Here is a 60,948-nt window from a genome sequence, read left to right as displayed (position 1 = left end):
GTGGATGAGCCTAATGTTGTTGCTGTTTAATTACTCAGTCATGTCTGACTCTTTGTGACCCCGTGGACTGTAGCCTGCCAGGCTCCTCTGTCCATGGGATTTTCCAGGCAAAAATACTGAAGTGCATTGCCATTTCCTTCTCCAGGGGATCTTCCCGACCCAGGGATTGAACCCGGGCCTCCCGCACTGGCAAGCTGATTCTTTATCACTGCACCAATTACAACCAAAATAGAGCTCATTTCTAAACGGTCTAATGTTGAAAGATATTTTGTTTTTAAATAACTCAGCTTTAAATTTTATTACTTTGTAAAATATTTTTTTTCTGTTCCTTTCCTGACAATCTTTTAGTTCTTAACTTCATTTAGTGAAGATTCTATGTCTCTTTGTATTCAATGCTCTAATAATCAATAACTATTTTTTCTTTTAGAAAAATTCTGAAGCTCACTGAACATATAACTGACAGAGATGCTCCTCTGGGCAATTTGGATAAATTAAAAACCCACTGTACTCTGGCAAATTAAAATATTTTATATGTTGATAGTATTTTAATAAATATTGATTAAATATGTCGTGTGTGTGTGTGTATATGTGTGTGTGTATCCATACAACATCTTTTCTTGGCTCAGACCTTTACAAGAATTGTGAGAAGCAACCTTATGTGGCAGCCTGGATGGGAAGGGAGTTTGAAGGAGAATGGATAGTCTATGTTTGGCTGGGTCCTTTTGCTCTCCACCTGAAACTATCACTACATTATTAATCTGCTATATTCTAATACAAAGTAAAAAGTTTAAAAGTTAAAAAAAATTGCCAGAAGCAGTAAAATGGATGAGATTTGGCCTTCAGCCTCTTATTCACCCAAGGAGGGTGTGAAGTGGCACAAACTGGGTGGCTGTGGGAAAGAAATAACACACACTTGGATAACCTACACATTGGAGAATTGAATATTGACAAATGTGGATACTGGAAGAAAAACGCTCAAGTGTTCACCACTTATTAGAGACTCAAGCATGACCCTGCGAACTTGATTTTCATTTTAAAGCTGGGGGCATTGCCGTGAGATGGGTCGGGCGGGCTTCTTCTGGGCTGTTGTGACCTGCACGCGTCTGCCTTTCAGACCGCTGCGCTGGAGGAGAGCATGGCTTTGAACCACACGGCCCCGCCCCCGGACGAGCGCCGGCCGCCTTACCTTCGCGATGGGGATCCCTTTGCTTCCAAGCTTTCCTGGGAAGCGGATTTAGTGGCTGGCTTTTACTTAACAATCATTGGTAAGTTTCCTTGTTTTCTTTCTCCGTGCAAAGGCTGCATCTAGAAAATTCACAGGCTGCTATGTTGACTTTGCACAAAGATGCAAACACTTAAGTGAATATTTTGTGATGAAGAGTGGGAGGAAGCAGGAAAAACGGGTGGCATCCAGCCATATTTATATGTTTCATAGAAATGACTCCATTATCTTCTTATTAGGGATAAATAGTCCCTCGATAATCCAAGAAGCTTTACAGCAAAATACTTTGAGACTATTTCATTTTGATTGCTTTGGTAGTAGGTTTGTCTACCAAATAATAAAATTAATGATAAGGAGATCTTATTTAAAATAGAGTGCTTTTACTTTTTGAAAAGTGTTCTTGATATGATGATAAGAGTATAGGCTCAAAATGGACCTTAGAATGCATCTAGTTTAGCCTCTGTTTTTTGCAATGGAGGGAACTCTGTCCCCATGCTACCGTCAGGAGGATCACACTGAGTTTGCTTCACCTAAAGTCAAGTCTGGCCATGATAGCAGCACCAAGTGATTTTGGTGAGAGTTGAAAAAATGTCTGAATAATAAGTGGAAGTCAGTCCAGGGTCTAAAGTCTGTGTGCCTGACTCACAACGTGGTGCGTCTTCTTACTGGCTTTGGCATCCAGTGTGGTGGCCGCGAGTGGCTCCTCAGTACTTCTGACTTCTCCAAATTGAGATGTGTGTAGTGTAAATAGAAATCAGATACTGAAAACACAGGACCAGAAAAAATAATATAAAATAGCTCATTAATAATTTTAAACAATTGGCTACAGGTGGTGCTAGTGGTAAAGAACCTGCCTTTCAGTGTAGGAGACCAAGAGACGCCGGTTCGATCCCTGGTTTGGGAAGATCCCCTGGAGGAGGGCATGGCAATCCACCCCAGGATTTTTGCCTGGAAAATCCCATCGACAGAGGAGCCTGGCAGGTCACAATCTGTAGGGTCGTACAGAGTTGAGCACAACTGAAGCGACTTAGCATAGCACACACAGCTAACCCATTAGGTTAAATAAATATATTTTCAAAATAAATATAATATTTTTATTTTGCTCGATATGACTACCAGAAAAAAATTAAATATGTATGTGACTCATATTTCTGGTTTCCATTATATTTCTATTGGACAGCACCAGCCTAGGTAATTTGATTTAACCATGATATTTTTCTTACATTTAAAATCATTGTTTTAAATTTGAGTAACCAGCGTGCAGGTGGGTTACATCTTTAGGTATGTCTGCCTTTACTCTTTTCACATGTTGGGTCAAGCTTTCTCGATTTCTTTCTTTCTCTCCTTCTCCCTTCTTTCCTCCCATCTCTCTCTCTCATCTACTTATTACTGGCTAAGACTTTCATTTAACCTCCTGAAATTAGCCAAACTCATTAGAAAAGTCTGGAGACCCCTCTATGGTCAGTGCTTGAGGAAAAGGAATGAATGAAATTGAATTAGAAATTCTACTGCAAAGGGTTTTCCTGAGTCCTTGGTTTTGTTATTAGTTATTTTTATACTGACTTAAATTCTGTTTCTTATAAATGGACCTCCACATCCTTTCAAATACAACTGTATGGGCAAAGTGCCCATTCTTTGCCACTGTTTATGTTGCTGGAAACACAGCTGTGAATGTAATGGGCAAACTGCTCTGCCCACGCAGAGACTATCTGATAGTAAAATCCGCATTGCATTTTTATTAAACGTAAGTACCTTCAGTGATCAGAAAAGACAGAAAAATAGACACCTTATAAATAGAATTTGTCTCAACCAGTTGTGAGGAATAAATTACAAAGTAGCACCTGTAACCTGACAGATTTCTCCAGATGACACAAAACAGAGAGGATGATTAGGGGCCTGAAGGAAAATCTACTGTGATATTCAAGTGGGAGTGCTGAGGAGGTGCCAGGAAAAGAGGTCCCCAAAGAATCCGGGAACATAGGTAGCCTCAGATGACTCAGGGAGTCGAAGGTGGGACCAAACGTATGTTCCCAGGTCTCTGTTCAGGGCGCAGCCAGATTCAGCTGGAGGGAAGGGGAGGCTGGACTCATCCTTGACCCAGTGTTGGGCTTGGTTCTGTGCCTGATTCCCCCACTTCTAGGACAGGTGTAAGGATGTGCCTGGATTCTTTTAAGGAACCAGTGGAGTGACATTCTTGTGAAATACTAGAAGTCTTAAGGAAAACGAAAAAATAATGTGAGTTTGGAATAGAGGAGAAATAAACAAGAGACCCACTTCCATCCTCTGCTCTTTTCCTAGAAACAGTTCAAGGGTCTACATACAAGATCTAACATTTTTGTATTCATAGAAAGCGTCAGGATTGCCATCATCAGAAAAGTCCCCCTTGCTTTAGCTTTTATGTTCTTCATCTTCTTCTCCTTTAACTCTCATTAAAAATAAGCTTGTGTTCTGTTAATATTCCCCTATTAATATCTTATATGTAGCTTGTAGAGAGTTGACTATTTTTTGATAAGCTTTGGGCACTGGGTGAAGCCTTATGAATCAGTAGTAAAAATAATTTAAGAAAGGAAAAGTAAGAAATTCAGTATTCTCAAAAGAGAAGAAAAAGACAAAGGATGTTTAAATGATCTTTGTGTATCAAATGCGTATGCATAGTTACTGCTTTTAATCTTTTTGGATATGAAGTAGAAGCCACGTGTTTATAATTTTTCCAGCCATGTTGTCACTTTTTAATTTCCCAGTGTGCCTTGCTAGCTGGTTCCCTTTAATGAGACCTGGGTTTCATTTCAGTTGGTTTGCTCTGAAATCTCCACAGTCTCTTCTATTTTTTGCCTCTTCTGTCTTAAGAAAGCTAAAGAGGTTGTAATGGCCCACAAGGCCGCTCTGACGCCTGGAATTCACAATTTCCTAAGAGCACAATGCAGTTAGTGCCTGCTGTTTTCATACCATCAGCTGAAACACCCAGCTGTGAAACACACGGCTGCCCCTCAAATGAATTGTGGTGGAGAAGTAGAAGTTAAGATAGAAAAATCTGGGTTTCTCCTGTTAATACTCTCCTTATTCCTTACTACTAAAGGCAGCTGTACCAGATTCTCATTTATACACAGCTATGAAGCAAGAATTCCTGAAGAAATCTACTCTACATGTTAAGCTATGGAAGTAGGTGTATTCTTTTCTTCACTAAAGTCAGTAGGGATTGGGTCTTTTTGGATTTAAACTGGGTTTGCAAGAGCTTTTGAACAGTTATCATTGTAATGCCAAAGCTGATCAGTCATTAATAAAAGGATATTAAAAAGTGGGAACACATGGATACCATTGTTGGTAGGTTGGTGGGTTGACGGCCACCTTCTCTCCCTTTGGTGGGAGGGGGAGAGCCCATGTTACCAATCGTCACCCACTTCCCCTCCATGCCTAGTCCAGTAGCAGCGGCAGACACCCAACGTCCATGTCCGCAGGATGCAGAAAGCCCTGGCTATGTCTCCAGGAGATGAACCCTGTCCTTGCAGGGGGCCATGCCAACCTAATCTGGCCTCTGCCACTCCTGAATGCCAGTTCCCCCTCAGGAGTCCACAAGGAGAGTGAAAGCACCTCAGCTTGTTTGGGTCACTTCGTCTTCAGAATTTACTGATAGCCAAGGGGTTCACCCTTCTCATCAGAGGGAAGGAGTTTTTTTCTATAAAGCCAGTACTCTAAAGATGGCTAAGGAGATGCTCCATCCTAGTGGCTAGTACAAGTACTGACCATGGGGATTCCCTCACCCTCCTGAGCTTCACTGGGAAATCAGTGGTTCCTTTTTCTGGGTAAGTGCAGTTTAATAACCCCTGACTCCTATCCTTTTTGGAGGCAACCCATCCCTTGCCTGTCACTTACACCTCATGCTTTTTATTTCATCTTCTTAACTTAGATTTTTATTTAGAGTCCTCTCACTACCCTCTTAAATCAATGGTGTCCGTTTTTGAAATTGAGAAGTGTTTCATATCCGAGGGAGCTCTAAATCCTAGTCTTAATGATGGAAATTTCTATTTTTCCTTGTAGGGATTCTGTCCACGTTTGGAAATGGGTATGTCCTTTATATGTCTTCTAGACGAAAAAAGAAGCTGAGACCTGCGGAAATCATGACTGTCAATTTAGCAGTCTGTGATCTGGGGATCTCAGGTAACACTGCCATGCCGTTTCTTCCTTGAGGGTTTCAGTGCCCAGTTATAAAGTCCTCACTGGCTCACAGACCACCCTACCCTCAGCTTCTTTTACTTCTCTTTGCACAAGTCATCTTTGCAGAATCTGTGGTGAGTCAGCAGAGTGGTGTCTGGCCATAGAGGTTGACCATTTAGGGTGTATCGAGTCTTTTCAGTGTGCCAGGCATGTTCCATGCTGAGGGTACAATTTGAAATGATACATGATGCTTCAGATACCTCATATGGTACGAGGCTAAATGATTCCAAAAACACACTTACAGACAGGCTGTAGATCACTATTTTGAGCTCTGTCACACCCCTCCCGCTCTTATGGAAATCTGTTAAGCATCAAGGGAGTAAGGTCTCAGGCTAAAAGATGAGTCTGAGAGGTGAGTCTAGGTCTAGGAAGGTGGGAGGGCTGCCCTCGTAATGACATACTTAAGTGTGGCGTAGGGACTGAGCGTAAGAATAGGAAACTTTTAGTTCAATAGCACTTGAATTTGGCTGCACAAAAATATCACCTGGGGAACTTAAAACAAGAATGACAACTTATGGCTGAATTTCATACCCAGAAATTTTGATTTAATTGCTTGAGAATGTTACTCTGACATTGGGTTATTTAGGATTAGAAAATTAAAGCTTCCAGGCAAATTTGTGGTGCAGCCAAAATTTTGAACCCCTGGTTTATTTCTTGCGTTTTTGGCCTCTCTGATTACCCAGCAAGGAGGAACTGGAAGACAATTTGTCTTTAACTGTAATTCATTTTTACAAATACGAATGATTTGGGGGTAAGTCACCTCCTTTTGGGTTCATCTATGCAATCCCAGTGTTGCCTCAGTTCAGTTCAGTTCAGTCGCTCAGTCGTGTCCAACTCTTTGTGACCCCATGAATTGCAGCAGGCCAGGCCTCCCAGTCCATCACCAACTCCCGGAGTTCACTCAGACTCACGTCCATTGAGTCCGTGATGCCATCCAGCCATCTCATCCTCTGTTGTCCCCTTCTCCTCCTGCCCCCAATCCCTCCCAGCATCAGAGTCTTTTCCAATGAGTCAACTCTTCGCATGAGGTGGCCAAAATACTGGAGCTTCAGCTTTAGCATCATTCCTTCCAAAGAAATCCCAGGGTTGATCTTCTTCAGAATGGACAGGTTGGATCTCCGTGCAGTCCAAGGGACTCTCAAGAGTCTTCTCCAACACCACAGTTCAAAAGCATCAGTTCTTCAGCGCTCAGCCTTCTTCACAGTCCAACTCTCACATCCATACATGACCACTGGAAAAACCATAGCCTTGACTAGATGGGCCTGAGTCGGCAAAGTAATGTCTCTGTTTTTGAATATACTATCTAGGTTGGTCATAACTTTTCTTCCAAGGAGTAAGCATCTTTTAATCTCATGGCTGCAGTCACCATCTGCAGTGATTTTGGAGCCCCCCAAAATAAAGTCTGACACTGTTTCCACGGTTTCCCCATCTATTTCCCATGAAGTGATAGGACCGAATGCCATGATCTTTGTTTTCTGAATGTTGAGCTTTCAGCCAACTTTTTCACTCTCCTCTTTCACTTTCATCAAGAGGCTTTTTAGTTCCTCTTCACTTTCTGCCATAAGGGTGGTGTCATCTGCATATCTGAGGTTATTGATATTTCTCCCAGCAATCTCGATTCCAGCTTGTGTTTCTTCCAGTCCAGTGTTTCTCATGATGTACTCTGCATGTAAGTTAAATAAGCAGGGTGACAACATACAACCTTGATGTACTCCTTTTCCTATTTGGAACCAGTCTGTTGTTCCATGTCCAGTTCTAACTGTTGCTTCCTGACCTGCATACAGATTTCTGAAGAGGCAGGTCAGGTGGTCTGGTATTCCCATCTCTTTCAGAGTTTCCCACAGTTTATTGTGATCCACACAGTCAAAGGCTTTGGCATAGTCAATAAAGCAGAAATAGATGTTTTTCTGGAACTCTCTTGCTTTTTCCATGATCCAGTGGATGTTGGCAATTTTATCTCTGGTTTCTTTGCCTTTTCTAAAATCAGCTTGAACATCAGGGAGTTCAAGGACACATACTGCTGAAGCCTGGCTTGGAGAATTTTGAGCATTACTTTACTAGCATGTGAGATGAGTGCAATTGTGTGGCAGTTTGAGCATTCTTTGGCATTGCCTTTCTTTGGAATTGGAATGAAAACTGACCTTTTCCAGTCCTGTGGCCACTGCTGAGTTTTCCAGATTTGCTGGCATACTGAGTGCAGCACTTTCACAGCATCATCTTTCAGGATTTGAAATAGCTCAACTGGAATTCCATCACCTCTACTAGCTTTGTTCGTAGTGATGCTTTCTAAGGCCCACTTGACTTCACATTCCAAGATGTCTGGCTCTATATTAGTGATCACATCATCATGATTTTCTGGGTCATGAAGATCTTTTTTGTACAGTTCTTCTCTGTATTCTTGCCAGCAGTGTTGCCTAGATACACACAAATATGTCTTTGGATCCCTATTTTCTGCTACGTAGCATGTGGTTTTAAGTTACTAGAATTGGGGAAATTGAGTTTGAACTGGAGAATCCCAGGGACGGGGGAGCCTGGTGGGCTGACGTCTATGGGGTTGCACAGAGTCGGACACGACTGAAGCGACTTAGCAGCAGCAGCAGCAGCAGCACACATCAACTCGTCTTTCCACCAGAAATATTTTAGCAGTTTCCCATCTAAGCATCCTTTAAAAATTTCCTGGTATTTGTTTCTCTCTTTGTAAGTAGATTTTTGTGCTACTGCCAATCTCTAAAAACATGGCTCAGTGGTAAGTGCTGATCCACTGAGTCAATATTTATCACCCAGCAGTGGATGTGCTGCCTTCTTACTGAGTCTGGATGATCTTGGTTATTTGGGAAGACTTTTCTCAGCATGGACAGGCTGAAATATCGTCAGTTCTTTGGGAAATACACATGCATACTAAGAGGAGCATGACAGACCCGGCCCCTTTCTGTGAAAAGTTAAGATGCGCCTGGGGGTGATTTGCGAGGCTGCAAAATGAGTGCCATTTTCCATTTGGACACACGATGGCGGTGTCGCAACATGAATAATCACGCTCCCGCTCAGCTCACCATGCTGCCCCCTAGTGATGCTTGAGTGAAACCGGCCAGTTCAGCCACATCCTTCACTTGTAGCGGACAGACGCTTACAGTTGAATTGGGCTAGTCTGGGGCTTCCCGGGTAGTTCAGTGGGTAAAGATTCTGCCTGAAATGCAGGAGATGCAGGTTCAGTCTTGGGTAGGGAAGATCCCCTGGAGAAGGGCATGGAAACCCACTCCAGTACTTTTTCCTGGAGAATCCCATGGACAGAGGAAGCTGGCTGGCAACGGTCCAAAGAGTCCCAAAGAATTAGACATGACTGAAGCGGCTGAGCGCACCCAGCACGCATAATTGGCCGGGTCCATTGAAAATGCTTTCAACTGCGCAGGTCTGCTCTAGGATTGTATAAACCACCTGCTCTGCATATCTCTTAGAGTAATTCACCAGGAAGCATTTTCTTACATGGGTTAGTTTTCTCTGATCAACTCAGACCATTTTTTCCAACCTCTGGATCTCTCTCTCTCTCTTTTTTAATTTAATTAATTAGTTAATTTAATTTAATTAATTCATTTTTGGCTGTGCTGGGTCTTCATTGCTGTGTGAGCTTTCTCTAGTTGCAGTGAGCAGGAGCTACTCTCCAGTTGTGGGGCACGGGCTTCTCATTGCAGTGGTTTTTCTTGTTGCAGAGCACGGCCTCAAGAGCAGAGGCTCAGGAGTTGCAACACAGTCGTTGGTCTGAGGCACAGGGAATCTTCCTGGATCAGGGACTGAACCTCTGCCTCCTTCATCAGCAGGCAGATTCTTTACCACTGAGCCACCAGGGAAACCCTGGATATCTCTCAATACATTTTTTTCCTTCCAATAAGTCTTAAAAATGTTTATTTTTAAAAAATGTTTATGTATTTTTAATTTTTTCCTTGCTTCAATATGTTCATTATAAAGCACCTTGAGAAACACATCCTAGAGACCAGATTTGTTTCATCTACACAACTAATACTTGTTGTTTAATTATCAATGGCTCTCAATCATGAATATGTATCACAATCACCTGGGGAGATAAAAAAATATACTGTAATGGCTTAGCTTTCTCGAGATAAATTAAATCAGATTATTTGGGAGGTGGAACTCTGAACATTGATATTTAAAATTAAGCAAAGCAAAGCAAAACAAAACAAAAATATCCTCCAGTGATTTTAATGTGCAGCTGGGGTTGGGGAGAAACATTTCCAAAATATTCATCAAATCCCTTTGGCGTGGACTTCCTTGGTGATCCAGTGGTTGAAAATATGCCTGCTTACACTGGGGACATGGGTTCGTTCCCTGGTCTGGGAAGATTCTACATGCCTCGGGGCAACTAAGCCCATGCGCAGCAACTCCTGAGCCCCTGAGCTCTAGAGCCGCCATGGCAATGAGCAGCCTGAGCACCGCAATTAGAGAGTAGCCCCCACACTCTGCAACTAGAAAAAGCCCACACACAGAAACAAGGACCCAGTGCAGCCAGAAACAAACACACACACACACAAATAAATAAAATGTAAAACAGTGCTTTGACATCCCAAAGGTTCTAGATGACATCCCAGAGGTTTGTTAAAGGCTCCACTCTAGACAGAAGCCTAACATATCTGTTTTGCTGACGGATCCCAGACACAACAGACATTACTGTACTCCATCAAGTCACTGTCAATTGCCTATTTTGGCTGCCTTTAGCACCACCCATGGCGACCCACTCCAGTACTCTTGCCTGGAAAATCCCACGGGTGGAGGAGCCTGGTAGGCTGCAGTCCATGGGGTAGCTAAGAGTCGGACACGACTGAGCGACTTCACTTTCATGCATTGGAGAAGGACATGGCAACCCACTCCAGCATTCTTGCCTGGAGAATCCCAGGGATGGGGGAGCCTGGTGGGCTGCCGTCTCTAGGGTCGCACAGAGTCGGACACGACTGAAGGGACTTAGCAGCAGCAGCAGTAGCAGCAGCAGCAGCAGCAGCAGCAGCAGCAGCAGCAGCAGCACCGCCCAGCAGACCCTTAGCTCAAACTCTGAGTTTGCTGTTGGCCCTGCCTAGAATGTTTTCCCTCTAAACGTTTGCTCGAGTTCTGGGCCACTGATTTAGCATCCACCTACACCTCACATTCACAGAGAGGTCTTCCCTGATCTGATTGAAAACAGCAGATTGTGTCTCTCTCCTTCCTCTGTTTCATTTTTCTTCCCACCACTCAGCATGAGCCAGCATTCCATCATATCATATCTTGCAAATTATTGTTTGGTCTCCTCTGTTAAAAATGAATCTGTTAATCTTGATCTCCACATTGTCCTCTAGCACCATGTACATAATGAGCATTAAATAATTATTTGTTGAACAAAACAAGAACTCTTTTACATTGGGTTTCCCTACTGACAATGGAGTGTAGACCCAACAGGATTAGAAAGCTCTGAGATGAAGCTGCTCAGTCTAGTTAGTTGCAGTATGGCACCGGCTGTGTAGACAGCTAGAGGTGATGTGTGTCTAGCTTATAAAAGCACCCGACAAAGATGAGTTACTTGATTGAACTAACAGTGTACCAAGGGAGGGTACTCCTGGGAAGGGTGGAAGGGGCCAGCATTTGCAGGCTGTGAATGTCAGTTACTTGGGTTTTCTAATGCATGAAGTTTGGGGAACCCTCTTTTGATAGGTGGATCAGATACAGGTGTTGGAAAGCTTCCTCAGCCGTTCTCTTTAAGGAGGGGGGAGATTGAATATATATTGGATAAGGAGGGTGCAGGGTGTCAAATAAAATAGAAGACTACTTTCTAGAAAGTAACAAACAAAACAAGCTGATGAAGGCTAAAGGGATAAATAGTTTAAATCCTAGAGATCTGGGTCTGGTTGTAAACAAATTGGACCTAATGTTTCCCAAAACAGCTCCCTCTTGTCTGCTTAGGATAAGACTCCACAGCGAGTTGGATGGGCGGGGTAGAGTTTAACCGGAGGGAACGTCCCTTGACAAGTCACTTGGCGCTCTAGTTGTAGGCAAACCGTTCACCATCATCTCTTGCTTCTGTCACCGCTGGGTGTTCGGCTGGATTGGCTGCCGCTGGTATGGATGGGCTGGATTTTTCTTTGGCTGTGGAAGTCTTATCACTATGACTGCTGTCAGCCTGGACCGATACCTGAAAATCTGCTATTTATCATATGGTAAGTAGGAAGGTTTCTGTTCCCTGAGAGTCGAATCTAGGTGGATTGTCAGAGCGGTACATGTTTTACCCAGAGATAATAAACAAAGATTATGAATACACTCAGAGACTAGGAGTATTTCTACTCATAGCCTATCTTGTTCTAACTTACGCTTAAAGACTCGAACCTGTGTCCATGTAGGTTTCTTTCAATGCTATTTTTTATAGGAATGTCTGGTGTTTCGCTACGATGCTTTTATGAGAGTATCATCTTTGTATAAAGTGTGTAAGCTTTTACTGTGTTATGCCATGTAAGCAAAATAAATAAAATGCACTGAAAGGATATTGGGTCCAAGATGTTTTAGCTGTTTCCCTGAGTAGTAAGTATAATTATATGGAAAGATTTTTCTGATTCTCCTTTAGCACTCAGGCTCCCCGTGGCTGCAGAGATGAGGAATTCTCCTCCAGGTTAGAGAACCAAGCCTGCAGGAAAGGACACACATACGAAATACCAGCCAACATTCTTTTTGTGGTCTTGGTATGTAGAAAGAGCAGTGGGTAAGAGAATCGGTTAGGGGTGAGCCAGCCATAAACACCCTTTTCAGAGTCTAGTGATCAGATTTTAATGATAAGACCATTCTACATGGGAAAAATAAATTTTTAATACTTTGGCTTCTTGGGCTTCTGGAAAAATTGTTGAACCCGAAAGAGACACATTTGGCCCTTTAAATTTAATATTGAGAACTAGGTGCAACCAGAGAATGATACTGGTTCACGCTACACTGCTTTGTTCATCAGTCTCAATCAGCTTGGTGATTGTCACCATGGAGACAGAACATGGCCTGGAGCCCAAAATGGAAAAGATCAAGTTGATGTGACACTCTCAATGGGGTAGAATTTTTCTTTCTCTTTTAAAAGTTTACAAGCCTAAATTAAAAACAAAATATACAGGAGGTTGGGATGGGGGATAGGGGCATGGTCCAATGTGTGCACCATCCAGCGCTCTTCTTTAAGAAAAATTTCACATCGCTTTTTAGAATCTGCAGCAGAAATAACTTGAATCAAAAATTCCAATAAAATACAAAAAATACAATTATGCCTATTCTGGATGATATCAGAGTCAATTTTTTTCTAAAAACTTATTTTTGATCATGTCAAGTAAATTTTAAATATACCTATAGATTTTACAGATGAAGAAGCAAAAAGTTTAATTTCCTGAAGATATTTGAGGACTACTAAACCTCAATGTCTCTGCTTTTTCAATATTTTCTTGACTTCAGGCTTCGGGTCCAATATAGAGATAATGTTGCTCACCCCCCAGAATCACTGCAGGGCACAACTCCCGTGGGAACTGTATATGCTTTCCAGCTTCTTCTAAGATTGATTCTCGATAGTCTGGTTTCATCATTTGATTTGTTGCACAATTAAACCCTCCACACGGTATCTTGGAATGTTGGAATTAGAAAGTCGCTTGGGGCCATGTAGACCTTTCCCCCATGCAATGGGATAAAGTGTTTTAAGGCATCCCTGACAGACAGCCACCTGGCCTCTTCTTGAGTAATTCCAGTGACCAGTGACGGGGAGCTTACTACTGCACAAGGCAGCCCATTCTCTGATTGGTCTGCTCTGGTTGTTACAATGTTATTCCTTATATTGAGACAAAACTGCTTCCCAGTAACCTCCACCCATTGGTCCTAGTTCTGACTGCTGGAGCATCACAGAACCAATCTACTAATCTACTCCCTCCTGTACTTGACAGCCTTTCACCATAACCGAATGTAAGTATAAAACACCTCACCAAGCAACCCTCACCGTAAACGCTTCTACATATGCTTATGCACGTTCCTGTAAAATTATATAATTATCCGTGCCAATGTTTTCTGCGTTATAATGGATAACCAAGAGCTGACAGATAGCGTGGCTACCTGATTGTTACTCCTATCTGGTGGGTCCATGAGATTTGCATTTTATGATGATGTCTATTTGAAAAAAAAAAAAATAGAGACGAAGGAAACCATCTGTTACGTTTCTTGTTAGTGCCAAATGAAACAAACACAGGAGTGAATATTCATGTCAACGTAGTCCTTCATAGTTTGCAAAGGAGACCTGGCATGGTGCATTTCACCCTCCTCGAAATCTGTAAGCAGTAGATTTTTATTTCCTCCATTTTACTGCTAAGAACACTGACGTACGTGAAGCGGGTCAAATACTAGAAATGAGAAGGATTAGGCCCTTCTGATTTTCTCAGACCTCACGTGACGCTAAGCAGAGTCTGTGCTGAAGAAATCATTTGGCTTTTATTAAATATGATTCGATATTTCTTCTCTGCTACCAAAACCCAAGGCAGGTAGGAGCCACCTCTATGGCTCTTTGGGTTCCAGGCAATAAATGGGGTGGAGGTAACTTCCTGTAGAGGCTGAAGCCCTAGAGCAGGCTGACCTGTCTTTGGTGGTGGTATTGAACTTTGTAAAATGATCACTAGTGCGTTACAGCTTTCCTTAACTGACTGCGCTGTTTCTGCCTCTTGGAATGATCTTTTGGCTAATGGAAACCAGTGCTGAAACACGGAGTTTTTTTTTTTGTTTTTCTTTGTTTTTCTGAAAATATTTTCACAGAATTACTTTTGCAGAACATGGTATGTTCTACCTAGGTTCCCCACTTCTCCACCTTTGGCTGTGAGTGTGACTGTTGTGTTAATAACACTGGAAGAGTGAAAATCTGCTCTCACCCAACCCTTATGACATTACCCCACTCGGTCATGACCCTGGCATCCACCCCCACTCCTCGAGTTCTTAGGTGAGAGGCACACAAGCTTTTTGGAAGAAGGATATTTTAAAGACACAAGCAGTGTCTTCTCATTTCTCCCCCAAAGGACTCTACCTTTGATGAACCCTTAACACAGGCTTTTTGGGGCTCCATTTGTATATTCTGCCAGTTAGCCTCTTTTCCTGGATAAGAGCTCCAAGGTCATTCCGGATATTTTCCCAAGATCTTCCACCGTCTTCAGCATCCTCTCATCTTTTTACCGCCACCTCTCCCCAGCTTTTGTCACGTCCCCCTCCCAAGGCTCCCAGACGCCTAGAGAAAACCTTCCTTGTGAAATCGCTTCCTGTTTTATTCTCTTGGAAAAAGAGCCCAAGCTCTGGAGCTCTCCTTCCCTCCACCCAACTCTCCCTCCGGCTTTGGTTACTGACCACGTCTCCCAGAATCCAATGGATCAACTCTTTGGATGTGGAATTTGACCTGTCGAGGGGAGGTGTCTGGGTGGAGGGCAGATTACATCCTGATAATGCTCTTCTTCCACCTCCAGGGATTTGGCTGAAAAGAAAGCACGCTTACATCTGCCTGGCGGTCATCTGGGCCTATGCTGCCTTCTGGACCACCATGCCCTTGGTAGGTCTGGGGGACTACGCACCTGAGCCCTTCGGAACTTCCTGCACCCTGGACTGGTGGCTGGCCCAGGCCTCAGTAGGGGGCCAGATTTTCATCCTGAACATCCTCTTCTTCTGCCTCTTGCTCCCAACGGCTGTGATCGTGTTCTCCTATGTGAAGATCATTGCCAAGGTTAAGTCCTCGTCCAAAGAAGTAGCTCATTTTGACAGTCGGATCCATAGCAGCCATGTGCTGGAAGTGAAATTGACCAAGGTAACTGCAGTCATATTTATAGACATGTTCTGTGATCAATTAAAACTTCACAGGGTGAAGAAGCTAGCGAATGTTAAGACTGGGAGAACTTCAAATGCCCTCTGTTTATGTCCTTCTGAACTTGGTTTTTATTTATTTAAACCTTTGTAGTATCCCTTGTGTCTCTATCAGTCTCATTTACACACACTTTTAATATCTACCAAATTTATACAATGGATCTCCTGGGGGCTTATTTCCTCTATTGAATAGGATATTATTGATTTTTAAACATTATTTCACCAATAAGAATAATAACTTTTATGAATCATAAAATGCCTCGGTATTTAATGTTTCGTATGGACTTTGTTCTGGAGGAGGGCATGGCAACCCACTCCAGTATTCTTGCCTGGAGAATCCCATCAACAGAGGAGCCTGGTGGTCTATAGTCCACAGGGTCACAAAGAGTCGGACACGACCGAAGTGACTGAGCAGGCACGCACACATGGACTTTGATGGGCATGATTATGGACATTCCTTATTTATACAGTAAGAGCTTACTGTGTCTGCTTCCCTATGGGTTCTTCACACAAGAGGCGTTTCTGCAGCATTGAGTCCCTTGGCAAATGCTAGCCTCAGAGTTGGCAGTCCTTCAAATATGAGTGTTAGTTGCTCAGTCGTGTCCAACTCTTTGCAACACCATGGATGTAGCCTGCGAGGCTCCTCTGTCCATGGAATTTCCCAGGCAAGGATGGGTAGCCATTCCCTTCTCCAGAGGGTCTTCCCCACCCAGAGATCTAACCCAGGTCTCCTGCATTGCAGGTAGATTCTTTACTACCTGAGCCATCAGATATTGTGGTGCTCTGTAAAAGAGCAGATGATCTGAAAACAGACAAGGGTTTGGATTTTTTGCAAGGCTTGTGACCCAGAGGTAGATACTTTGGATCTTGTGTAACAGGAATAGTAACGTCTGTCTCTCTGGGCTGTGGTGGGAATTCAATGAAATAAGCCTATTATCCTGTCATCTGGTGCGTAGATGATGGTAAAGAAACCATCGGTTTGTCGGTTTAGTCGCTAAGTTGTGTCCGACTCTTTTGTGATCTCATGGACTGTAGCCTGCCAGCTTCTTCTGTCCATGGGATTTTGCAGGCAAGAATACTGGAGTGGGTTGCCATGTCCTTCTCCAGGGGATCTTCCCGACCCAGGAACTGAATCCTTGTATCCCGCATTTCCCGCACTGGCAGACACTTTGAGCCACCAGGGGAGACCAAAGAAACTGTAGCTCCTCTTTTCTTTCCTGACCTGCAGGAATTCAAGTAAAGCCTAATGCAAGTGGTTTGTACACTTTCATCACATCTCATCTTTACATTGAAAAATATTTTTCAGCAATCTCAATATAAATGCCATGTTGCACCAAGTTGTTTTTTTTCTGTTTCTTTTCTTTTTTGAATTCTTTCATTGAAGGATAATTGCTTTACAGAATTTTGTTGTTTTCTGTCAAACCTCAACATGAATCAGCTATAGGTATACATACATCCCCTCCCTTTTGAACCTCCCTCCCATCTCCCTCCCCAACCCACCCCTCTAGGTTGATACAGAGACCCTTTTTGAGTTTCCTGAGCCATACAGCAAATTCCCGTTGGCTATCTATTTGACATATGATAATGTAAGTTTCCGTGTTACTCTTTCCATACATCTCACTCTCTCCTCGCCTCTCCCTATGTCCATAAGTCTGTTCTCTATGTCTGTTTCTCCATTGCTGCCCTGTAAATAAATTCCTCAGTACCATTCTTCTAGATATATGCATTAGAGTATGATATTTATCTTTCTCTTTCTGACTCACTTCACTCTGTATAGTAGGTTCTGGGTTCATTCACCTCATCAAAACTGACTCAAATGCGTGCTTTTTTATGGCCGAGTAATATTCCATTGTGTATATGTATCACAGCTTCTTTACCCACTCATCTGTTGAGGGACATCAAGGTTGCTTCCATGTTCTAGCTATTGTAAATAGTAGTGCAGTGCACTTTGGGATGCATGTGTCTTTTTCAGTTTTGGTTTCCTCAGGGTTTAGGCCTAGGCATGGGATTGCTGGGTCATATGGTGGTTTTATGCCTAGTTTTTTAAGGAATCTCCATACCGTCTTCCATAGTGGCTGTATCAATTTACATTTCCACCAACAGTGCAAGAGCGTTTCCTTTTCTCCACACCCTCTCCAGCATTTATTGTTTGTAGACCTTTTGATGATGGCCATTCTGAGTGGTGTGAGGTGATATCTCATGTAGTTTTGATTTGCATTTCTCTAATAATGAGCGGTGTTGAGCATCTTTTCATGCGTTTGTTAGCCATCTGTAGGTTTTCTTTGGAGAAATGTCTGTTTAGGTCTTTTTCCCACTTTTTGATTGGGTTGTTTGTTTTTCTAGTACTGAGTTGTACGAAAGTGAAAAGAAAGTGAAGTCACTCAGTTGTGTCTGACTCTTTGAGACCCCATGGACTGTGTAGCCCACTGGGCTCCTCCATCCATGGAATTTTCCAGGCAAGAGTACTGGAGTGGGGTGCCATTGCCTTCTCCAGGGGATCTTTCTGATGCAGGGGTTGAACCCAAGTCTCCTGCATTGCAGGCAGATGCTTTACTGTCTGAGCCACCAGGGGCTTGTATGAGCTGCTTGTATATTTTGGAAATTAATCCATTGTCAGTTGTTTCATTTGCTACTATTTTCTCCCATTCTGAGCGTTGTCTTTTCACCAAGCGGTGTTTTTAATATTGGTACACTCTAGTTTCTATCTTATATTTGAAAGGTAAAAGTTGATGTAAGGACTTCCCTATGGGTTCAGTTGTTAAGACTTCAAAGGTTCAAGTATGGGGAGTGTGGGTTCAATCACTGGTTGGGGAACTAAGATCCCACATTCTTCATGATGGGGTCAAAAAACCAAAAAACAAAATACATGGAAGTTCTAATCCTCTGGTATCCCAATCCATCATGTTGATTGATAACCATCTTCAAGTTTCCTTGCAACCTACCCTGGAGACTGCTGGCCTCAGGACCCAGGAGTAACACAGTTCCCTCCAGATCACAAGTAGCTTCCTACTAAGGCAAAACTTTTGTCCAAGTAATAGTTTTCGTCCCCCATTTCAGAGTTCTTAATGTGCAAGGACCTATTTGTTGCACAGTGTGAGCTAGAGCTTTTTCTTTTTTCTTTTGGCCTTATTATGTGGCTTGTGGGATCTCAGTTCCCCAACCAGGGATTGAACCTGGGCCAGGACAATGACAGGGTCAAGTCTTAAGCACTGGACCACCAGCGAATTCTCATGAGCTAGAGATTCTTGATGGTTCCAATTGATCTCTACTCCCTGAACTCCACATTTGAGTAGGAGGCAGTCTGAAAGAAGTTTTCATCATTCTAAATCTATACTGATAACCTTAAAATAGAGCCAAAAGTAACCTAAAAATAGATGCTGGACAAAAATGCAGCATCAGGAATCATGACCTACTTCTAGCTTATAATCAGGTGTTAAGTAAGAAAAATATTTCCATAAATGCAGGATTGTGAATTAAGCTCCTCATTTCCCATTCTTCCTTTAGCTCTTGTCTGTGATGAAAAAAAAAAATTAATGCCAATAAATTAATCTGAGTTAAATGTGGATTTCACTTCCTCCAAATATTACTTGGTACCAAGTATTGTTCTAGGAGGGCTTCCCAGGTGGCGTGAGTAGTAGTAGTAAAGAACCTGCCTGCCAATGCAGGAGACATAAGAGACACAGGTTTGATCCCTGGGTTGGGAAGATCCCCTGAAGGAGGGCATGGCAACCCACTCCAGTATTCTTGCCTGGAGAAGCCCATGGACAGAGGAGCCTGGCAGGCTACAGTCCATAGGGTTGCAAAGCATCGGACATGACTGAAGCGACTTAGCACGCATACATTGTTCTAGAAACTGGGTGAATACAAAAGAGATAACGTGTTTGTTTTCAACAGTTCGTGGAGGTATGCCCAGGGAACAAGATGATGTCTGTCACACGGGTGTCTGATCTCAGTTAGCCTTGCAGCCCTGTATGTCATGAAGGCGTGACGTGAAGCTACTGAGATGTCATACGGTGTCCTCTCCTCCTTCCATCCCTCAGGGTTACTGGCTTTGAGACGTTTGGCTGCTCTTGAGCAGTGAGTCTAGATCCACCTACCCATGAGGTCCTTCTCCTGTTTCTCTGAGTCTGTTACTCATCAGCCTCTCTCTCGTTAGTTGAATTCCTCGGCTCAACCTACTAATGGCCAGTTTTTACCAACATTCTAGAAATTGGTTCTTTGTGTACTCTTGAGGGTAGGCAGCTCATTAGAATTTCTGAAGCTCATTATGCATATACATGCAAGCACAGTGGTGTACAGTTTAATACATTTTTTTGGTATTTATTTTTATATAATTTAAAAAAATTTATATTGGGGTATAGTTGATTAACAATGTTGTTAGTTTCAGGTGTACAGCAAAATGATTCAGTTATACATATATATGTATCTATTTTTTTCAATTTTTTTTCCTATTTAGGTTATTACAGACTTTTGAGCAGAGTCCCCTGTTTTATACAGTAGGTCCTTGTTGGTTATCTGTTTTAAATATAGTGGTATGCATATGTCAATCCCAAACTTGACATATTGTTATCATTCTCCTTAACCTGCGCTAAGTAAACCAAACAGTCAGGCTCACCGAGACCAGATTAACCAAAGTGATGCTAAATGAAAACTGTAGGCATGTATGTGTATGATTTTATTTTATATGTAGTTTCTAACATGTATTCTAAATGATACTATATTATATATGATGTCTATATTAGATATTGGGCTTCCGTGGTGGCTCAGATGGTAAAGAATCTGCCTGCAATGTGGGAGACCTGGGTTTAATCCCTGGATCAAGAAGATCCCCTGGAGAAGGGGATAGCAACCCACTCCTCCAGTATTCTTTCCTAGAGAATTCCATGGACAGAGGAGCTTGGCAGGCTACAGTCCATGGGGTTGCAAAGAGTCGGACACGACTGACATTTAACACATGTAATATTATGTATTACATCTATAGTTCATTTGTGTATATATAAAGTCTGTATCAATATAATCTAAAAATACATCTCTAATTATTCTCATTTGTGCAAAAAATTTGTCACAGTTCAACCCATATTGAAAAATAAACACATCTTTCTACTGTGGCACCTTCTTTACTAAATTTAAGCTGTTTTAAAATACTATTTAATTTTTATCCTTTTTTTTCTTTTGTACTGAGTAAAAATAAGTAGAAAACCCTTCACTGGACCTTTTCATAATTTTAGAAACCTTGTCCTCATTCAACTACCTCTTGGGATCAGGAGTTTGCTTGTTCACTTGGCGCTTTCTGATCTCCAGAATGGCTTGGTCTAAAAGCTTATTACTTAAAGGCCACTTCACTGCATTATGGGATCAAAATCATTCATTTTTGATGTCCTCTAATTATTTCTAGGTGGGTAATTATCTAGGCCTACATTTTGCCAGTCTGACCTCATCAGCTTAAATATGGATGTTCTAGCTATAAACCTTTCTCCACATTATAATTTCCTTCTGATTAATTAAAAAACGGTTTTGCCAGACTTTTAAAGCAGGGTGAAATTTCACAGATTACCAAAATTGCAGAGGTGTGCAAAATAAAAAACAAAGAAATCAACAAAACCAAACAAAACACCTCTTTTATTCTTATGACACAATACAACCTCATTTTTATGCCTGCATTTGACCTTGTAAAACAAATCAACATTACAGCATCAGGATAAATTCAGTTGAATCAGGTTTTCCGCCTCTTCCTAGACTCTATGTAAGTTCCAGAGAGGTCTCTGTAACTCTGTGGGACCCGTGGGTGGGGCTCTTGGTTTGGTTGTTGTCAGTTTATTGACCCTCCTTCTGGCCTCAGGCATCCATTGTCATAGGTCACTTTGCATCCTATCTCTTTCAACTGTTAAGGGCTCTTTGGGCGCATTAGAAATTTGAGCTACTTCCCCATCCTTCCATGGCAACCCACTAGGTGGATTTGGGGAGCTTGGCTGGCACCCTAGGAAGTGAGGCACAGAGCTTTCTGCTCTTGCAAATGTATTGAGAGTCTATTGCTCCTCCCTGTGCTTAGTTCAGTGAAGTATTTTCAGGACAGCTTCTCAAGGTAAGTTACTAGCTCCTCTAAGGTTCTCCCTTGCTAAGAGCTACAGGCCCTTGACTCGCTGTGGGCTTGGAAAACTGGCTCCTAAATCCATGTACATCCCTTTGACATGTCCACACAGTAAGTACACTTAATGCCTCTAGTTTTACACGTCTCTGATTGTAAATACTCACAGTCATTTTTGTCATACTCAAAACCCTTTTCTCTCAACTGTTTCCTCTCTTGTAAGTTTCAAATTTCTATTTTGAAATTCAGAAGCTGAGAAATGAATGTTTTACTTCTTTGGGCATTTCTGCTTGTAAAACCCTTTGTGCTGTTGTAGTGAACACTTTCGCTGCTGCTTTAACAAAGGGGATGGTAGGGTAACAGGAAGGAAATAAAAGAAGCTTTGATGAATATTTCTGTATATTACTATGTTGTGTATATTTGTACCTCATATTTATTCACTTGACACACACCTGAGGGCTTTCCCGGTGGCTCACTGGTAAAGATTCCTCCTGCCAATGCAGCAGATGTGGGTTCAATCCCTGGGTTGGGAAGATCCTCTGGAGGACGTAATGGCAACCACTTCAGTATTCTTGCCTGGAAAATCCCATGGACAGAGGAGCCTGGCAGGCTACAGTCCATAGGGTCACAACGAGTTGGACACAGTTAAGTGCCTGAACATGTACACAATATGCATAGATTATCCACAATATCCCAGGCCTATAGTTAATATCTAGATCCTGTGGACACCTGGGTGTCTCTTAATGTCTCTTTCTAGCAGGAAACCTTTCTGATCCCTCCTGGCTTGTTGAAGTCCCTCTGCTGTGGGCCATCAGAGCACTTGGCCTATCCACTTTGGTTTTGTCTTGGTGACTCTCTGTGGCCTGTGGAACTTTCCCTGCCATGGACTGAACCCATGGCCCCTGCACTGGTTGCTTAGTCTTAACCTCGGGACCATGAGGGAAGTCGCACGTTCACTTTTTTGAATGACACAGCCTTGTGGCTCTTTTTCACGAGACAGTAGCTGGATGACGGCAAGTGCTGTTTGCTCTAGTTCTCCAGTGCCTGGCATCCGTGAGATGCTCAATCAGGATTGGTGGGATGACCAATAATTGAATACACTGTGTTAACATAATTACCTTGATCAATGCTAACCGTTCTCTTCACCCCTGGCTTGAGGGCGTCTGTCCCTTGTATACCCAAGGAGGTATTTTGTTTTGCTTTGTTTTTTTCACATTGACTGTGAAGCCTTTTTAAGATAACTTTGTTTTTATTTGGCTGTGCCAGGTGGCACAGGGGAGCTCAGTTCCCTGACCAAGGATCGAACCCATGCCCCCTGCACTGTGAGCAAGGAGTCTTAACCACTGGACCACTTCAGAAGTCCCTGAAGTCTTTCTAAAACTAAAAAAACCTCTGCTTCCTTCAAAAGACTCTTCTTCAGCATTGCTCATTATTATTGAGGGTTCAGAGTCAGAGGACCCGCACGTGGACTCTGAGAGCAGTTGGTGGGAAAGCTGAATTGTATTTCTTTTTTAAACTAATTAATGAATTCCTTTTTTCTGGTTCTTCTTATTTGTTCTTAGCTTAAATGTTTTTTCCCATAGAAGCAGTCTCTGAATTGAATTCAAATCCTCCTATATAAATGTTTCATTGTTGCTTTTACATTTTCCTATTAGAATTTGCCACAATTTAAAATTAATTTGCAATTGCATACCTATTTTGTGACTGTTTAGTCAGTGTCTGTCTTTGCTACTAGTCAGTAAGGCCCATGGGGCTAACAACCATGTCTTTTGGTTCATTTTGTGTCCCCAGGACTTAATACCATGCCTCAAGAGAGTGAATGGATGTGTGGACATGGTTGGGAGAGGAATGAGGGTGAACTGGGAGACTGGGATTGACATGTGTACACTCTCATGTGTAAAACAGACAGCTCTTGGGCGCCTACTATGGAGAACAGGGAGCTCAGCTCAGTGCTGGGCAAGTGGGCGATGCTGCCCATGAAGCCCAGCTGGGGACCTTGGTGCCACCCTCAGGTCCCCTGTGTGTACCCCCTGCCACTGTGCCGTGGCCTCCCAAATGAGGCAGGCTCCTGGCCCCAGATGTCAGAGTGGCAGCTGTGTGCAGCTTGAACCCTGAGAGCGGTATCAGTAACTAGCTGCGCAGTATCAGTGACCAGATCAGGGCTGGGTCAGATGCCATTGTCCGGGTAAACAGAATTCCTGCTGGGACCGCTGTGTTTGGTGGCCCCATGTGTGGATCGGTTGGGGTGGAGGGGCCGGGCGGGGTGTTGCAAGATAGCTTCTGGGTGTGTGATTCTGGGGCTGGGGTGAGGGGACCCAGAGAATGATGTTTGTAGAGACAGGAAGGCAGATGGGTGATGGGGGCCCAGTGGAGGCTGGAGCCCGGAGCTTCTGCTCTGTGGAATTCCAGGCTGTCCTCAGGCCTCCCAGACCTGCCCAGGGAGCTGTTTCCTCCTAGTAGATCTGCGCTCCTTTGTCCCTGAAATCCCACCAGGTTCTAGGAGGCATCTCTTGGGGGACTCTGTTAAGTGACAGCCAAGAAAGACAAAAAGCATTGCTATGGAAATGGCTAGCGTGGTTGGGTGGTTCAAAAGTCTGCGGAAATAGCTTTCGTTACTAATATCTCTGGGCCTTTGGACTGTGCATGCGTTGCCCTCTGAATAGCCGTAACCCCACCTCGGAGGCCTCGGTTCATCTGGAGTGAATAGTGAGGTCTCCCCTGTTTGGTTGAACTTGGTATTTAGAAATCTGTATGTTCTGTTCTGTAAGCCAGCCACTGCCTCGGCAGGGAATATTGTGTTCAGTTTTAGACTCAGAGCCCCAAACACAGATGCGCAGAGTGACATGACCTAATTTACATCCGCTGCTTCTGGTCACAGCTTTTGCTTGTTCATGGAGTAGTGGTATTTCAAGATTTGAGAAAACTGCAATTGGGAAGTGAAGACTCCTCCTCTTTCTCTACTTTTTTTTCAAAAACTATGAATTAATATTTTCTAGTTGGATCGCGACCAGGGCTAACAGATGTATCGGGGCTCTCAGAAAAAAAAAAAATTTTTATCAGTGTATGAAGGTGGGCCTGAGACAGTTGGCCTTTGTCATCATTCTGCTGATGAAATAGAAGGAAAGAGGAAACTCAAACTAGACGTGTTTGGAATGGTCAAATTACTTAATTTCTTAAAGGTGATGTGAAAGCGAAATATTACTACCCCGCTTTTGTATAGATGAGGGAATAGAGTGCCAAGGAAGGTAGGTCACCATTGTCCAGCTCCCTCTGTGCCATCTCTCAATGGCAGGCTGCCCACATGTGGAGGACTGTAGTCTCACAACTGGCACTTATCACTGCAATGCTATCTTTTAATATCATTTTCCCCTCTGGTTGGGAACAAATCCATATACTTGCTGGCTAGACCCCAAAGAGGAAAACCAGATCTGATCCCGCCTGTGCTCCTGCTAGCTGTAGGCTTTCTGTTGGCAGGTGGCACCCCCTCCCTGCCCTGTCTTTCAATGCACAGATGTGGTGATTTCTCTTCCTGGGACCTGATCTCATCCCAGCTACTGAAATTTCTTTGTTATCGGTAGTCTATCTGGTTCTGGAGTGTGATTCAGCCTCGTTCTTGGTGGGGAATTTATCCCATCTCTTTGGCCCTGACTCAGGGCCTTCACTTTCATGTCAAGTCATCTCCTCATCTCTTTTGTTATCCAAGGTAGCACGCAGCTTCAAGTGTTGGCTGAAGGCTTATTTATATCTGGGCAAAGGAGGAAGGAACTGAGGTGGCAGGGCTTGTGAGTCAGGGATTCCCTCACAGTGCTCAGTGGAGATGAATGGGGATTGGAATCCAAACCCCTGAGCACTTCCATGTCAGAGTGTGTGTGTGTGTGTGTGTGTGTGTGTGTGTGCATGTGTGTGTGTTTGTGCTCAGTCACTCAGTCGTGTCTGACTCTTTGCAACCCCGTGCACTGTATCCCTCCTCTATCCATGGAATTTTCCAGGCAAAAATACTGGAGTGGGTTGCCATTTCCTCCTCTAGGGGATCTTCCCGGCCCAGGGCTTGAACCTGAGTCTCCTGTGTCCCCCGCATTGGCAGGCAGATTCTTTACCCCTGCACCACTTGGGAAGCCCACCTCCATGTCAGACTTTCCCACTATTCCACGCTGCCTCCGCACACCAACAAGACAGAGGACTTTCCTTCTTGGAAAACTCTGCTGTAACGTCTCAGATCAGAGGTAGAGGCTTATAAAGCCTTTCCATCTCTATTCTATTCTTGCTTTAATTGGTTAATTCACTGAAATTGATCCATGGTGGGCAGTTTTGCTTGTGTGACACTTAATACCAGCTTGAACCATAGCTGTAACATACCGGTATTTCTTGGTCTTCTGCAGCAAGATATATTTAAAATCAACTGGGTTGCAGATGTGTGATTCTTTTGTAGAAGCTAAACACATATTCTGTGAATTTCCTCCCACAAAAATGGTCTAATTTAAGAATTTGAAGTTTTGCTCCTCTCTCAGTGAACCAAAAGACAGTGATAAAAATGAAGCAATTAAAAAATAAACAACTTAGAAGAGACTGATGGTGCAGGTGCCTGTATTAGAACTGGTTTACAGATACTTAGGAGAGAAGTTTTGGAAAATAGAAATGAAGACACATTTAGAAATGTGGAAAGTAAAGAACAGACTGGTGGGAAGACTAAATGTGTCCCAAGTTAAGTAGAAAGTTTTGGGGAGGGACTCTCCTGGCAGTCCAGTGGTTAAGACTTCGCCTTTCAGTTCATGGGGTGCGAGTTTGATCCCTGTTTTGGGAGCTCAGATCCCACATGCCACACAGTCAGAAAGCCAAAACCTTGAACAGAAGCAATATTGTAACAAATTCAACAAAGACAAAACAATTTCTGGGAAAACTGTCACAGTGAAAGTTTTGCAAATTTTTGTAGTCTCTCCTAAAGTAACTTTCATATTTAATATTTCAATGTTTAACATTTTGTGGAGTATATTTTGACATGAGAAGGTTATAGAAAATGATTGTGCCTCGTGTTAACTGCATTTTCACTTCAAAAACATAAGTAACAGTATGCAGTACTTTGAGATCTAAGTTTTTTCCCCTCTTTCTACTTTAAAACTTGATTTCTAGTCATTCAGTTTAAAGTATTTAGCTTTATTCAAGTCTCAGAAAAACCACATGGGTTCATTTGCTATGTATTTAAAAGGTTTGGTATATTTTAATTCTCTTCTCTCCTTTTAAAAAGGATAACAAAATGCAAATGTCTTAAGTCTTTACTGTTCCCCATTGCACACGCCCATAAAAAAGGAAATATGTAAAATGTAGAAAATATTATGGACTAAGAGCTAGTCTATTTTTTGTCAATGACTTTGGCAGCAACACAGAAAACAGCTTTTGAGATACTGTGAAACCATCTTATGACTCACCAAAGGAAAAAGGATGGAGCTATGTTAAGTTTCCAGACATCTGCGAAAGCAAGCTTTATTTATATTGTTATTGTTTATTTGGGGATTTAGGAGGAAAAAAAAAAAAGACCCTCACTGTGAGCTTTGAGGCATCCAGTCCATTTACAAAAAAAGTCACAGACCAAACCAAATACCATTTCTCCTGGGTTAGCTTCTGCAGAAGGGTGGGAAAGCAAGCAAGCTGGAGAGTTGCACGTGTGCTTTAGGTCTTGATAACTGCTGAGCACAGGTGAGAATTTTGGTCCAGGACCCTAACTCGGGGGTTCAGGATGTCCACGAGGTCTGGTCTCATTTGATTCATCTGCTTGGGATTTCGATTGTCACAGCAAAATGGATATTGCTGAGGTTTTTCTCTGCTGCTGTGAATATTTAGAGATGAGCCTGAACTTTTTGGGTAGAACTTTAGAACCTGAGACTTTCTGGTGGATTTCTTATGCTTCCTCCTTGAGACTCCTGACAAATATGGGGCTCCCAGGGCAAGCGCATCCTACTGACAGGCTGTTCCACAGGTCAAGAAGACAGAGGGGTACAGACCATTTCTTGCATACAATAGCTCAGCTCTGCAAAAGCATACTGCACACAGATGACTTTGTTATAAGGAAAACTTTTCCAGTTGAATTTCAAAAACAAAAAAACATGCACAAATATTGCCGCTTTAACTATTATTAAGAAAACACTTGGTATCTCATTCCTCATCCTTGATCCTCCACACCAGCTTGTTGTGACTTTATTGATGGGAACTGTTATTTTACTTCTTTTAAAAAATATTTATTTGTTTAATTGCATCAGGTCCCCATTGTGGCTTGCAGTCTCTTCGTTCGTGGGCATAGGCGTCTCTAGTTGTGGGGGAGGGGCTTAGCTGCCCTGTGGCATGTGGGATCTTAGTTCCCTCATGAGGGATTGAACCCACATCCCCTGCATTGGAAGGCAGATTCTTAACCACTGGACCACCAGGGAAGTCCCTATTTTACTTCTTAAATGAGGGCATGGGGCCTGAAAGAGGAAGTGGTACCTGACCTCAAATAGTTCCATCCTCTCATCCTCCCAGGGCTGTAGGGAAGTCAAAGATAAAAGGAAATCTGACTTTTCCTAAAACTGCCTTATGAAATCCCAAGGTGGCTCTGATTATGCTGTTAATAGTGACAAGTCCAACCTTGTTCCTACGACTATAGCCAGGAGCCCGCAGTCCATTGGTTAGACCGGGCTCATGTAATTCCTATGACACTAACTCCACAAAGGACTATACAAGGCAGAAGGGATATTGGCAGGGCTAACCAAAGGTGCAAGGGAAACAGGAAAATAAATACAAATGAACAACACCAGATCTTCATCACACAGAGGGCATGTTTGAGTATATTTCATTATTCATTTTACAGAAAGAATAGTCTAGTAGATAACAGTGTAAGGAAGCTTTGAAGTTAGGTCACCTCTCAACTCGGGCCTGAAATAGCTCCAGATTAAAATAAAACCCAAGGCTTGGACTTCCTTTTCAAGTCTAAAGAACTCTCATGAAGATCCCTCTTGTTTCTTGTTTAGATTACGGCCTTAACAAACCTGCTCAGAATGGAAATTCTAGGCGAGGAGGGATGCATCTGCTTTGTTCATTATCCTCAACACAAACATGCAGGAGATGCTCCGTCATGCTTGTCGGCTGAATGCATAAACAATGACCTTTCTGCTTCCTGTGTTTTCCAGCCGCATTTTCTTTTACGGGTTAATCTTCCTAAACACGCCTCTCATATGTCTCCTGCCCAAAATCCTACTAGTGCTTTCAGGCACATGGAATTCAGTGCAAGCTCAGCAGTAGGTTTTACAGACCCTTGAGAGCATGGATGTTATCTTTCTTTCCAGTCTCATCTCCCTTTGTTGTTTGCTCATACACCAAAGCGAAGCTCACTAGGTCCTGTACAAACCTCACACATAGCTGTCTTTGCCTTTGCTTGTTCTGGTCTCATGTTCCTTTGTTTCCACTTGCCAATGTGTAGGTTGAATTCCACCTTCCTCCTGCGATTGTTTCTTACTTTTCTCCATAGCATATAACTTTGTCCTCCTCCAAGCTGGCACTTAAACCATATTCAGCTTTGTTGAGCCCTTGTTTGTGTTTTAGAGAAGGGGTCCTCAACTTCCGGGATCGAACATCGGATGATCTGAGATGGTGCTGTTGTAATAGTAATAGAAATAAAGTGCACAATGAATGTAAGTGTGCTCGAATCGTCCCGAGACTATCCCCCGCCCCGGTCCGTGGAAAGATCGTCTTCCGTGAAACCGGTCCCTGGTGCCAAAAAGGCTGGGGACTGCTGTAGAGGGGTGGAGCCAAGGCGGGAAAGCCTGCTGGTGTCCCCACAGCACCCACACAGTATCTCACACAAAATACTTGCTAAAGAAGATTTGTTGGATTCAAGTGGGATAACTACAGGGTCAGACTACTGCAGGGTCAGACTACATTCTTAAAGAGACTGAATTGGAGGTAGTGAGGACCTAGTCAGGTGGGTTAAACCTCATCTCTAGCTATTCTTTGATCTAAAAGTTAAGAGGTTCCTAAAGGTAAATATAATTTGGTGAAAGAGAAAAGTACTTTCTGGGAAAGTCTCACTTCATAAAAAGTCACTTTGGTTTGAATTCACTGACTCTCTTTTCCTCTGTAGCGAGTTCTACTACCCGAGCCTCAGACTTGAGAAAAACTTGAGCCGAAGGAAATGACATTTCATAGAAATCTCTGAAGAAGATTCCTATTAGACTTTCAAACAAAGGCAGAGTTTCTAAGTTTCCTGAGGCAAATGTGGGTGATTTAAAATTTCATCAAGGTGAACATAGTCTTCATCTAGTTTTCAAGTGAACGTGGGTTGAGAAGTCTAGAAATTTCAGGTGCACAGATGTCTTTTTAGCATGCTTTTCCTGCTCAATGTAGGCACATTCTGACAGCTTTTATAGGGTCAAACGTTGGGTCTTTTGGGTACGCTCAAATTCTGGAGCGGAGAATGCAGTGAATAGGGTAAGAATAGTCATTACTTTTCCTGGCTGAATATCTCAGAAATCCACATGATATGATTCCCACTGGCAAGATAAATAAAAGGATGGTAGACAGACTTCCCTGGGTGTGAACAGGCTACCTGCTCCTCCCCACCCCCTATCATTTCCACCAAGTGTCTCGATTTTGTTCTCTGTCGCTTTCCCTCACCAGGTGGCGATGTTGATTTGCGCTGGCTTCCTGATTGCCTGGATTCCTTACGCGGTGGTCTCTGTGTGGTCAGCTTTTGGACGGCCAGACTCCATCCCTATACAGCTCTCTGTAGTCCCAACGCTCCTGGCAAAATCAGCAGCAATGTACAACCCCATCATTTACCAGGTCATCGATTACAAATTTGCCTGTTGCCAAACTGGTGGTTTGAAAGCCACTAAGAAGAAATCTTTGGAAGACTTCAGGTAAAATTTCAGAAGCTGGAAATGAATGACACCCTCTTTGTTTCAGAATTCCGTGGGGGTTCAAGCCACCAGGACATGCTGCCTTCTTAGGGTTAGAGCTCGTTACTTAGGATGAATGTGAGAAGGACTTTATTTTCTGTTCACCAAAATTCCTGAAATCAAGTAATCAGATATGGAGGAGTTGGACAACAGGAGTGGAGGGTGAGAGCAGTGATTCGGTTTTTTATTGTGGAGCAGCTAAGATACGGAGCTGTGCCCATTTGAGCATCCATCATCTTCCTTATGTGGAACCAGATTCAGCTCACTCCAAGAGTACTGTGCACATGTCATTGATCCCAAATTAACTTTTCACAACAGAAAGGAGTGTCTAGTTTGATATAGTATAATTTAAAAAAATTAAACAGGAAAAAATATCTACATTTTTGTACTCCCTTCTCCTACATTTTGTGATTTTGATGTCCTGTTTTACATCTTTTGCTACACAATGGACCAGGGAGTTTGGGGATCCAACATCATTTTTCCTAAAGGCTGGAAAGGCTCAGACTGAGTCAGCATCTTCTATATTCAATCAGGGACAGTCTTCTTTGAAGGTGGAACAGGCTCCAAATTGCAGGTCTGAGGAGTGTTGAGAAGGCCCCTTAATTCTTACTCATTTGAGGTCCAGATAGTTTTCATTTTCCTTGAGTGAGTATGGAGCAGCAGAAAAAGGTGGAACTAATGAGGAAGATGTGGGTTGTGACCCTGATCTTTCACTGTGCTTGAGCAAGGGACAAATCTTTTGACCCAGAATTTCCTTAGCACATAGGTACAACATCAAATAAAATAGATTTAAGAGGCACAAAACAAAAGGTAGTGTTGTCATTGCTGCTGTGGTCTAGGGGAAGGAATACACAGCCTGGAGGTAGGAGAGCACTGTTTAAGAAGGATTTTGCTATTTATAGGGCTTCTTCTTTGGCTCAGTGGTAAAGACTCCACCTGCAATGCAGGAGATGCAGGTTCAATCCCTGGGTCGGGAAGATCCCCTGGAAAAGAAAATGGCAACTCACTCCAGGATTCTTGCCGGGGAAATCCCAAACAACAACTATATCTTTGGGAAAATGAACTACTCAGAGTCTTGGATTGGGATGACCTAGGATTTCATGTTTCAGGTTGTTGTAATTACAGAAAATGCCCCTGTAAAAAGAGCTAGGTGGTGTTAATGTTCTTTTCTTCCACATTGCTCGTGGTTTATTACTATCTCTGTTGAACTGAATGAAGTGAAGTGAAAGTCACTCAGTTGTGTCTGACTCTTTGCGACCCCATGGACTATAAAGTCCATGAAATTCTCTCGGCCGGAATACTGGAGTGGGTGGATAGCCTCTCTCTTCTCCAGGGGATCTTCCCAACCCAGGTCTCCCACATTGCAGGCAGATTCTTTACCAGTTGAGCCACCAGGGAAGCTGAAAAATACTGGACTAGGTAGCCTATATCCCTTCTCCAGGGGAACGTCCCAACCCAGGAATCGAACCAGGGGCCTCCTGAATCGCAGGCGGACTCTTTACCAGTGGAGCTACCAGGGAAGCCTAAATTCAAGTGCTAAAATGCATCTACTTTGGATGTAATGTCACTTTGCCCTCATCAGCTATTAATACTATTATGAATGCAAGTGGAGGGAATAGTTTTAATCACAGTTGTGGGAGAAATTAGTAAGGCACTTTTTCTTCTGAAGGAGATGGGAATTTGACAGGCATGGCTGAAGGCAAATTTCACGTGCCTCGTAATTGTGCTTCAGACTGACTCTGTGTTCTGTATATTTGCTCACAAGTGTAGCACATAAATATTCAACACCCCAAAATAAAAGGAGAAAAAAACTTACGTGGAAGAAAGTGACTAAGGGCCACAAACCTTTGGAAAAATCAGCCAGGCAAGAGAGAACTCAGTTCACCTGCTCGTATTAGCCATTTACATGAAATATAGAGGAAGGCAAGGATGTCTTCCTTACTCCAGAGTTTCAGCTTTTGGTGGAAAAATCAGTTACTGGTGATAAAACAGGGTGGAGCCTAGAGCTTGGAGCATCTTTAGGGAACAAATGCTGAAGAGGTGTGATGAGTTTCAGAGTCTAGAAAGATCTGTTTGGGGGAGAGCTAGAAGATGGAGAAGTGGCCACCAGAATTTTCTTTTTAGCTTTCCAAAGAAGACACACAAAAGGAGTCTTATTTGTCTTTGTTTTTATTAAGAAGCTAAGAAAATAGGTAATGTGGAGGGCTATAGAGTAAGGTGTCGTGATGGGAAACCAGTCCAGAATGGTTCATGTGCTACCAGAACAACTCAACTGAATTAAACTGGATTCATTTAATCCTTGGTCTTTCCTTTTCTGAGCTCTAAAATGTATTTACTCCTACTGGGAGACCCTCTTGGGAAATATTTTGAATTCAAATAAAAGAGCTAATGTGTTAAATATGAGATTGTAGAAATAAATTTTGAGTAATTGCAATAGTTCATTAAAAGTTAACTCGTTTCTCCCCCCCTCTGAATTGAGGTCTCCTGAGATTTCAGTAGCAGCTGATGCACTGAAGGGGAAAATGTGCCCAAGAGCCCCTTTTTAAGTGTCATTATTCACTGCACTGTATTATCCATAATGCTTGCCTGGTGGCTCAGATGGTAAAGCATCTGTGTGCAGGGCAGGAGTCCCAGGTTTGATCCCTGGGTTGGGAAGATTCCCTGGAGAAGGAAATGGCAGCCCACTCCAGTACTCTTGCTTGGAAAATCCCATGGATGGAGGAGCCTGGTAGGCTACAGTCCATGGGGTACATTATCCATAATAGCCTCCCATATTTTCTAAGCAGGGTTTCTGTACCTTGGCTGTGTATTAGAAACACCCAGGGAAATTTGCAAAAATACTGCTGCCTGGATCCATCTGCAGAAATTTGGATTTAATTGGTCTGGATAGGGTCCGAGTTTCAGTTGTTAGGTTGGTTATTTCCCCTGGATGATTCACACACACAGCCATGACTGAAAGTCAGCGAACCAGAGTCTGGGGAGGGAAGACATTGACACCGCAGCTCTTGAAGTCACAGGCCTTCCCCCTCACCTAAGGACCGATGAGTCCACTCATCACCGGTAACAGGTGACCCAGACTTCAGAGGCAAGGCCAATTGTAGATGGAATAGACATGTTCAGAAGACTCTGGAGGTGCATAGTGAAGGACCGAGACATTCTACATCCCTAATATCTTAGTAAAGATGAAGAACAAAGCCCCAAACTCTGGCATTGCTTGTAATCAAGCCTCCCCTGACCACCTTCGCTGGGTGAGTCACTGGGCCCAACTGAGTGGTAGGTTGTGTGCAGTGAATTTTGTCTTAGAGGACGGGAAACTCACTAGGGCACAGGAAATGTGCCTTGCTTTTGGAAAGCTCTGCTCAAGGAATTTCTTGACTTTGAATATTCTAAATTGATTACTATTTCCCATCTCTTTGAAATTCAAGTTTTGTACAAATAATCTTCATGGTACTCAAGTTTGACATCATCATCATATTGATGTGTATATAACTGTGTGTATATACACAAATATGTATGTGTGTTATGTATTAAATTGCATTTTTCTTCTCCTGTGTCCAGGCTGCACACTGTAACCACGGTCAGGAAGTCTTCTGCTGTGCTGGAAATCCATCAAGAGGTATGAAGATGGACACAGCATTACTCATGGACACGATGATTCACTTACTTGCCTCTTCACTGCTCTTAATGTTTGATTGTGACCACACTTTTCTCTTGATATTATATTTTTATATTTTGTACACTTTTCCTTTTTTTCCTTGCTAGGACTTGCTGAGAAATCCAATGGCCAAATGGAAACTAGACGATAAGTTGCTACTTTAAGGAATATTAGTAGGATGAGCCTCCCTGGGTTTTTTTTAAAAATTCTATTTTAAAGCCTATTGTCATGCAAAGTATCAAGCCTGAGATATTGAGGATAATGTTTAAAAATTTTATTTATTAGGGCATACTTAATTTCATTATATCAGCATTATTATTATTAATGTAGGGCCAGGGAGGCTGTTTCTGAGGCTCATGTAGGTGGGTGATTATAGAGACTGTGTGTTGGACAGTGACTCTTTGACCGGGAGATGCTCTTGATTCTTGCAGCCTATCTCTTCTCCTGCCGAGAGAGGTCACACTCTAATGGTAGTGATGCCCCAAAGCAGTCCTCTAGGGAAATCAGTTTGCCTTCAATCCCTAAATGGAAAACAGTTCTATCTCAGAATTTGAGGACCAAAATAATTCCCACTGATGATAATTTTAATCACATGGAATTTTTCTCATATTAAGTTCTGCATACTAATACAGTGGGTGATACAGAGTATTACTAGTTATCATCTTTAGGAAACGAATGCAGTGAACATAGCCATGTTGTTCCTTTTATTCATTTGTTCTTTGTCGCCTTCGTTCTTTTTCATTCATTCTCCTTTTCCTCTGACAAATACCTTGTGAGGTCTGCAGGTAAAGAGATGCAGTTAAAAATGGCATAGAGTGATTTCACGGTATGTTCTCATATCTCATATATTGGTGCAATTTCTTTACAATAGGCAGATTTAATTTGTCTTCATGTTTAAAGCAGCTTTAGAGATATATTAGCAAATTGAGTTGGGAAGAGGAAGAGCTTGAGGCTAGGATACTGAAGGGGTCACTGATGTCGGCCAAACAAAATATCTTAAAGACTGTCCAAATGTCAGAGGGCGTTTTATACAGGGAGACCTCAGAGGTACTGTGGACTGGGTTCCAGACACTGCCATCAATTGACTAATTCAATAAGGCAGGTCACACAACTTTTGTAATTTCCCAGCGCATCTAAAAGTTATGTACACTATGCTGTAGTCTCTTAAGTGTGCAGTGGCATTGTGTCTAAAACAGCAACGTACATACTTTAATTAAAAAATACTTTATTGCTAAAAAAAAGTGCTAACCATCATCTAAGCCCTTAGTGAGTTTAGTAGTAACATTAAAGATCACTGATCACAGATTACTACAACAGATACGATAATAATGAAAAAATTTAAAATATTGTGAGAACGAGAAAAACGTGACACAGAGACACAAAGTGAAAAACGGACAGTCAGTGACCCTGGATCTGCTCAAGGTGGAGTTGCCACAAATGTTCAGTTTGCAAAAATGCAATATCTTTGAAGTGCAGTAAAGCAAAGTGCGATAAAATGAGGAGCGCCTGTATGTCATTATAGAAAAAATGTTAGGGAAGATAACATCAGCCTTTGATTCAGTAACTAGTTTTGTAGACAGTGAGCCAGATCTATTACTCAGAAGGCCAAAGAGTTCACCAGTCTGCATTCCTCCTGTGAAAAAAGGGGCAAACATCAAGAAATATAACAACCAGAGAGTATTTGACAAGAAAACACATTGGAGGGCATGTCCAAGTTCAAACACTTAACCTCCACCACAAAGTAAAACCAAGGTTCCCCACTGTGACCTTGAGTGATTTTTCAAAGGTTGTACAACTTTTAATATATATGTTCATTGGGTTTTGAAATTGTGTGGAGTATATTCTGAACAGTTTTATCCAAGAGATTTTAATCAAGACAAACATTGCTAATAATTTTCTCAATTACTTTGAACTTGCTTTTCTGAACCATGCTAGAGTAATTGTACGTAAGGGTCTTTCCAGATTGATCATAAAAAAACTATATATATTTATATATAGTTATATATATAAATATATTATATATATAGTTATATATATAAATATTAACCCTCACATGTATTACAGCCTCTAGAATAGACAAGCATACATTATATACATTACATGAAACATACTTGAGAGCAAAAGTCATTCAGTCTGTGCAAGTACATTATTATTGCTTTTCTTTCAATTGGTTTTAACATTGACCCAGTCTGTGTAGGCGAATACTGCATTCTGTCATTCAGCTTTGAATTCCAGAAGCTTTTATTAAAGGGCCTATCGTCTACTCTGTCCTGAATGTTTTGGGAGACACAAAAGAGAGGGAGGCTGTGCTTTCAGTTCTCTAAGAATTTGGGGGTTTTGACAAAATCTTGACCTCTGTCTACATTATAAATGCTTTTAAAGATTATTTATTTATTTATTTTTGGGCGCGCTGGGTCTTCCTTGCTGCACGCGGGTTCTCTACTTGCGGTGCATAGGAGCTACTCTCTTGTTGAGGAGCCTGGGCTCTAGGGCTCATCGAGTCAGCAGTTGCAGTGTGTGGGCTTAGCTGTCTCGTGGCATATGGGATCTTCCTGGAGCAGAGACTGAACCTGTGTCTCCTGAATTGGCAGGCAGATTCTTAACCACTGTACCACCAGGGAAGTTCATATAAATGGTTCATATTATCTTTATTAATAATAATAATTTTTAGATGGGGATCTGCAGACACCAGTAGGGTTTACTTTGGTGGGATACTTTGAGAAAATGCAGAGTGTCAAGACAGATCCGGAGAAGCTGATTTACATAGGTGCTTCTGTGCCCCAGATGTAGGGGAGAAATAAGGGGTTTCTACCATCTTCCAGAGCTGAATTCTTTCCTTGCCCAAGGCAGTAACCTGCTGTAGACTCTGGATATTTGAACGCTTGGTTTGAGCAAAGGAAAAGTTCACAAATCTTCTTTTCCCAGGTTACATCAAAATTAGGCTGATAAGCGATTTGAGGGCACAGTGAGTTAAGCATTGTCTCCCCAAAACAAAGATTAGAGCATCAGAGAAACAGCATCGGGTAGAAGTACAGGGTACAGATGTTCACTTAGCCAGAGCTAATCTCACACTCAGGTTCTGTCATTTACCAGCTGCTTGGGCCTGGGCAGATAACTCACTCTGTCCTGTCCTCACTTATCCTAGCTGCAAAGAGGGACAGTCTTACCTCACTGGAGTTTGTTGTGAGTGATTTAAGTTGGCAAGGTTCTTAGGACAATTCTGGCCCTTTGAAATTATACCATAAATGACAGCTGCTATTATTAACATAGCTAGTGCTAAGAATACCCCCTTGGGGATATGCTTACCTGCCTAAACCACAGCTGGGGGTGGCAGGTGGTACATTAGACCGAGAGAGTAGAGGTTTGCTGCGTTCCAGTAGGCACCCTTCTGGAAGGAGAAGGAGGCTGGAGTACCTTGTCTATTTCATTCTAATGGAAGGATCGAGAAGACCAGCCCTTTATAGATACTTCACCAAAGTGAGAACATAATTTCCTGCTATAGATCTTGTTGGAAATGGAGGCAGACTCAGAAATACTTTTTGAGGCTCAACTAGTTATAACAATTCTCACATAGTTACCTCAGGTTACTAGCTGGAGAGTAGACTTAAAGCAGAGAAGTTTTTATTTTGAAGGCTTAGCTAGGATTTTTAACCACTTAATGTCTATGTATGATATATGGAGTATGGTCTAAATCCTTGTTGCCTAGAGTATAGTCTTCAGAACCAGAGCTTGGGTATTTTTTTTTTTAAATTGGAATATAATTACTTTACAATGTTGTGTTAGTTTCTGCTGTACAATGCAGTGAATCAGTTATATGTATACATATATCCCTCCCCTCTTGAGCCTACCTCCCACCCACCCACCTGCTTGCATTATATCCCTCCAGGTCATCACAGAGCCTGGAGCTGCACCCCCTGTGCTATATAGCAGCTTCCCACTAGCTATCTACTTTACAAATGGCCGTGCATATATGTCAATCCTGCTGTCTAGCTCGTCCCTCCCTTCCCTTCCCCTTTGCATCCGCATCTGCATTCTCTCCATCTGCATCTCTGTTCCTGCTCTGCAAATAGGTTTATCTATACCACCTTCCTAGATTCCATATGGTGGTTGTGGTTTAGTCGATAAATCGTATCCAACTCTTTGTGACCCTGTGGACTGTAGCCCACCAGACTCCTCTGCCCACAGGATTTCCCAAACAAGAATACTGAAGTGGGTTGCCATTTCCTTCTCCAGGGGATCTTCCCAACCCAGGGACTGAACCTGCATCTCCTACATTTCATATGTTGGCAGGCAGATTCTTTACTGCTGAGCCACCAGGGAATGCATTAATATATGATATTTTTCAAAGCTGGTTAGATTCTCCTTCTTAGGAAAGCAAGGGAGGGGAACACGAGGCTGGTGGGTGAGTCAACACTTTCCTGGCCTACAGGGATGTTGATGGGGATAGATTACTCAGAACTAACTTGTTCAAAGAGAAAGAGATTTTCCCTTGATACAAAGAGTCACACTTTTGTAAGTATTTTCTGTTTTGAATGTAGCATCCACTTGCAACACCCACCCTCCCCAAATACACACACACACACCCAAATGAACAAAATCTAATTTTGTCAGAGGAAAAGAAAAGCATTTGATCCATCTGAAAAATGAGCCAAATTTGGCAGCAGCCAGCATGTGGGATTTATCCAAACTGCCCAGAATAATATCTGAATCTACAAATTTTGATCTTCCATCCATGAAGGAAGCATGGCCATAGATGAACCCAGATTGATAAAACCTTTTAAAGCATTGGGAGTGAAGAGTAACAGCATTAAAGCAGCAAGTCACTTTCAACACTCCAGGAGAGTGGAAACACTGGCAACCTTCACTAAATACAGGACTAGACCTGATCACGACACAGATACTTTCAAGCTAGGGTTTTGCAGGAACTCGCTGTCATTGGGGAACTGGTAGGGCATTCATCCGAAAGAAAACCTAATTCTGCTGTTGAGTCTGATGGTGGGTCAGAGATGGAGAGATGAAGCCCTTAGCTCAGGATGAGGATGAAACCAAGAACTCTCCAAAGATGATACTTCTCCCAGGATGGGGATGATGGCCAAGGTGAGAAAAGGTCTGCCCGTTGTTAGCAAATTGAGTCCCACTGCTAGCTGGTTACAAAATCAGTATTCACAAATGTTGGTAGAAAGTAAAGGTGCCTTGAATCAGAATGCTGTCTATCTGGGGAGATGGTAGGCTAAGCACTCCCCCGCCCCCAACCCAACTACCTCTGAACATTCTATCAGCCATGAAAGCCTTTAAAGGGAAACAGGGAAGGAATCTCAGTTAATCACTGAGATGAAGGGTCAGAGCCATCGCCACCCCTCACTGGGTACAGGCTTGACAACTCGTGGTCTTCTAGAAACTTGTTCCCACAGTTTGATCACACATTTTGGGAGATTGTTGAAGGGGAAGCTAGGGAAGAGATCTGGTCATCTGTTAATTACTCATTCTTCATTTCTACTCCTTTGATTTACAGAAAGAACCAACCAGTCAGGCCAGGTATTGTGTGATTAAAAGATCTGAAAGGTGTTCTTGGGCTGGACACGAGTAGAGAATGGAGGTGCTGGCTTAAACCTTAGTTATTCAATGCAGTATAGTTTTGCTAAAGTGATAAGAAAAGGGGCCTCCTGCTGAGGGCAGGTTTCTGCAAAAAGAGCTCCTTACAGCACTATCTCTATTGAGCCTTTTTCTGGTACCTTTTTAAGGCAGCTGAGCAGACTCCCAGGAGGAGCTTGTAATGAAGAATATGGGCCGGGAGAAGGGCAGTTCTGAAAATCAGCAGTTGGATCAGCCTGGATTCTTGAGACCAGGCAGGTACCCCTGTGAGAAGCAGCTGGCTCCATGGTAATAATGGTAAAGACCAAGCGCCTCTGGACTGTAATAGGTTGAGCGGATAACACAGAAATGAGAGCGGAGTGGAGGGGCAAGAGACAGTGAATGAACAAGGGAATTTCATGTCCCTTTGCTGGGTTGAAGCAGCCGCTACTGGCCCAGGGCTGGCAAGGGAACACACCATTTGGAGGATCTCATAAACTGGGGACTTTATGGGCAGAGGAGAGCAGCAATCCTTTCAGGCAAACTACAAAAAAAAAAAAAAAAAAATTGCTTGCAAAAGTTGATATAAAAAGAAAGACTCCTTTAAATTTATTTAAAAATTATTTATATTGAGCTCCTGGCGAGAGCTTCCCTGGTGGCTCAGCTTTAAAGAATCTGCCTGCAATGCAGGAGACCCGGGTTTGATCCCTGGGTCAAGAAGATCCCCTGGAGAAGGAAGTGGCAACCCACTCTAGTACTCTTGCCTAGAGAATCCTATGGACAGAGGAGCCTGGAGGGCTCTAGTCCATAGGGTCACATAGAGTCGGGCATGACTGAAGTGGCTAAGCAGCAGCAGCAACAGCTCCTGGTGACAACACCAGAAATGGTTAAATCATTGTGAGCATAATGTAATAGCAAAACAAACACCCTGACTAGAATGTCTAGCTTTGGTCACCCTGAATTTCCTAGGCGGGGCACCAAGGCTATACCTTTGCTGATCATAATGAACTGAATAATTCTGAAGGTTATGTATATATAAATGTGATGCTGGAAGGTTGTAAAGGACTAATTTACTCCATATTCAGCAGTGTAGTGCCTTGGTTCTGCTTGGTGTTGTCTTGATTTAATTTAACACGGTTATTAATTAACATAGTTTATCAATCAGAAGTAATGATTTTCAAATTTTCACTTCAGTCAGGCTACTGCTTTTCTTGTGTCTTTCCCACTGAAGTGTCTTAAGGGTTTTTTTCAAATTGTTTTGTAGTTTGGAATGGTAGAAGTTGCAGGGAAACTATGTTGTCCAGAAAATACCCCATCGGTTTTATTTCATAAATGAGAAGTGGTGGGAACTATGATTATCTCTTGTGAGTCTGCTCTGGCACCCTGTTTTGTATTGATTCCAATTAGTACAAATAGGTGAGATGTGTTCTCATTATAGTGGGAGCTACACAATTAAAAGTTGTATAAAAGATCAGAACTTGAGTTATGTACCAAGATGTAAATTTCTCCAAGGGAAATAACAACAGTGACAATATTATTAAGTTTAACATGTGCAAACATTGCTCTGGTGCAGAGGTCAGCAAATGACAGCCCGTGGGCCAAAGGCCAGTCCACTGATGGTTTTTGTCAATAAAGTTTTATTGGAACATAAACATGCTTAGTTACTTACATATTATCAATGGCTGCAAGAGAGACTGTCTTGCACAGTCTAAATTAAGTACTTTCTGGTACACTACAGAAAACGTTTGCTAAAAGCTGCTGTTCTGTTTGTTTTACGTGTCTTAATGACTCTAGTGGATATTCTTTGTTCCCTATGAGGAAACTGAGCCACAGAGAATTGATAGAATTGATGCAATGTGCTCAAAACCCCACCGCCTACCAGGGTGCCAGGGGAAGAGCTCCAGTTCCAGCTCTCTCTCGCTGCTTCCAGAGGCTGTGCCTCTTACTACTGTGTTTATTCTGGATTTAGCTCTCCTCCTTCCCTCTTGCCTGCTTTAAAATCCTACTCTAGGTCTCATAATAATTCTACTTGCTTTTTTGACTTACAAGTGGGAATTTACCAGTGAGAATTAAGAACTGATTTCTGGACCCTTTCTATGGATTCAGAAGGTCCCAGTCCAGGTGTATTAGGCCCTAACTCCATTTATGTTCTAAGGGAACCAATCATCTGGGGGTGCAATGAAGTGGTGGCAGGTAAGGGTAAATTCAAGACACATTTCTTGAGTGTTTCCTATATGGGAGGGTAGGCAAAAAATAGTACATATTCTTTACAGGAAAAGAAGTCATAGTCTGATGGAAAAACAGATGAGTAAATAGATTTCAATGCATGATGGGGAGTGTTAGAATAGAGGCTGTCCAGGGAGTTACAAGAGCTTAGGAGGACGCTTCTAAATCATGTTGGTGTGGAAATGGGAATGGACCCTGGATATTCCTGGGAAAGGGAATCCTAATAGGAGTCAGTCAGGATAAATTGCTAGGGACCTGTGGTCTTCAACACTGAATGGGGCTTTGTGAGGAAGAGCACACGTATGTCATGGCCAGGTGGCTGTAGAGGCTCTGAGAAGCTGGGTAAGAGACCTGGAAGAGGCCATCACTTCCTGCAGGTCTTTAAACGTTGTAACATTGTGTCCACTAACTTCCCTCATTTTCAACTGACTGTAGGAAACTATGTACATGATTTCCATTTGGGATCATACATTTGAAGTCAGTGTAGTCCTCATTCTCATCCAAATGTGGCAACTGGAGCACCTCTATCAGAATTGTCTGAGATGCTCATTTAAAATGGAAATCATCAGGCTTCCACACCTCCTACATCAGACTCTCTGTGGAGTTGTACCTATTTAAATCTGGGTGATATTTAAATCCAGTGGTGTTTATTTATATCTACATTTAAATAAACATCCTGGGTGGTTCTTATACACTCCTTGGTTTAAGAAGCATGGCAGGGTAGTTTTAAGAAGGAATAAGGGGAGTGTCAGTCTAGGTGATGTGGGTCTCAATAGGGGTACCCAGGCTTCAGAGGAAAAGATGGATGATAGATGTGTTTTGGAAATAAAAATCGATGAGTTGGTGATTCATTGGATGTGGGTAACTGGTAGCAAAAGAAAAGGAAATGCTCTTCCTGATTTAAGCAATTCTGACCTAGGTTATTGAAATGAGATAGAGACTGTTTTTCTCCCACCTAAAACACCTACCTCTTCCTGCCCTCTCTCCCAGGATAATTCAGATACTTGCTCACTAACTTCTTGTTTTCTATTCTGGAAATGAACCAGACTCTCTGGAAATGAACCCTCAGTTTAGTTCCCCAGAAATTCAAAATAATGTCCAGAGTGGTTGTTTGGAATGTAGTGAAGGTGAAGTCGCTCAGTCATGTCCAACTTTTTGCGACTCCGTGGACTGTAGCCTACCAGGCTCCTCCGTCCGTGGGATTCTCCAGGCATTTGGAGGTAGTGGGTTGCCATTTTTTAAGTGAGAATCCCAATACATGGTCCTCAGTGGTGCTCCTGGTAAAGAATCTGCCTGCCGATGCAGGAGATGTAAGAGATGTGGGTTTGATCCCTGGGCTGAGAAGATCTCCTGGAGGAGGAAATGGTACCCCACTCCAGTATTTTTGTTGGGAAAATCCCGTGGACAGAAGTGCCTAGTAGGCTACAGTCCATCATGGGATTGCAAAGAGTAGGACAAGACTGAGTGTCTGAGCACAGTACATCCCAATACATAACATGGTAGATTTTTGACATTGTTATGCCAAATGTGAGGGATGTGGAGGCTGGCAAGAAAAGCAATTTAGTTAAATGAAGGAGTCTCTTCTGTGGGCAGATTTGCCATTAGAGAGCTAATGAAGACTTATTTATGAACCAACATTATCCTTTTTTTTTTTTTTTTTCTGGGAGAAAATGTTATTTATTTGATAGTTTCTCATTCCACATGTTTGTTGATCAGATCCCTGAAATGAAATGCTCAGACTTTACAAGTCCACAAGCTCATCTGTCACAGATAATTCAGAAATGGCATCTGAGGTTCCTCTTGGTTGGCTTTGACTGTTCTGAATAGGACAAACGCCTGTGTGATTCCAGCAAAACTCCAAGCAACAATCTGATTGGAAAGAACCTTGCTGAGGGAGTTGTTGGAACTGTTTTCTCTCCCTGGTTAGTTGTATGACTTTGGTCCAACACGTAACTGGATAGTGATGTTGAATCAGATACTAATGTAAACCTCTAGGAGCTGATTTTCTAACAGCAAGGGAAGGTCAGGGGATGGATGGCTAGATGGATGGTTTGGCTTCAGGGAGGAAGCAGTTTAAACAGAATCTTAAAGGCTGGATTAGATTTTCTGGCATAGGAAGGCGTGGTCCCTGGGGGGCATGACTAGAGGATAGAAAATGATTTATATTGATCAAAGTGTGTAGGAGTGAGTTAGGCTGTAGAGGTGAAAAGGGGCTAGATCTTAGGGAGCCTTATAGGTTAGTCTTCAGAGTTTGCATTTCATTCTAGGCAGTGCCTCTTAGGAGTTGAAGGCATGGATGGTGGTTGGGAGATTAGGTAGGTGGGACAGAGAAGAAGGGAGTCCTGAACTAGAATAGTGACTGTTAGAATGTCCAGGAAGGGAGCAGGATGAGATGCATCTGGAAAGCTTGAACTTGCAGGACCAATTACATGTGGGAAAAGGGAAAAAGAAGTTCAAAGCTGTCCTCAGTGACAATATCCATCCACATCCCTGGGCTTCTGGTATTTGTGTATATGTGAGTGTGGTATGATTAGGGTCTGAATTTAGTTTTGGAATCTCTCCACTAATGGATGGTCTGCTTCTCCTGGAAACTCAGTTTTTCTTCTCTGCAGTTGGAAGAGCAAGCTTACTGGTTGTGAAGAAGGCACCTTAAGTGTTCACATGGTGTCTGGCATTTATAGAGATGTTAGCTTACAAATGTTAGTCCCCTGACCTCCCGCCCACACCCTATTTATCCTATCAGGAGGAAAGTAATTTACAGGGAATATAAAATAATAATGTACCCTAGGAGTATTGAAGTCACCTACCTTAGCTGAATAGTCCTGTTCTAATATAATGGCAGAGTTACAGACTGCAGCATGCTGGAGACCCATGTTTTCAAAATCCTCCTCTGCACACCTTGGTTCCCAGTTGTGTCTGACTGTACACAACCCCATGGACTGCAGCACGCCAGGCCCCTCTTAATCTGGTGAATAAGTGACTGATGGTCTACTGAATTGGGTTTTTGAAAGCTTGTCTGGACCTGGAGCTGATTCAAGGAGGTCAGTCTGTGTCTCCTTCTGGGGCAGCTTCATTCCACAGTAATTTGACTTTTTCTCTTACAGAAGAGGTACTGGGCAGACGAGAGTGTGGTTGGTGAAAATATATTTTTATAATTGACAAAGCATTGGGTGGGGGTCTTCTGCTGATGGGAAGGCATGCCAGGTTAAGGGAGTTAGGTTTGGTCCTGATGCCTCTGAGCACTCTCTGTGATTTTTCCAGGTCAAGTGCAGTTTCAGTGAGGATAGTGTGGGCATCCTGAACTCAGATGTTCCTGGTCATGACAGTTAATGGGGAGGTCATTGCAGATGCAAGTTCTCAGATGTGGGTCCCATGTGGGCAGAAACTTCCAGATTCTCATACCTGAATTACTTCCTTCTCTCCCCCCGCTTCCCCTTCATTAAGGATCTTGGGAATGTCCCTTACCTTTAGAAAATAAGAAGTCAAACCATGGCAACCTGAATCTTTTTTTTTTTTTTTGTAAAACAGAACAGAGACCATTATATTTACAACTTAATAGAATAATTTTAAATTTATTTTTAATTTATTTGAAATATATAGTAGGAACAAAATAAGAAGTGTCTACCTTGATTACAAAGGTGACTCTTAGTTGAGGAGGGAGAGTGGAAATAGGAAATTTAGATGACAGAAAGAGACTTAAGCATTTTCTAAATTTTGAGTGGACTGTAGACACGTAAGAGATGAGTAAAAAGGGCCCATTAGGAGACTATGAAATGGTCTAGCTGGGAGATGAGTAATTCATGAACACAAATCTTGGCGACAGGTAGGTTAACTATCTGAGAACTTTCTAAAGGTTAAATGTACAATATTAGAATTTTGTTAATGCCCTAAAGAGAGTTTAAATCATTAAATACATGATGCAAATATGCAAGTACCTTTAATTGGGCATAATTAAAAATAATGAGGTATGTTTAAAATAGTGACATTTAGAACAAGAGAGCAATGCAGGAGAATTTGTCTAAAAAGTCAAGTGATAGTTGCTTGGTGATTTTATTGTCAGCAGTAGAGCGAATTCTCTTTGTATAATAAATTGGGCCCTTTGGCAAATGAAATTGATTCTAGGTCACCTGTGAGTCCCTGCAGATTCCCTGGCAGTTGGAAACCTTGGCATTCCCAAAAGTTAAAATGAAAGATACACATGACCCTTCAAGTCAAGTCTACTGATTGCATCAGGTCAATTGAATGTTTGGCACATCCGTTTCTCGGTGATTCAGAAGCTGATTCTCTTTTACCTTCTGCCTAAACATTGGTTGGCTTTGCCTGTAGTTGCATAGGCGTTTGAGAGAAAAAATTAAGCTACTTGGGTTCTCTTTGACTACTGTCTCTACAAGTGACCTCTTCTGATTTTTCAGGTCTGTTAAGAGCTTTATCTCCAAGTTAGTGAGAGAAGCAGATAATTTACCTTTGCTTGCATGGGTCTCTGACCCTCTAAAGATTAGTTCTTCCTCTTGGACTTCATGTGTATGTTTGCTTAATATCTTTTCAAAAACTTTTATGGAATTTTTCAAGTATATACACAAGAGAAAGAATAATATAATGAATTCCAATATATCCATAACCCTCTTTCAACAATGAACAATGCATAACTTATCTTGTCCCTTGTTTATCCTCATCCACTACCTCCCTCTCCCTCTTCCCCCATTATTTTGAAGCAAACAACATCCTGGAATTTCACTACAATTTTAAGAATGTCTGATTTGTGAGAACAAGATTTCCTAAAATATGATCTACAAAAACCCTCTCCTGAAAAGCTTCTGCAAAAATCAAGGATTCTATTCTTCAAATACTCTGGGCAAAAGTTAGATACTATCTCTCCTTTTTGAAGAGTTGCCCTGTACATTAACGTATTAGTGATTCTGAGAAATCTGCATGTAACAACTCATTTAAATCAACATCTTCCAAGTTTAATTGAATCTGGAACTCTTTATTTCCAGCAGATCCTATTTATATCAAATGGAAGAAACATCAAGAGAGAATATTTGCAACATTTACTAGACACTTACTGTGTGCCTAGTTTTGCAAGCATTTTCCTGTAAAATATTTTTATATGCATTACCTTATTTAATCCGTATAATAATCCCTTGAGATGGGATTTCCTGATGAATATATTGCCCTGTTTTTAGGTGAACAAATTGAAACTCAGAAATGTGAAATAACTTGACAAGGATCACAGAGCAGGTAAGAGACAAGGATAAGATTTACCCCCAGATGTGTAAATCCTGGAATCTGTGCTCTCATTCACCGTGCTGTTCATCTGGAGAAGAGGTGTTAGTGATATCTGATGACATGAACAGCCTCTAGTGGCTTTGATATCCTCTTATTTTCTTACAGTGACAAGGGAAACAAAAGGATGGCAAAGCGCGCTTGGTAAGAGTCATTAGGCTAAGCTTAATAGCAATATCTTCTATCTCCATTGTGCTTTGTACTTTCCAGAGTTTTATCACTGCTTTGTGATAAGAGTAGGATGAGTATTATTCCTATTCAGCTGATAAGGCAGAGAAAAGTTACATATCTTTCCTAAGGTCACAAGCTTGTTACAGGGCTAGAATTAGAACCAAGATATTTATGTTCAGTGCATTTTATTTTGACTGCCCCTGACTCTTGGCTTGTTCTGGTTGATGTGAACTGTGGAGGCAGAAAAAGCCAAACAAACAAGCAAGATACAAAAAAACAGAGGTTGAGGGGAGGAGACTGACTTCGTTCAGAATGACCTGATAGTCAAGAGTCCACAAGTGGTAATGCTCTTTACAAAACAATTCTAGAGGCAAGCTCTGGTGCTTTCCTTAATATCTATTATAGATCATGATTTTTCATATTTTAAGGTAGGAAAGGAGAAGTCTAAAGGTTTCCTTTTTCTTGGGACAACTGTGGCTCAGTCAGTAAAGAATTCACCTGCAATGCTGGAGATCTGGGTTCGATCCCTGGGTTGGGAAGATCCCCTGGAGGAGGGCGTGGCAACCCACTCCAGTATTCTTGCCTGGAGAATCCCCATGGGCAGAGGAGCTTGGCAGGCTGCAGTTCATGGAGTTGCAAAGAGTTGGACATGACTGAACGACTAAGCACAGCAACCCAACACATGACCATCATCTCCTTTAACTCCTTTACCAGTGCTCACTGTAATACCCACCCACACCTAATCCCTACCTTGTTTTAGATGCTCTGGTCCATAGCGTGCTGGTGATGGGAGAGGCTCTGTGGAATCACTCTGTGGTCCTCAGCCAAGATGTCCATGATGTGGCTGAAAAAGCACTGTTTGGCGAGTTTGTCAAGGTCAAATTGTTGTCTTCTAGAGTACATGTTTGGTAAATTCTCTGCTGAGTGTAAAATTATACAGAACATTTTTAGAATGATGCATTTATTTTCAAGTGTGTCATGGGAAGCAGAACAGTTGAATACCTACACAGAATTAAGCACCAGCATTATTAGAGTTCTACTGAGGCAAACTAAAACACTTCTGATTAACTAGACATTTATTTTGGCTGAGACACACTGGCATGGAGATAGGGAACATTTGGAGGTGGGCTGCTAATAATAAACATTATCACTTCATTAAAGTAGGTCAAGGTAAGCAGGCGTGATAGGTTTTCTTCCCACATGCTATAACTACCAAGGGCTATTCAGTAGGTTTTAGTCCTTTATATATCTGGGCTATAAAAGTATATAATAAACAATCATTCACTGCAAGTGTTTAAAATACTTGTCTTTGGAGAGATTAAAAGAAGAGAGATGCTGAGAGAAGCACCATGATATTATTATGTATGATATTTCCTCTCATAACTAAGGAAGGTATAAATTTAAAGCTTATTAAAAATGTACAGGCACCATGATATAACAAACAAGAGCTTTGGTCCTGGGGTTAGACAACTGGAATCAAGGAATCAGCTTTTGACAATAAGGCCTTGAGAAAATCATTTCACTTCTTTGAGCCTTGGTTTGCTTATTTGGAAATGAAGATAATAATAGACCCTCAAATGTTGTTCTGGGTATGTACAGTCTTAAAATTTTGTTAATATTAATAACAATAGGAATTGACAAATATAAGTGATGAAACTAGAGGAGAAAGGCAGCAACAAATGACTACAGGGTCCCCCTGTAAGAGGTGATGTATGTGCAAACCTGAGGCCCTTGTCTTTGAAACAGGAGTGCATTAGGCTGCCTGCAAGTTCACTGATAAGAGGAGTGTCAGCTAGCTTAAGAGCAATGAGTCAGAGAAAACCCCAGCAGTCAACCACACACTAAGTATCAACCCAGCATTTACTGATTTTGGGGTCCGTGACACTGAGAAGAAAGAATGATGTTTTTCCCTCCCGATTTGGTTACCTGGATCCTGGTTGGAATTATGTGTAAGTCAATGTGATAAGAGAGTGCAAATCTTGTTTATTTTTTGGTTGGTTTAATTAGGTTGTGATAGTCTGGAATGAAAATTGTCTATTCCATTTAACAGGGGGCTCTTGCTCACACCAAACTGTCAAATCAATGAGCATTTACAGTGTTCACTTGTCCTAGGAAGTCAAGCAACTTATCCCTATTTCATTCCTGGAGGTTTTGAAGCTCGGGGAGCCTCAAAGCCTCTTCTGAGAAAGTACCGAGAGCTAATGATAGAGCTAGAGAAGGCTCCCTGAATTGGAGCTTTTCCAGCTGCTTTATCTACTGCAAGTTAGATGGGTGTTTTGTAAAGTATGCCAAGCATGGTCTGTTATTCTACAAAAAAAATATCATTAAGGAAAAGAGAGACCTTAAATTAAAACATAGCTAAGGAAAGCAGAAGTGTCTGACATATACTAAGGGTAACTTTCAGAGGAATCAGTGGCAATCTGGTAAAAGAAATTTAAAAGTCGGCTGTAATTACATCCTAAACAAGAAGGTGGGCTATATAATCTTTCCAAATGAAAAAGGAAATAAATTCCAGTTATTTTTCAGACAAGCCATGGGTAGATTACAAATACTTTGAGTGGCAGATTGAATTGTTGGAGGAAAATGAGTTCCTCTGTAATTAGGTTTGTCTTTTATGTTATAAATGTCAGAATGAGAGAAAAATATAGAAAGATTTCCATTCACCCTAAAGAGACCACAAAATAATACTGAAGAGAATTTTTAAAAGTTTTTAATTTGATATTTGTAAATTTAAATAGTAACACAATCTCATTGGAGCAATGGGAGCAGTATTGCTCAAAGACATAAAACCAAAGATGATGGATCGTCTTCCCTGCAAAATCATCTCAGTGTAAATAGTGTGACATGCATCCAGCGCACACAACTGAGAAAGCATGTTGAAAGAGACAAATTTTCAGATAAAACCAGAGAATTTCAAAGTACTTGAGACTTCCCAACCAGTCCATTCTAAAGGAGATCAGCCCTGGGTGTTCTTTGGAAGGACTGATGCTAAAGCTGAAACTCCAATACTTTGGCCACCTCATGCGAAGAGTTGACTCATTGGAAAAGACCCTGATGCTGGGAGGGATTGGGTGCAGGAGGAGAAGGGGATGACAGAGGATGAGATGGCTGGATGGCATCACCAACTCGATGGATGTGAGTCTGAGTGAACTCCGGGAGTTGGTGATGGACAGGGAGGCCTGGCGTGCTGCAATTCATGGGGCCGCAAAGAGTCAGACATGACTGAGCAACTGAACTGAACTGACTGAGACTTCCCAGCAAGATCAGAGAGCAACCAGAACTACCTTCTTTGGGCTTAATTGATGTAGAGGGTAAACCAAAGGCTTTAGAGTCAGGCAGGGCCAAATAAAGGAACCATGAGAAGCAGACCCAGAATAATTATTTCATATAATTATTGGAAATTGTAAAAAATAATTTCTAGAAAATAATCCCTTAGCTGAGCTGTTAGATAATGAGACTTCTCCCTTCAAATCTTAACCAAGCACTTCCTTAACCAAGCATCACAGAAAGTAGTTAATGTGACGTGGCAATCAGTGACATGGCACTCACATAGCCTTAGAACAGCTCTATCACTAAAGTGTATTTAATATGCATCTGTGTGGGTGTGGTTGTAAGGTGCAGAGGCCAGAAAATCAAGCTAAAGAGACATGATTCAGACTTTCAGAGCATAGAAAGAGAGATCAAGGACCTAGAGGCAGATGAACAAGTAAATTAAGCAGTAGAATGAATCAAGGACTTAATGCATTTGTGGGATGGTGAGGGAGGAAGAGCTGGAGCAGGTGCATATTTGGATAAGATGGACTTGGAGAGAAATAGGTGCCTTGATTCCAAAGGGAGCTACCTCTGTCTAGCAAATATGATATGGGAAGGTGTTGGAATGAAAGATAATAGTGTTCTCATCCAGAAGTAGAAGTTTAACTTGAATCCACTGGAGCATAATCCTACTCTGCCAGGGTTATCTCTTCGGGGCTTTTGACTTGCAGTGTGCTATCAAAATTGTAAGATGACAAATAGAATTATAGCTACACAATATATCTGTGTATCTGTGGGAGAATCTGAGGAAATACCCCTCCCTCCCTTTCCTCCTTCCTTCCTCTCTTTTTCTTTTTTCTTTCTTCTACTCATTCATCAATTTATGTGATCATATATATGCATTATATATGTCTTTATATACATATATGTATACCTGCATACAATAGACAAATCTCTTAACCAAAAATTTTATAAAGACGTGATTAGTAATAATCTCATTATTCATGGAGTTCTTTGAAATGAAAAAATTGTGTATGTCTTACTCTTGGCAATTGGCTCTATTTACAGAAAGCCTAGTAGTAATTTCCTAACTTGGAACTTTTACACATGTCTTAGTAGGACCAACACAATGGGCTGTTCTGGTTATAAGTTCAACTGGGTTAGGGCTCTACCCTTGGAGTGCTGTCTTTCTCACTGGGTTTTCACCTTAAGGCTCTATCTGAGGTCACGGATAGCAAGCCTTAAACTGGATGCTTTGTAAAAACATCAGACAACTCTTCATCTCCATCCCAGTGTCCATTGGTCAGACAGCTGTGAGTAACTAGATAAATGAGAGTCTGGCCTCAGAGAGTATGGCTCAGAGATTGTAGATCATCTCTATAGCTGTGCCCTCTGTGAACAGGTATGAAGAGCTACTGAATGGATGCTAAAAACAATAGATTTCACCTCAAAGATGTTATTCTCTGAACGAGCAGGTACGAATGTACTAGTACTCATGACATGGATAGAATGAGTCATGATAATAATGGGGACTGTGACACGGAATATGAAGCTATCTTCCGGGGCCAAGAAGCCCTTCACCTGTTCACTGAGCTTCAGGAAAAAAAAAAAAAAGACAGATTCTAATACATATTTGAAATTCTGAAAAAAATTTGTCTGTTTTGTGTATTTATTTTTTCAGCTTTGAAAAAATAGATGACCAAGGCCAGCTGAAGTGTTCTTGTTGAAATTTAGTCATCAGTATGCAACATAGATTGTTAAGTTCTTGCTTTGCAATCGTCAAGCATGATTAAAGAACAATGACCCAAGAGAGAAAGGGCATCCTTAGCAATGGGGAGGCAAGGAGTAGCTTAAAGCTTTTTATTGTTGTGATAGCAGTTGAGCTTCCTGATAACTTATTGTTGTAAACATGTCTTTGAAACTACTGAGTACTGCTTGCTGTAGATGGTTAGACTTCAGACTCTTATTTGGGAAACTTCTAGAAGCATACTTTGTCAAGTCGACTTGTATAAAGCATTTGTAAGTGCTCTCTATGGGAATATTCAGAAGATGTTTTTAGTTTCCTATTTGTTCTTTCTCACCCAGTTGTGTGTTCAGCTGAAGGGCACATTTGGCTACTGCACTGGGGAAAGATGGATTATTTCTTCTCCTCTCTGTCAGTTGCTCTGTATCCACACATTTAAAATAATTTCTCTCTCTTTTCTTTTCAAGCCACAGCTGTGTTATTCAAGTGCATTTTTTCAATAAAGAAAATACACCACACTGACGTTCTGAATTATTTTGGTTTTGTTGGAACTGTTTATTTTAAATCTAAAGATTCAGCAGCACAGTGGGCAATAAATGAGGCTTTGACAGAACTAAAATAAGAAAAGATTACATTAAAAGGACCAGTCAAATTGTACAATTTGGTAACTCTCTCTCTGCCCATTATGGTGATTTGTGCGGACTTTTCTAAAACAACAAGATTTAGGTAAAAATGCTCACTGGTTAGCAATATTTCTTAACATTTAATAGTACTGGGAGTTATCTGAGCAACTCAAAATATCCTTGGGAGTTATAGCATTAATTTCCTTGTCTAAACAAAAGTAAGTCCCCCAAGGTCACCCTCGAAAAATGGGGAAAACCAATAAATATTCTGTTGTAAACTTTGTGCCTTCATCTTAGAAGACAGAACTGTCTAGTTAAAAAAGCTGATTTTCCCACTATCAGTAGAACAATCATCACATATTGCCACAGGGGCCCCAGAAATGTAGAAAGACATACTAACCAAGAAACTAAAAATGGATTAAAGATCTAAACATAAGACCAGAAACTATAAAACTCCTAGAGGAAAAAGTAGGCAAAACACTCTCTGACATAAATCACAGCAGGATCCTCTATGACCCACCTCCCAGAGTACTGGAAATAAAAACAAAAATAAGCAAATGAGACCTAATTAAACTTAAAAGCTTTCACACAATGAAGGAAACTATAAGCAAGGTGAAAAGACAGCCTTCAGAATGGGAGAAAATAATAGCAAATGAAGCAACTGACAAAGAATTAATCTCAAAACTATACAAGCAGCTCATGCAGGTCAACCAGAAAAATAAATAACCCAATCGAAACATGGGCCAAAGAACTAAACAGACATTTCTCCAAAGAAGACACACAGATGGCTAACAAACACATGAAAAGATGCTCAACATCATTCATTATCAGAGAAATGCAAATCAAAACCACAATGAGGTACCATCTGATGCCAGTCAGGATGGCTGCGATCCAAAAGTCTATAAACAATAAATGCTGGAGAGGGTGTGGAGAAAAGGGAACCCTCTTTCATTGTTGGTGGGAATGCAAACTAGTACAGCCACTATGGAGAACAGTGTGGAGATTCCTTAAAAAACTGGAAATAGAACTGCCATACGACCCAGCAATCCCACTGGTGGGCATACACACCGAGGAAACCAGAATTGAAAGAGACACGTGTACCCCAATGTTCATCACAGCACTGTTTATAATAGCCAGGACATGGAAGCAACCTAGATGTCCATCAGCAGACGAATGGATAAGAAAGCTGTGGTACATATACACAATGGAATATTACTCAGGTATTAAAAGGAATGCATTTGAATCAATTCTAATGAGGTAGATGAAACTGGAGCCCATTATATAAAGTCAAGAAAATCAGAAAGAAAAATGCCAGTATAGTACATTAATGCATATATATGGAATTAGAAAGATGGTAGCAATGACCCTATATGTGAGACAGCAAAAGAGACACAGATATAAAGAAGAGACTTTTGGACTCTGTGGGAGAAGGCAAGGGTGGGATGATTTGAGAGAATAGCATTGAAACATGTATATTACCATATGTGAAACAGATCACCAGTCTAAGTTTGATGCATGAAACAGGGCACGCAAAGCCTGTGCACTGGGACCACCCTGAGGGGTGGCATAGGGAGGGCTGTGGGAGGGGGTTCAGGATGGGGGACACATGTACACCCATGGCTGATTCATGTCAATCTATGGCAAAAACCACCACAATATTGTAAAGTAATTAGCCTCCAATTAAAAAAAAAAAAAAAGAAACACACCACCACAGCAAACATCTCAACCCTGTATTATGGCCATTTAAGAAAGAAACAAAAAACAGGAGAGAAAGTTGAAGAAACATTTTTAAACAGTAGATGCATGAAAGTGTGCGTGTGTGCATGTGTGTTTGTTAATCCCTCAAATGAAAGGGATTAACAGGCAGACATAAATCAGTTCTCATGTAGTGACAGCCACATTTTAAAAGCCTTTTAACATATTTCTCCTGATATATTTTATGAAAACAAAGGCCATGATATGCTGCAAGATAATGACTGTATTATGCTATGACTGATATGCTGCAGTAATGACACAGATACTCACAAAAGCCCCCAGACAAACCAAAAGTCAAAGCCCCCTAATCTCAGCGGTCTAGAACACTTAAAAATGTATTGCCTGTTCTTGGTGCATTTCAACACCAGTGGGCAGAGGGATTCTGCTCCACGCGGGCCTTTAGGATCAGGGTCCCTCACAGCTGTCAGGGGACATCTCCATCTTCAACATGAGGTCTCTAAGGTTACCGCAAGAGGAGGAGATGAGAGTGAATAGTTTAGCAGGAAGATTTTGCGAATCATGCCAGGAAGTGCTGTGCACCACTTTCCCCTACTTTCTATTGGTCAGAACTGAGTCATAGGATCCAACCCACCTGTAACACGTGTGGGTAAAAAGTCTTCCTATATGCCCAAGAGGAAGATGAAATGGATTTGTTGAACACGTGTCACACGTGGGAGTGGTTGTTTTATTTGTTGGCATCAGTGAAGATATCAACTCTGAAATACTAGTGCAAGTCTTTGTAAGAACTTGTTAAGAGACAGTGGGGGGGATAAATAGTATTATCCATGGTGTCATAGATACAGTCATTAACTTGTCTCATAACATTTTAGTTAACATCTAAATAAACAGAAACAACAAATAATAGTTCTTCAGACAAGTCAGAAGTTTATTTTTCTCGTAGGTGGTCTGGTGCTGTCATGGGATTCATGCTCAGCAGGGACCCAGGCTCCCTCTACCTTGCTGCCCTGCCATCCTCAATGCGTAGTATCATCTCAGTGGCCTACATGATTCTTCCAGATCCTCTCATCATTTTCACATCCAGAAAGAAGGAAGGAGGAAAGGAGAAGAGAGCATGTCCCCCCCTGAGGATACAATTTGGAAGTCTTACAGATCATTTTGTTCATAATTTTTTAGGCAGAACTTAGTTACACGGCTACCTCTAATTACAACAAAGATTAAGAAAAGTGGTCTTTATTATTTTGGGGGTGTAGGGGTGTGTTCCCCCATGGCTAAAACATGCAGTCTGATTATTATGAGAGAAAAGGAGAGGATGGAAGAATATAGTCTCTGGCACAGCTCACTTTTCTGCTAGCCAAATACCAGCTTGCACCTTTCTTTTCATAGGTAGAACACACTTCTCTATCTGGTACCACCTTTACGAAGGAAGACAGGTTCTGAAGTCCTATCTGGTTAATGCACCTGAAGAGCCCAGAAGCTCTGGGTGATGGGAATTCTCTACGTCAGGTTTGCGTGAGGCATCTGTGGTCCAGTGACAACCTGTCAATCCCAACCCCACATAATAGACCATGGCAGGGCTAGCAAGTGAATAACCACCACAAAAGCTCTCATTCAGAAAGGCATGGAATGTGAAGGACCACATCACAGAGCTGTGAGTGAAGTGAGTGAAAGGCCTTCAGTCCTGTCCAGCTCTTTGTGACCTCGTGGACTGTAGCCCACCAGGCTCCTCTGTCGGAGGGATTTTCCAGGCAAGAATTCTGGAGTGGGTTGCCATTCCCTTCTCCAGGGGATCTGCCTGACCCAGGGATTTAACCCAGGCCTCGTGCATTGCAGCTGGTCTCTTTACCATCTGAGCCACCAGGGAAGCCATAGCATTTATCAAATTCAGCCCAGCAGGCACTTTGAAGCTTCCCTGCCCTGGCAGCGGTGTAAATTCATTTATTGGCTCCATTTAGTAGCTTCTGGTTTTTCCACTGGAAGAAATCTCTTGTCTTTTGGCTTCAGCGACCTCTGGCTTTGCCCAAGGGAATTCTTTTTTGCTTTTTTATTGTCCATGATTCAATCTGACTTGGGCACTGAAGAGTGTACCCTTCTTGAAGGCTACAGAAAGTTCTCAGCCTGCTTCCTGCTGGTGCAGATTTGAGAGTTTGGGGTTATTTTAGGGATCAAAATCTCTTGAAAATCTTTTGCAAGTAAGGCTTGCATGAATTGTTTTGAGGTATTGGCACTTTATCTTTTTTTTTTTTAATTTTTATTTTTACTTTATTTTACTTTACAATACTGTATTGGTTTTGCCATACATTGACTTGAATCCACCACGGGTGTACATGCGATCCCAAACATGAACCCCCCTTCCACCTCCCTCCCCACAACATCCCTCTGGGTCATCCCCGTCAAAATGGATTAAAGATCTAAATGTAAGACCAGAAACTATAAAACTCCTAGAGGAGAACATAGGCAAAACATTCTCTGACATAAATCACAGCAGGATCCTCTATGATCCACCTCCCAGAATTCTGGAAATAAAAGCAAAAATAAACAAATGGGATCTAATTAAAATTAAAAGCTTCTGCACAACAAAGGAAAATATAAGCAAGGTGAAAAGACAGCCTTCTGAATGGGAGAAAATAATAGCAAATGAAACAACTGACAAACAACTAATCTCAAAAATATACAAGCAACTTATGCAACTCAATTCCAGAAAAATAAACGACCCAATCAAAAAATGGGCCAAAGAACTAAATAGACATTTCTCCAAAGAAGACATACGGATGGCTAACAAACACATGAAAAGATGGCACTTTATCTTGATGGTAATGGGGAACCACTAAAGGCTTAGATGGTCAGATTTCTCTTGTATAAAGGTCATTGCCTAAATATCCAAAGGAAACCAAAATTCAAAAGGATGCATGCACCCCAATGTTCACTGAAGGACTATTTACAAAAGCCCGGACATGGAAGCAACCTAAATGTCCATCAACAGAGGAATGGATAAAGGAGATGTGGTACCTATATACAGTGGAATACTATTCAGCCATAAAAAGGACAAAATAATGCCATCTGCAGCAATGTGGATGGACCTAGAGATGATCACACTAACTGAAGTAAGCCGGACAGAGAAAGATAAACATTGTATAATATCACATATATGTGGAATCTAGAAAAACCCTACAGATGAACTCATTTGTGAGGAAGAAATAGAATCACAGATGTAGAAAACAAACTTATGGTTACCAATGGGGGATGGTGGGATGGGATGAACTGGAAGATTGCTGTTGACATATATGCACTATTATGTATAAGTATTTAACTAATGAGAACCTACTGTTTGGCAAAGAGACTCAATGCTCTGCGATGACCTAATGGGAAGGAAATCTAAAAAAAGAGTGGATATATGTATATGCATAACTGATTCAATCTTCTGTACAGTAGAAATCAACACAACATTGTAAACAACTATATTCCAATAAAAATTAATAAAAATAAAAGTCATTGCCTAGAGCAGCATCCAGAAAAGGGTTGGTGGTATTGGAGATGGGGGTGAAAGTGTAGGTGTGGGACACATTAAAAAACAATATCAGGGGACCAGGTGACTGACTAGATGTGCTGAGAAAGGTGAGAACAGAGTCAATGACTGTGAAACATTGTCTTTGGTGACAAAGCAAAAAGGTGAGATGGAAGTGAGGCTGATCGGTGCGCAGTGCAAAGGATTCAGATGGTCAGAAAAACTGAGCTTTCCATTCAGGGAACTTTGACAGAATAGACAAATCCCAACTGAAAATACAAGCTTTATTTATTATTTTTTTTTAAATTTAGAACTATCAGTTGCCAACAAATTGCCATCTTCTTGGTTTCTTTTTTTTTTTTTTTTTTGGTGGAATGTAGGTCATATGGATTTCATATGATTTGAAGACCAAATTGCAGGTGAAACACAACAGCAAGCTTCCTTTATAAAAAGATCCAAGCATTTCTCTCTTTCCTTCCATGTCCCACCTAAAGATTCCATGATGGGAAAATTACTTTATTTCACTAGGCAAAGTGACAGGGATGTCTTATGAAAATCTATTTACAGTAGGACATTTTCAGCCCCATCATTGCAGAGCAGCAGTCCACCTTCTCTGGCGGATTTCACACATTAGTAATTCATTATGTTGCAGGTTCTTCTTGGTGTAAAATTCCTCTGATAAAGAAGAGCTGACAGAGGCAGGAGAATGAAGTAATTCTCTCCTCCTCTCCTCTAAACAAGTCATACTTAACACTTCTTCAAGGTCAAGTTCAATTGAAAATAGGATAGGGTGATAGCTCCTTAGATTTGTACTAATAACTGGGTGTTCTCAGCCGAGGCCTTTTGGCAGGAGAGCAAAGTTAATTTATCAAAATGCTTAAGAAAGCAAAATTGCTTGCCAGGTAGGAGATCCAAAAGTTTTAGGGCCATCATAATCAGATTGCTCTTCCTTTTTTCTAATAAGTATGAGCCTGATGCTGGCAGAACAAATGCCTTTGAAAGTATCATCTCAGACGCAGAGAAACAGTGTTCTTCCTAGGAGTTTCTTTGTAATTTTATTTTAGGTGTTACCTTCCAACTGGCTTTAGAACATGTTAGAAAAATTAAGAGAGGCCAGTGTTCTTTATCCTGGTGGTGACTATTAGGGTGACACCATGTAGCATATAGCTGAAAGCTCAAACTGGCTCCTCCATTAACTGTCCTCAACTAACCCTTCAATCATTCTGGTCACTGGTTGTGACCTGTTATTCAAATCCTTGAAGTTCTAGAAAACTGATATTAGTTGTCTGTGGATTCAAGAGCACATACATATATATATATTCACTTAACTCACAGGTGTCAGACTAAGGCTCGTATTTTCACAGCTCATACTGACTCTCAAACAGCAGAACATAGTTAAGAGGCTAGGCATCTAGGCGTCACTCTGGACTCTAGCCCCAGATGGACCCGTTCCTAACTGTGCAATCTCTGGTAAGTTACTTAACCTGTCTGTACCTCAATTTCTTAACTAAGAAAATGGAGAGGAGTAGTATTTACCCAATGGAGTATTATTCAGCCATGACAAATGAGGAACTCCCACTCTGTGGGACAACATGGATGAAACTTGAGGGCTGACTAGGTGAAATAAGCCAGACAGAGAAAGACAAATGCTGCATGATCTCACACGAAGAATCTAGAACAAAAATGACATAAAACCCCCAAATACCAAGTTCATATAAAAAGAGATCAAACCTGTGATCAGACTTTGGGGATAAGGCAAAGGAAGAACTGGAGGAAGGTGGCCAAAAGGTATGAACTCTGCATTCTAAGGTAAGTAAGCACTGGGGATGTGACGTACAACAGAACTGCAGTTAACATGGCTGTATGTTTCAACTGGTAAAGAATCTGCCTGCAATGCAGGAGGCCCTGGTTCAATTCTTTGGTGGGGAAGATTCGCTGGAGAAGGGAAAGGCTGCCCACTACAGTATTCTTGGGTTTCCTTGGTGACTCCGGCAGTAAAGAATCCTCTTGCGATGCAGGAGACGTGGGTTCGATCCCTGGGTTGGGAAGATCCCCTGGAGAAGGCAATGACTATTCACTCCAGTATTCTGGCTTGAAGAATTCCATGGACAGAGGAGCCTGGAAGGCTATAGTCCATGGGGTCGCAAAGAGTCAGACACAATTGAGCCACTTTCACGTGCTATAGATACAGGAAAATTATTAAGGAGGTGGTTACTAAGAGTTCTTATCACAAGGAGAATATTTTATTTGGTTTACTAAAATTGTATCTATCTGAAATGATGGATGTTAACTGAATCAAACCATCATGCTGTACACCCTAAACGTATATAGTGATATAATTATTTCTCAATAAAACTGGAAAAAGAGTAGTGTTCACTTCATTGCATGTTTATGAAGATTAAATGAGATGAGATGTGGAAAGTGTTTCACCCAGTGGTTGGCACATAGAGAGCTCTAAGTAGGAGGTGGTTACTTTTAATTTAATAAAGAACTGCAAAGAAAAATGAAGAGATTCTCATGTTTTAAAAGAAATATTTGAAGACTTTCTTCTGCATTTATAGTCTCTGATTGTTTTATAATTTAGAACCAAATATCTTTCTATAATAAATACAGCATCAAATGCTGTTAATGCATTAATAGAAAATGTGTACCTAACATGTACCCCAATGTTCATAGCAGCACTGTTTGCAATAGCTAAGACATGGAAGCAAATTAAATGTCTATCGACAGATGAATGGATAAAGATGTGCACGTGTATACAATGGAATATTGCTGTCATAAAAAAGAGCGAAATGTTGCCTTTTGCAGCAACATGGATGGAACTAGAGATTATTAAACTAAATGATGTAAATCAGACAAAGACAAACACTATGTGATATCAATTACATATAG

At 41.7% G+C, this 60,948-nt stretch overlaps 1 protein-coding gene across 1 annotated transcript; it reads left to right on the top strand.

Annotated features, from left to right (window-relative positions):
- Window positions 1,116–33,935, top strand: OPN5 (opsin 5). Its single transcript, XM_005696391.2, has 6 exons — window positions 1,116–1,265; window positions 5,258–5,377; window positions 11,455–11,625; window positions 14,914–15,248; window positions 30,033–30,274; window positions 33,872–33,935. Exons 1-6 carry the CDS (start codon window positions 1,136–1,138, stop codon window positions 33,933–33,935), a joined length of 1,062 nt encoding a protein of 353 aa, XP_005696448.1. The 5' UTR covers window positions 1,116–1,135.

This window comes from Capra hircus, chromosome 23 (genome assembly GCF_001704415.2).
Source record: "Capra hircus breed San Clemente chromosome 23, ASM170441v1, whole genome shotgun sequence".
NCBI classification, from domain to species: domain Eukaryota; kingdom Metazoa; phylum Chordata; class Mammalia; order Artiodactyla; family Bovidae; genus Capra; species Capra hircus.
This window is presented reverse-complemented; position numbering and strand designations above follow the sequence as displayed.

What these genes read in the sequence shown, in the direction of transcription:
- OPN5 (XM_005696391.2), top strand. Translation starts at nt 1,136, where the DNA reads ATGGCTTTGAACCACACGGCCCCGCCCCCGGACGAGCGCCGGCCGCCT. An exon ending in CTTTTACTTAACAATCATTG is followed by an intron (nt 1,266 to 5,257) that starts GTAAGTTTCCTT and finishes TTTTCCTTGTAG; the next exon opens with GGATTCTGTCCACGTTTGGA. An exon ending in AATCTGCTATTTATCATATG is followed by an intron (nt 11,626 to 14,913) that starts GTAAGTAGGAAG and finishes TTCCACCTCCAG; the next exon opens with GGATTTGGCTGAAAAGAAAG.